This window comes from Lathyrus oleraceus, chromosome 5 (genome assembly GCF_024323335.1).
Source record: "Lathyrus oleraceus cultivar Zhongwan6 chromosome 5, CAAS_Psat_ZW6_1.0, whole genome shotgun sequence".
NCBI lineage: Eukaryota > Viridiplantae > Streptophyta > Magnoliopsida > Fabales > Fabaceae > Lathyrus > Lathyrus oleraceus.
In genome coordinates this window covers 157,944,138-158,006,400 of record NC_066583.1, presented here as the reverse complement: position 1 = coordinate 158,006,400, position 62,263 = coordinate 157,944,138, and the positions used below count along the sequence as shown (strand labels likewise).

The window sequence follows — 62,263 nt, the reverse complement described above, 5'->3', positions numbered from 1 at the left end:
CAGATGTGGTTTAATGTACGACCAAGTTAGACCTTCATCCCCTCAGATGCTACCTTCGGACAGGCACATTTCTGATCCCTCATCCCCAGCAGTATATAGCATACTCTGACTCCCCGGCGAAGTCAACAGCATGATGGATGATTCACTATACGGTCTAGCGTATGACCCGGTATGACATCCATGTCTTCAGATATCGTCTAATGAACGGTGCACTCTGAAGTTCTCATCATCAAGTTCCCTGGATGGCATCTTTAAGCCCATCTCCATCAAGACTAACTAATTGACAAGTGCAAATTTTTGGGGCGTTCTAAGTGTTCAATAATCTTCCACCTCCAGACCACGAATGGCGTACATACCATTCTGAGTCTCTCGGTTCAAGAATATTGAACAGGGGCAGCTGTCATACCCCAAAATTTGCCCATTAATATTTCAAGACATTTTTCAGGGCACTCCGACTCATTTTTATGACACTGATCTTAAAGGAACGAAGGCCCAGCTCACGAATGACCCAAACTGGCCTGTTCGCTACACGCTCGCCTAGTGATAACATGAAATTATATCATATTTTAGGACTTAATTCAATTAAATTTTATCATTATTTATTTCAGTTCACTTTATGTTGTTAGATATTACGCGGTATTTTCTTCCTATTTGTCTCAGGTGGCTTATTTGGAAGCACAAGTAAAAATGGAGGAAAAGAGGTGCAAAAAGGAGAGAAAGCGAACCAAATAGCAAAGCCCAGCCCAAAGCGCAAGACACAAATGCTGTGCTTGTGACGGACGTCACAGAGGGCGTGACGAGCGTCACGCAAAACAGCCTTGTGACGGACGTCACACATGGTGTGACGAGCGTCACACCACTCCCCTACTTTTTGGGCGCAAGTAACGCCTCAGAGACTTGAAGAGACGTTGAGGAGTGTTGGGCCCTATATCCACGCCATGAAATTAGCCACGTTGAAGACCTCTTGGCAGCAAGTAGTTACTTAATGGTACCAATATAAATAGCCACAAGAAAACCTAAAGTGGGGGGGCTTTTCCACATTTTTTTTCCCTTTTGCCGTTTTCGCTTTTGCATAGTTTCTTTTCTAGCAGCTTAGGCATTGTTTATTACGAGTTCTACACTACTTCCCTTGCAATTTCCCATTTCCTTTTTAGCATTTGGTTAATTCTTTTCGCACAATAGTTTCTACAACGGAAACTATTGTGTACCTTTTTACCGAATCTAACCTTACGTTAGGATCTAGCTTATTTCCTTCGTTTTAATTTGTTGTTTAATTGAAAAATCCAAAAACAAATCCTACCGGCTTGTGGTGGAGTGTTCAGGACTACTTGTTTAACTTACTCCGGGTAACCCTAAAGGAAACCCTGAAGGAAAAGCCGGCGGCTCCACCCAACTCAATCCGGCATCAACCCTAAGAGTGCCAATTCAAGGTTGCAATTCAATTGCAAACAGGTTTGCGTTACTATCGCCGCTTTATGTTCCGAATTCCCATGTGATACCATAATTGAATTCATAAATATATTTGAGGTTCTGCATGTAGACTTAAGTATGCCTGGATACCTTGAATTGTTGTAGCGGATGCCGCTGTTTTCCGTTCTGTTTTGATCTTTGCCCTTCTGACCTGTTTTATTATAACCATGCTTTGTTTACCTGATACTATTGCTGCTTTGGTGCAACTCTTGATTGCACCCCATTTGGTATTCTGACCTGTTTGCGGAATTTTGTAAGGGCTCACATACTCCCGAAGAAGGTGGCTTGCTAGGTATTCCACTTTATTTGAGGGATACCCTTATGGAGATGGATTCCGAACTAATTAATAGTAATGGGGAGATTCATCTTAATTGCCTAATTAATTTTAATGTGGAAATTCATCTTAAATACCTAATTGTAAAACATGGCCTTTGAATATGTGACCTTGGACCTCTCTTTGTTGCCTTACGGTATTACGGTATTACGGTCATGTCCCGCGAATGTGGGGATACACTTAGCAATGGCCCTTCAATTAAATCATCATAAAATAAATCATGGTCCCTTGGATGTTGCCTTCGAAAATACGATTTTGTCCCTCGATGACCCTCCGGTGTAGCCTATGGCCAAATGATGATAGTCCCTTCGAATGCTAAGGTATCCTTACAACTGTTGCCTTCAATGACCTATCGATGACCCTACGATGACCCTTTTAACATCCAAAGGGTAAGATTACTTACTTCTCAATAGTAAGGACAGTTTTACCCTCATAAGGATAGGAAATGCCCATAACGACCTCAGGAAGGTATAACTCTCAATTACTGGATCATAACCTAAAACATTTTCCACCCCTCACACTTTACACTTTACAAATCCTAGAAAATCACCACTTGGTATACATTCATACTAGAATCATTACCGAGTTATATTTTTCTAAACCATTTTCAAAATCAAATGAGATAAATACTTTGTATACATTCATACGAGAATCATTACAAAGTTAAACTCTCTTTCAAACATTTTTTAAGCAATTCACCGACACTTTTCAGACAAAAATATAAGTGATCCAGTAATTAAGAGCCCATGGATAACCATGGATACAAAGGGTGCTAACACCTTCCCTTTGTATAATGTACCTCCCGAACCCAAAATCTATTGAGGTCTTTCCTGTTCTTTTCCACCTTTCCTTATTGGATAAAAGAAAAGTCGATGGCGACTCTTGCTATCCGCGACATTGCGATAAAAAGCAAAACACCCCAAGTCAGTTCACCGTATGACAGAACTGGCGACTCTGCTGGGGAGATACAAAGAGAGGTCCATCTTAAAAAAAAAAAAAAATCATTTATGTTTTATTGTTCCTTCTTTTAAGGGGGCTTTGAGTGAAAGATCCTACACCCGGATCTAGTGTACCTTAGGTAAGTAGCAATAGATCATCGCGACTATCCGGCGTATACTGGAATGGTTAAAATGATAGCTACGGTTAATGTGACACTTTGGTTGTCCTGATGTTCCTCATGTTAGTTGAGGAAAAATTTGGCTTCCGCGTGGTGTCATCAAAGCATTAACCAGACCTTTAGAACCCTAATTGACTCATCCTAGCCATTAGAAAGTAGTGAGATAACTGGCTTCGGTTCCGACTGAGGTTGGTTGATACTCGATACTACACTCTTTGAGATTGGACTTTAGGGAAGCTTCGGTCAACCACTTGGCGTTGCACTGAAGTGGACTTAAAGAAAGGTCGATGATCTGAGATCCTTCTAGAACCCGGTTACTATTCTAGGACAGGTTGAACCAACCAAACTTCAGTGGGGAGGGTACTTACCTATGGAACTCATGCAAGCCTCAAAACTTAGGAATGATTGTGGTGTGACTTGCTTGTGCTTGTTATCTACATAACATCATAACATCATAACATCATGACATCATGACATCGTACTAACCATTTCAAGGACTTAGGGATTTAACTTTGCTCTGTTTTGTAAGGCTATGGCTCCCAGGAAGACCATCCGGATTAATCTTGTAGCAATCTCTCCTCAACTCAAGAACTTAGTGTCAGAACTTTCCGATCATGCCCAGTTCATCAAGAAACACGGTTCTCTCCTCAATTTGGTTACCACTGGTTTCAAAGAAGATATGATGAGAGTTTTATTCCAGTTCTTCGACCCTAAACATCATTGCTTCACATTCCCAGATTATCAGTTGGTACCTACACTGGAAGAATTCTCCAGACTGCTTGGGATACCTATCCTTGATCAAATACCTTTCAGTGGTTTAGAAAAGGTTCTGAAGGCTGAAGAAGTTGCCGCAGCTTTACACATGACGAAGTCCGACATTGAAGCTAATTGGGTAACAAGGAGTGGAGTTAAGGGTTTACCTGCCAAATTCCTGACAAATAAGGCCCGAGAATTCTTAAAAGTTATGAATGTCCGTGCTTTCGAAGACATCCTGGCATTGCTAATCTATGGCTTGGTGTTATTCCCTAATCCAGACCAATTCATAGACATGAATGCTATTAAGATATTTCTCACTCATAACCCTGTACCTACCTTGCTGGGAGACATTTTGCATTCCCTCCACACTCGTACCATGAAAAAGCAAGGGACTCTCATGTGCTGCATACCTTTGTTGTCTAGGTGGTTTATTTCGCACCTTCCTCAATCAGTCTTGAAGAACGTGCAGAATTTGAAATGGTCTCAAAGGATAATGTCGCTCTCCCACCCAGACATCTGTTGGTGCCCTCAGTTCAAGGAAAATGTTACCATCATTGACCGTTGTGGCGAGTTCCCTAATGTACCACTCCTAGGAATAAGAGGAGGTATTACTTATAATCCTGCTTTAGCTCTGCGACAGTTTGGTTGTGCTCGAAGAGATGGTCCACATGAAATGATCATCGAAGGCATTGTGTTCGACTACGACAACGATTCCCAAGGCCTCCGTCAAAGATTTGTACGAGCTTGGGGCATGGTGAAGAGAGGTACGTTAGGACAGAAAAATTTTATTCCTATGGAACCTTATCTCAGATGGGTACGCGCCAGAGCTCGTGAACTTGTCATGCCATATCTTGCAATCGGACCTCAGATTGTCGAACCTGAAGCTGAAGGAGGTGCTCCTCAGATCACTCCTTATCCAGATATGCCTACCAATGTTGAGGAACTAAAGAGATCCTGGATCCAGTTGAGAGAAGAAAGGGATACTTTCGAAACTCAGTTCGTCGCAGAAAGGAAGAAAGTGTTAGAACTTACCAGTCAGCTTAATGAGGAACGAAGACTCAATGCGTATCTTCGCCCAAAAAGAAGCCGCCCCTGGGAGACTTGAGCTTTCATTGTATTTTTATTATTATTCCTTTTGTAATGAGCATTGATCAAAGAAATTAGCAATAAACATTTCTCTCTTGTTGGTGATTTACGCAAAGTTAAATTCCAAAAGTCCTTGAAAACATTTCATGCATTGCATAACATAACATAACACTGCATAACAGGTATTCTACAAGTTCAATGTTCTCACGGTCTTCATTACAAACAGAAAAATGGATCTCGAACAAACTGTCAAAGATCTCCAGACTCAGAATGCTCAGTTCAAGGAGATGATGCTAAGCTTATCTAAGGGGCTGGAGGAACTGAAGGCTCTTTTGGTTGAAAAGAAGAAAGACAAGAAAGCTGTGAGTTTCATTAACCCGGGAAGAAGGCGTAAAGGACAGGCTACGGGAATCAAATTTGGAATCCCGAATGGTCCAGAAGAGGGGGCGGAGAATGACTCAGAGGAAGAAAATGCTGATTTCTCCAACCCTGAGGATGACGATGAGAACTATGAAAATGAACAGTACTCTCCGAGAGATGATAAGTACAAATTGCTGGAAGAACGCATGCTGGCCATGAAGGGTCAGAAGGCACCTGGTCTGGATTTCGAAAGTTTGGGTCTGGTCTCCGATGTGACCATTCCTCGCAAATTCAAAATCCCCACTTTCACTAAGTACGATGGTGCGTCTTGTCCTCAGATGCATCTAAGGGCTTATGTGAGAAAGATCCAGCCGCATACCACTGATAAGAAACTGTGGATCCATTTTTTCCAAGAAAGTCTGTCTGGCACTCAGTTGGAATGGTATTATCAGCTCGAGAGCTCTGACATCCGCACCTGGACTGATTTAGCAACAGCTTTCTATAAGCAGTACCAGTATAATTCCGAGCTAGCGCCTACTCGGCTACAGTTGCAGAATATGGCTATGGGATCTAAAGAAAGTTTCAAAGAGTATGCTCAGAAATGGAGAGACTTGGCCGGCAGGGTCAAACCCCCTATGACTGACCGAGAATTAGTAGACCTGTTCATGGGTACCCTGACTGGCCCATTCTACAGCCATCTGCTGGGGAGTTCTTCATCTGGTTTCACTGAACTTATACTGACAGGTGAACGAGTGGAGAGCGGCATTCGAAGTGGGAAGTTACAGGCGGCCGCTTCTACAAGCAGTAAAAAGTCCTACCATGGGAAGAATGAATCGAATGCTGTGTACGGTCAAAAGAATCATAATAAGAAAAATGGTGACCATGCCATTGGAGCAGTGACGATCGCAGCCCCGCCAGCTCAAAACTTCCAGCAAAGACAAGATAGACCAAGAAGGCAGTTTACCAAGCTCAATATGACTTTAGCACAAGCACTGCAAAGTATGCTAAAGGTAAACTTAATCACTCTCAGAGGTCCTCCTGCAAATGTCAACACTGCTTCGCCTCGTTATAATCCCAATGCCAGGTGCGCATATCACTCCGATAGCCCCGGGCACGATACAAACGATTGTTGGCTGTTAAAGAATAAAATTCAGGACATGATCGACGCTGGGGAAATTGAGTTCGAGCCTCCGGAGACTCCTAATGTCATCACTGCTCCTATGCCTAATCATGACAAGGCTGTTAATGCTCTCGATGACGATTCTCTCATCACTACTGCAGCGGACTTGACATCTCCTCTCCCGATCATAAAGAGGAATTTATTGCAAGCTGGTTTATTTCCAGGTTGTACTGAAGATTGCAATCTCTGCATACTCTGGCCCGAGGACTGTTTGAAATTGAAGAATGGTATTCAACGGCTGATGGACGATCGCACAATTCTCTTTGAAAGGGTTGCTAAGACGGAAAACCCTATTTAAGAAGTATCTGTGATTGCAAGGTCCAAGGTTCCAGTGAAGATTACCGCTCCCAGAATACCGGTGAAGATTATTGCTGAGCCCCGGGTAGCTCCCCTGGTCATTACTGCACCTGGCCCAATACCGTATTCCTCAAGCAAAGCCATTCCGTGGAATTATGGAGGTGATGTTTATATCCATGGCGTAAGGCAAGCTGGCAATTCTGCTAATCCTAATGACATTGTTGGGACTAGTAAAGTCACTCGAAGCGGAAGGATTTTCTCTCCAGAGATCTTACCTCCAGTTCCCGGAAACCGAGGAGAGGAACCAGTCCACCCTTCTCAGTCAGAAATACCGATCGAAGCTACTACTGAAGACGTTGCCAAACGAGAAATGGAAGAAGTGCTGAAAATCATCCCCAAGAGTGATTTCGATGTGGTAGAACAGTTAGGGCATACTCCTTCCAAAATCTCGATGTTATCCTTGCTGTTATCTTCTGAATCTCATGCCCATGCCTTAATAAAATTCTTGAAGACTGCTCACGTGCCTCAGGAGACATCCGTCGATCAATTCGAAAACTATGTTGCTAATCTGACTGTCGACGGTGGTCTAGGTTTTTCCAATGCTGACCTGACGCCAGCAGGGAAGAATCACAATAAGGCCCTGCATATTTCTATTGAGTGTAAAGGGATCACCCTGTCTCATGTGTTGATCGATAATGGCTCTTCTTTGAATGTGTTACCGAAAGCCGTGCTCGATAAACTTGACTGCAAGAGCATCGAATTGAAGCCTAGTGACATTGTGGTGCGTGCTTACGATGGTGCAAAGAGTGTTGTCCACGGTGAAGTTGTTCTCCCTATCAAAATAGGACCTCAAGTCGTCAACACTACCTTTTATGTAATGAACATTCGTCCTGCCTACTCCTGCTTACTAGGACGCCCTTGGATTCACGGGGCAGGTGCCGTAGCTTCGTCTCTCCATCAAAAGTTGAGGTATCCAATAGAGGGTAAGATCGTCACGGTGTGTGGGGAAGAAGAATACATTGTCAGTAGTGTGCACACCTTCAGATACGTTGAGATAGATGGTGAATTCTTCGAAACTCCGTCTCAGTCATTTGAAGTGGTTCCTCCGCCCAGTCCTGCCCTTAAGCCAACTCCCCTTGTGCCCGAGGTTATTCGAGCTCCTCCTGCCATGGTTTCCCTGAAGGACGCTCAAGCTGTGGTTGAAGATGGTGGCTGTACTGGCTGGGGTCAACTGATCAGCATACCCTACAAGTCTGATAAATCTGGTCTGGGATTCAACTCTAGAAAGATGATCAAAGATCAAATCAATGCTGTAGAAGAGGCTGACAGTGATTGCGAGCTGGATAGCTGGATCTACCCAACAATTGGTGACGGACTCAACAATTGGAAGGCTGAAGACACTCTCCCGATCTCCTTTAGTCAGGAGTAATTGTTATTGTCCATTTAGTATTGCAAATCTTTAATTTTTCAATTAAACTTCTTAAAGCATTGTGTCTACGCCCGGGGCACAATAGCTAATTTGTTAAGGGTTTTGTCATCTTCATAAGCATATTCATATTCAATAAATCAATGGACTTTTTCGCGTTCAAATATTGCGCTCTTTATTTTTCCTGTCGTCTTTCAAACAAGCTATGCTTTCTTACACACACTCACGTAACAAATTGCAGATCCGTATCCACTCTGGATCCTATTGATAATAATTCCGCTACTGTTCATTATGACTTTGAAAATCCGATCTACCAAGCCGAAGATGGAAGTGAGGAAGATTGTGAAGTACCTGGAGAGCTTGCTAGACTATTACTGCAAGAGGAAAGGACTATACAACCGCATGAAGAGTCACTCGAAGTCGTAAATCTAGGTACTGAAGTGGATAGAAAAGAAGTCAGAATAGGAGCAGGATTGGAAAACAGTGTCAAAGAAAGATTGATTCAGATGTTACACGGCTATGTAGAGGTTTTCGCCTGGTCTTATAAAGACATGCCCGGGTTGGATACTGATATAGTGGTGCATCGGTTGCCTACGAAGGAAGACTGCCGTCCTGTCAAGCAAAAGGTTCGCCGCATGCGTCCTGAAATGTCTGAGAAAATCAAAGCCGAGGTTATGAAACAATTCAATGCCGGTTTTCTAGCCGTTACTTCTTATCCTCAATGGGTTGCTAATGTGGTGCCAGTGCCAAAGAAGGATGGTAAGGTGCGAATGTGCGTAGATTACCGAGACCTGAATAAAGCAAATCCCAAAGACGACTTTCCACTCCCACACATCGATGTTCTGGTAGACAATACCGCTCAACACAAAGTATTCTCCTTCATGGATGGTTTCTCGGGTTATAACCAGATTAAGATGGCACCTGAGGACATGGAAAAAACTACGTTTGTGACGCAATGGGGCACTTTCTGTTACAAAGTAATGCCATTCGGTCTAAAGAACGCCGGGGCAACGTACCAGCATGCTATGGTGGTTTTGTTCCATGATATGATTCATCATGAGATAGAAGTATATGTGGATGACATGATAGCTAGATCTCATACTGAAGAGGAACATCTCGATCATTTATACAAACTGTTCGAGAGGTTGAAGAAGTACAAGTTGAGATTGAATCCGAACAAATGCACTTTTGGAGTAAGATCCGGTAAACTCTTGGGCTTTATTGTCAGTGGTAAAGGAATTGAGGTTGACCCAGCTAAAGTGAGAGCTATTCAAGAAATGCCAGTTCCCCGTACGGAGAAAGAGGTCAGAGGTTTCTTGGGACGCTTGAACTACATTGCCCGATTTATCTCCCACTTGACCGCTACCTGTAAACCCATCTTCAAATTACTGAGGAAGAATCAAGAGATGATATGGAATGACGAATGCCAAGAAGCCTTTGACAAAATCAAGAAATATCTCCAGGAACCTCCAATTCTGATACCGCCAGTTGAAGGAAGACCTCTAATCATGTATTTGACCGTGTTAGAAGGTTCAATGGGGTGCGTGTTGGGGCAACATGACGAGTCTGGTCGAAAAGAGCATGCCATATACTACCTGAGCAAAAAGTTCACCGACGGTGAAACAAGATACTCACTGCTCGAGAGAACTTGCTGTGCTTTGGCCTGGGCTGCTCGCCGACTAAGACAGTATATGTTGAATCATACCACTTTGTTGATTTCTAGGATGGATCCCATCAAATACATGTTCGAGAAGCCTGCCCTCTCCGGAAGAATAGCGAGATGGCAGATGATCTTAACAGAGTACGACATCCAGTATACTACCCAAAAAGCCATCAAAGGAAGCGTGTTCGCTGATCATTTGGCTCATCAAGCGGTGGACGATTATCAATCTATGAATTTTGAGTTCCCAGATGAGGATGTCATGCTTGTTACGGATTACGAAAAACCTAAACCAGATGAAGGATCCGAATGGGGATCCCGATGGACTATGGTCTTTGATGGATCTTCTAATGCATTGGGCCATGGTGTTGGGGTTGTACTCATTTCTCCTGAAGGTTACCATACGCCTTTCACAGCTAGACTATGTTTTCATTGTACCAATAATATGGCTGAGTATGAAGCATGTATTTTTGGACTCAAAGCTGCTATAGATTGGCGAATCAAGTTTTTGAGCGTATACGGAGATTCGGCCTTGGTAATCAGTCAGATCAACGGAGAATGGGAGACTAAATATCCAAATCTCATCCCTTATCGAGAGCGGGTGATGACATTAATCCCATACTTTGAAGAGATTACATTTGAACATATTCCACGAGAAGAGAATCAGTTGGCAAACGCATTAGCTACCATGTCATCTATGTTCAGAGTCAGATGGGACGGTGAAGCTCCCAGGATTACCATTGAGCGACTAGATGAACCGGCATACTGTTATGAACTTAACACTGAGGGAGTACGGGAAAAACCTTGGTTCCACGACGTAAAAAGATATTTGGAAACTCAGGAATACCCTGAAGAGGCATCCATCAATGACAAAAAATTCCTGAGGAAGTTCTCCGCTAAATTCTTTCTGAGTAATGGGGTGTTATACAAACGTAATCATGATTCGACTCTGCTTCGCTGCGTGGATAGAAGGGAAGCAGAAAGGATTATGGAAGACATGCATGACGGTATTTTTGGGACTCACTCTAATGGACATACAATGGCCAAGAAGATTCTGAGATCAGGGTATTATTGGTCTACCATGGAAGCTGATTGCCACCATCACTCCAGAACCTGTCACAAGTGCCAGATCTATGCGGACAAAGTACATGTGCCTCCTGCTCCATTGAACGTGTTAACAGCTCCTTGGCCCTTTGCAATGTGGGGCATCGATATGATTGGAGAGATTAAACCCACGGCTTCTAATGGACATTGCTTCGTTCTTGTCGCTATTGATTACTTTACGAAGTGGGTAGAGGCAGCCTCATTCGCTTCTGTCACCAAGAATGTGGTGGCACGGTTCATCAAGAATAGCCTTATTTGTCGATACGGCATCCCTGAAAGGATTATCACCGACAATGGTACTAATTTGAACAACAAGATGATTACTGAACTCTGCACGCAGTTCAAAATTAAACACCATAACTCTTCTCCGTACCGACCAAAGATGAATGGCGCCGTGGAGGCTGCTAATAAGAACATCAAGAAGATCATACAAAAGATGACGGTAACGTACAAAGACTGGCATGAGATGTTACCATTTGCTCTCCATGGTTATCGCACTTCAGTACGCACTTCGACAGGGGCAACTCCTTTCTCTTTAGTCTACGGAACGGAAGCCGTTTTACCGGTGGAAGTTCAGATTCCCTCTCTAAGGATCATGAAGGAGGCGGATTTAGGCGAGGATGAATGGATTCAGACTCGGCTCGATCAGATAAATTTGATTGATGAGAAGAGACTTGCGGCTGTTTGTCACGGGCAGATATATCAGAAGCGCATGACCCAAGCATTTAACAAAAGAGTCAAGAGACAGGTGTATCAAGTTGGCGACTTAGTGATCAAGCGTATCATTCTACCACAAGGGGATCCCAGAGGCAAGTGGACTCCCACATACGAAGGGCCATTTGTGGTTAAGAAGGTATTCTCCGGTGGAGCCATGATACTTGCTACAATGGATGGCGAAGACTTCCCGCATCCTGTGAACGCGGACATAGTTAAAAAATACTACGCATAACAGAGACCCGCTAGGTCGACGTACCTAGGCAGAAGTAAGGGCATCCCGGCGAACCAAAAGAGTTCGGGCAAAATTAGGGATAAATATATGAAGACGTACACCCGGCAAGTCGAAAACCTGAAAAGGCGGCTTGGGCAAGAAGGGGTATCCCGGTGGGCTGAAAACCTGAAAAGGCGGTCCAGGCAAAAATTAGGGATTTAAGCGTATGACTATGTCCCGTTCTCTGTCAGCTTCAACCAAGTTCAAGGGACTGAACAAGCCAATCACCTCCATCCGACAGCAGGGGATGAGATGCTTGAAGACATAATGACAGTAGTGGAATTAAAAGCAATAGGACTTTTTCCGCATAGCTTTCTCTTTGTTGTCTTGACAATTTCCTCTTGCTAGGATTTCTGTCTCCTTGTACTCACTTGCCTATTTATAGGCCCTCTTTCAGAATCAATGCAATTTCATTTCGAAAAATGTTGTTGTTTTATTTCTCTGTTTTGTTTGCGTAAACGTCCATTGATTTAATTTGAATTGATATGTGCATTTGAACATGATCAATGTTTATCAAAAATACATGCCTAAAATGGAAATTGCAATTACTACGAGACTTCAGGACCAAGGAGAAGGTCTAACCATGCTTTCCAATGAATCCGTTGCTAATTCGATTCCCCGGCAACGCCAATTATTCCCCAGAAGAGAGTGGCATTACTAGACAAATGGGTCATCTTTTCTATCCCCAGCCAGGCTCTATCAAGTGTTTCTACCATCAGACAGAAGTCAAATCCCCCAGTTAAGGGAGGGTCTTCCCTACAACTATCTCCGACCAGCAGACTGAGATTTATTTCCCCAGTAGAGTTCCCCGGAAGAATGTTCAGACGCATAGTGCATTCATTACATCATTTCATATTACACATCTACATACAGTTTTCATTCCGCATCATATACTTTACATCATTTCATAACATATACATGCATACAATGCTCGCATTTGTTCCAGACGCATAATTCATTCATCACATCATATCACGGCACACGCATGCGTACAACATTTGCATCTCATGCATCATGACCTTGCATGAAGCTAACTTTATTTTTCAGGTTAATTATCTTCCTGACACAGTCAAAATAGAGAGCCATTCAGACGGTTATACATTTTTCAGATACACTCCATGTCAACATTCATCCTGACGTCCTCCTAGTGATGGCATCTATAAGCCCATCCCAGACATTTATTACAAATACAGCATATACAAATACTATCAGATATAGCCTAGCGTACGGTTCATTCTGATTCAGCTCAACATATGACTCTTTCAGCTCAGATACGGTCTAACGTACGATCCATTCTGACTTTCAACAACTCCAATACGGTCTAACGTACGACCCATTTGGACCCTCAAATCCTCAGATGCTGCCTAGCGTACGGTACATTCCGGGGTGTAGTCTAGCGTACGACTACTTTCTTTTTCAGATACAACCTAACGTACGGTTCATTCTGCAACTCCAATACGGTCTAACGTATGACCCATTTGGACCTCCAGCTCAGATACGATCTAACGTACGATCCACTCTGATCTTCAACAACTCAGATATGGTTTAATGTACGACCAAGTTAAACCTTCATCTCCTCAGATGCTACCTTCGGACAGGTACATTTCTGAATGGTAGTCTAGTATACAACTACTCCCTTTTCAGCAGATTCAGCCTAACGGACGGCTCATTCTGCTCAGATATGGTTTAATGTACGACCAAGTTAAACCTTCATCTCCTCAGATGCTACCTTCGGACAGGTACATTTCTGAATGGTAGTCTAGTATACGACTACTCCCTTTTCAGCAGATTCAGCCTAACGGACGGCTCATTCTGCTCAGATATGGTTTAATGTACGACCAAGTTAAACCTTCATCTCCTCAGATGCTACCTTCGGACAGGTACATTTCTGAATGGTAGTCTAGTATACGGCTACTCCCTTACTCAGATGCTACCTTCGGACAGGTACATTTCTGAATGGTAGTCTAGTATACGACTACTCCCTTTTCAGCAGATTCAGCCTAACGGACGGTTCATTCCGCTCAGATGTGGTTTAATGTACGACCAAGTTAGACCTTCATCCCCTCATATGCTACCTTCGGACAGGCACATTTCTGATCCCTCATCCCCAACAGTATATAGCATACTCTGACTCCCCGGCGAAGTCAACAGCATGATGGATGATTCACTATACGGTCTAGCGTATGACCCGGTATGACATCCATGTCTTCAGATATCGTCTAATGAACGGTGCACTCTGAAGTTCTCATCATCAAGTTCCCTGGATGGCATCTTTAAGCCCATCTCCATCAAGACTAACTAATTGACAAGTGCAAATTTTTGGGGCGTTCTAAGTGTTCAATAATCTTCCACCTCCAGACCACGAATGGCGTACATACCATTCTGAGTCTCTCGGTTCAAGAATATTGAACAGGGGCAGCTGTCATACCCCAAAATTTGCCCATTAATATTTCAAGACATTTTTCAGGGCACTCCGACTCATTTTTATGACACTGATCTTAAAGGAACGAAGGCCCAGCTCACGAATGACCCAAACTGGCCTGTTCGCTACACGCTCGCCTAGTGATAACATGAAATTATATCATATTTTAGGACTTAATTCAATTAAATTTTATCATTATTTATTTCAGTTCACTTTATGTTGTTAGATATTACGCGGTATTTTCTTCCTATTTGTCTCAGGTGGCTTATTTGGAAGCACAAGTAAAAATGGAGGAAAAGAGGTGCAAAAAGGAGAGAAAGCGAACCAAATAGCAAAGCCCAGCCCAAAGCGCAAGACACAAATGCTGTGCTTGTGACGGACGTCACAGAGGGCGTGACGAGCGTCACGCAAAACAGCCTTGTGACGGACGTCACACATGGTGTGACGAGCGTCACACCACTCCCCTACTTTTTGGGCGCAAGTAACGCCTCAGAGACTTGAAGAGACGTTGAGGAGTGTTGGGCCCTATATCCACGCCATGAAATTAGCCACGTTGAAGACCTCTTGGCAGCAAGTAGTTACTTAATGGTACCAATATAAATAGCCACAAGAAAACCTAAAGTGGGGGGGCTTTTCCACATTTTTTTCCCTTTTGCCGTTTTCGCTTTTGCATAGTTTCTTTTCCAGCAGCTTAGGCATTGTTTATTACGAGTTCTACACTACTTCCCTTGCAATTTCCCATTTCCTTTTTAGCATTTGGTTAATTCTTTTCGCACAATAGTTTCTACAACGGAAACTATTGTGTACCTTTTTACCGAATCTAACCTTACGTTAGGATCTAGCTTATTTCCTTCGTTTTAATTTGTTGTTTAATTGAAAAATCCAAAAACAAATCCTACCGGCTTGTGGTGGAGTGTTCAGGACTACTTGTTTAACTTACTCCGGGTAACCCTAAAGGAAACCCTGAAGGAAAAGCCGGCGGCTCCGCCCAACTCAATCCGGCATCAACCCTAAGAGTGCCAATTCAAGGTTGCAATTCAATTGCAAACAGGTTTGCGTTACTATCGCCGCTTTATGTTCCGAATTCCCATGTGATACCATAATTGAATTCATAAATATATTTGAGGTTCTGCATGTAGACTTAAGTATGCCTGGATACCTTGAATTGTTGTAGCGGATGCCGCTGTTTTCCGTTCTGTTTTGATCTTTGCCCTTCTGACCTGTTTTATTATAACCATGCTTTGTTTACCTGATACTATTGCTGCTTTGGTGCAACTCTTGATTGCACCCCATTTGGTATTCTGACCTGTTTGCGGAATTTTGTAAGGGCTCACATACTCCCGAAGAAGGTGGCTTGCTAGGTATTCCACTTTATTTGAGGGATACCCTTATGGAGATGGATTCCGAACTAATTAATAGTAATGGGGAGATTCATCTTAATTGCCTAATTAATTTTAATGTGGAAATTCATCTTAAATACCTAATTGTAAAACATGGCCTTTGAATATGTGACCTTGGACCTCTCTTTGTTGCCTTACGGTATTACGGTATTACGGTCATGTCCCGCGAATGTGGGGATACACTTAGCAATGGCCCTTCGATTAAATCATCATAAAATAAATCATGGTCCCTCGGATGTTGCCTTCGAAAATACGATTTTGTCCCTCGATGACCCTCCGGTGTAGCCTATGGCCAAATGATGATAGTCCCTTCGAATGCTAAGGTATCCTTACAACTGTTGCCTTCAATGACCTATCGATGACCCTACGATGACCCTTTTAACATCCAAAGGGTAAGATTACTTACTTCTCAATAGTAAGGACAGTTTTACCCTCATAAGGATAGGAAATGCCCATAACGACCTCAGGAAGGTATAACTCTCAATTACTGGATCATAACCTAAAACATTTTCCACCCCTCACACTTTACACTTTACAAATCCTAGAAAATCACCACTTGGTATACATTCATACTAGAATCATTACCGAGTTATATTTTTCTAAACCATTTTCAAAATCAAATGAGATAAATACTTTGTATACATTCATACGAGAATCATTACAAAGTTAAACTCTCTTTCAAACATTTTTTAAGCAATTCACCGACACTTTTCAGACAAAAATATAAGTGATCCAGTAATTAAGAGCCCATGGATAACCATGGATACAAAGGGTGCTAACACCTTCCCTTTGTATAATGTACCTCCCGAACCCAAAATCTATTGAGGTCTTTCCTGTTCTTTTCCACCTTTCCTTATTGGATAAAAGAAAAGTCGGTGGCGACTCTTGCTATCCGCGACATTGCAATAAAAAGCAAAACACCCCAAGTCAGTTCACCGTATGACAGAACTGGCGACTCTGCTGGGGAGATACAAAGAGAGGTCCATCTTAAAAAAAAAAATCATTTATGTTTTATTGTTCCTTCTTTTAAGGGGGCTTTGAGTGAAAGATCCTACACCCGGATCTAGTGTACCTTAGGTAAGTAGCAATAGATCATCGCGACTATCCGGCGTATACTGGAATGGTTAAAATGATAGCTACGGTTAATGTGACACTTTGGTTGTCCTGATGTTCCTCATGTTAGTTGAGGAAAAATTTGGCTTCCGCGTGGTGTCATCAAAGCATTAACCAGACCTTTAGAACCCTAATTGACTCATCCTAGCCATTAGAAAGTAGTGAGATAACTGGCTTCGGTTCCGACTGAGGTTGGTTGATACTCGATACTACACTCTTTGAGATTGGACTTTAGGGAAGCTTCGGTCAACCACTTGGCGTTGCACTGAAGTGGACTTAAAGAAAGGTCGATGATCTGAGATCCTTCTAGAACCCGGTTACTATTCTAGGACAGGTTGAACCAACCAAACTTCAGTGGGGAGGGTACTTACCTATGGAACTCATGCAAGCCTCAAAACTTAGGAATGATTGTGGTGTGACTTGCTTGTGCTTGTTATCTACATAACATCATAACATCATAACATCATGACATCATGACATCGTACTAACCATTTCAAGGACTTAGGGATTTAACTTTGCTCTGTTTTGTAAGGCTATGGCTCCCAGGAAGACCATCCGGATTAATCTTGTAGCAATCTCTCCTCAACTCAAGAACTTAGTGTCAGAACTTTCCGATCATGCCCAGTTCATCAAGAAACACGGTTCTCTCCTCAATTTGGTTACCACTGGTTTCAAAGAAGATATGATGAGAGTTTTATTCCAGTTCTTCGACCCTAAACATCATTGCTTCACATTCCCAGATTATCAGTTGGTACCTACACTGGAAGAATTCTCCAGACTGCTTGGGATACCTATCCTTGATCAAATACCTTTCAGTGGTTTAGAAAAGGTTCTGAAGGCTGAAGAAGTTGCCGCAGCTTTACACATGACGAAGTCCGACATTGAAGCTAATTGGGTAACAAGGAGTGGAGTTAAGGGTTTACCTGCCAAATTCCTGACAAATAAGGCCCGAGAATTCTTAAAAGTTATGAATGTCCGTGCTTTCGAAGACATCCTGGCATTGCTAATCTATGGCTTGGTGTTATTCCCTAATCCAGACCAATTCATAGACATGAATGCTATTAAGATATTTCTCACTCATAACCCTGTACCTACCTTGCTGGGAGACATTTTGCATTCCCTCCACACTCGTACCATGAAGAAGCAAGGGACTCTCATGTACTGCATACCTTTGTTGTCTAGGTGGTTTATTTCGCACCTTCCTCAATCAGTCTTGAAGAACGTGCAGAATTTGAAATGGTCTCAAAGGATAATGTCGCTCTCCCACCCAGACATCTGTTGGTGCCCTCAGTTCAAGGAAAATGTTACCATCATTGACCGTTGTGGCGAGTTCCCTAATGTACCACTCCTAGGAATAAGAGGAGGTATTACTTATAATCCTGCTTTAGCTCTGCGACAGTTTGGTTGTGCTCGAAGAGATGGTCCACATGAAATGATCATCGAAGGCATTGTGTTCGACTACGACAACGATTCCCAAGGCCTCCGTCAAAGATTTGTACGAGCTTGGGGCATGGTGAAGAGAGGTACGTTAGGACAGAAAATTTTTATTCCTATGGAACCTTATCTCAGATGGGTACGCGCCAGAGCTCGTGAACTTGTCATGCCATATCTTGCAATCGGACCTCAGATTGTCGAACCTGAAGCTGAAGGAGGTGCTCCTCAGATCACTCCTTATCCAGATATGCCTACCAATGTTGAGGAACTAAAGAGATCCTGGATCCAGTTGAGAGAAGAAAGGGATACTTTCGAAACTCAGTTCGTCGCAGAAAGGAAGAAAGTGTTAGAACTTACCAGTCAGCTTAATGAGGAACGAAGACTCAATGCGTATCTTCGCCCAAAAAGAAGCCGCCCCTGGGAGACTTGAGCTTTCATTGTATTTTTATTATTATTCCTTTTGTAATGAGCATTGATCAAAGAAATTAGCAATAAACATTTCTCTCTTGTTGGTGATTTACGCAAAGTTAAATTCCAAAAGTCCTTGAAAACATTTCATGCATTGCATAACATAACATAACACTGCATAACAGGTATTCTACAAGTTCAATGTTCTCACGGTCTTCATTACAAACAGAAAAATGGATCTCGAACAAACTGTCAAAGATCTCCAGACTCAGAATGCTCAGTTCAAGGAGATGATGCTAAGCTTATCTAAGGGGCTGGAGGAACTGAAGGCTCTTTTGGTTGAAAAGAAGAAAGACAAGAAAGCTGTGAGTTTCATTAACCCGGGAAGAAGGCGTAAAGGACAGGCTACGGGAATCAAATTTGGAATCCCGAATGGTCCAGAAGAGGGGGCGGAGAATGACTCAGAGGAAGAAAATGCTGATTTCTCCAACCCTGAGGATGACGATGAGAACTATGAAAATGAACAATACTCTCCGAGAGATGATAAGTACAAATTGCTGGAAGAACGCATGCTGGCCATGGAGGGTCAGAAGGCACCTGGTCTGGATTTCGAAAGTTTGGGTCTGGTCTCCGATGTGACCATTCCTCGCAAATTCAAAATCCCCACTTTCACTAAGTACGATGGTGCGTCTTGTCCTCAGATGCATCTAAGGGCTTATGTGAGAAAGATCCAGCCGCATACCACTGATAAGAAACTGTCGATCCATTTTTTCCAAGAAAGTCTGTCTGGCACTCAGTTGGAATGGTATTATCAGCTCGAGAGCTCTGACATCCGCACCTGGACTGATTTAGCAACAGCTTTCTATAAGCAGTACCAGTATAATTCCGAGCTAGCGCCTACTCGGCTACAGTTGCAGAATATGGCTATGGGATCTAAAGAAAGTTTCAAAGAGTATGCTCAGAAATGGAGAGACTTGGCCGGCAGGGTCAAACCCCCTATGACTGACCGAGAATTAGTAGACCTGTTCATGGGTACCCTGACTGGCCCATTCTACAGCCATCTGCTGGGGAGTTCTTCATCTGGTTTCACTGAACTTATACTGACAGGTGAACGAGTGGAGAGCGGCATTCGAAGTGGGAAGTTACAGGCGGCCGCTTCTACAAGCAGTAAAAAGTCCTACCATGGGAAGAATGAATCGAATGCTGTGTACGGTCAAAAGAATCATAATAAGAAAAATGGTGACCATGCCATTGGAGCAGTGACGATCGCAGCCCCGCCAGCTCAAAACTTCCAGCAAAGACAAGATAGACCAAGAAGGCAGTTTACCAAGCTCAATATGACTTTAGCACAAGCACTGCAAAGTATGCTAAAGGTAAACTTAATCACTCTCAGAGGTCCTCCTGCAAATGTCAACACTGCTTCGCCTCGTTATAATCCCAATGCCGGGTGCGCATATCACTCCGATAGCCCCGGGCACGATACAAACGATTGTTGGCTGTTAAAGAATAAAATTCAGGACATGATCGACGCTGGGGAAATTGAGTTCGAGCCTCCGGAGACTCCTAATGTCATCACTGCTCCTATGCCTAATCATGACAAGGCTGTTAATGCTCTCGATGACGATTCTCTCATCACTACTGCAGCGGACTTGACATCTCCTCTCCCGATCATAAAGAGGAATTTATTGCAAGCTGGTTTATTTCCAGGTTGTACTGAAGATTGCAATCTCTGCATACTCTGGCCCGAGGACTGTTTGAAATTGAAGAATGGTATTCAACGGCTGATGGACGATCGCACAATTCTCTTTGAAAGGGTTGCTAAGACGGAAAACCCTATTTAAGAAGTATCTGTGATTGCAAGGTCCAAGGTTCCAGTGAAGATTACCGCTCCCAGAATACCGGTGAAGATTATTGCTGAGCCCCGGGTAGCTCCCCTGGTCATTACTGCACCTGGCCCAATACCGTATTCCTCAAGCAAAGCCATTCCGTGGAATTATGGAGGTGATGTTTATATCCATGGCGTAAGGCAAGCTGGCAATTCTGTTAATCCTAATGACATTGTTGGGACTAGTAAAGTCACTCGAAGCGGAAGGATTTTCTCTCCAGAGATCTTACCTCCAGTTCCCGAAAACCGAGGAGAGGAACCAGTCCACCCTTCTCAGTCAGAAATACCGATCGAAGCTACTACTGAAGACGTTGCCAAACGAGAAATGGAAGAAGTGCTGAAAATCATCCCCAAGAGTGATTTCGATGTGGTAGAACAGTTAGGGCATACTCCTTCCAAAATCTCGATGTTATCCTTGCTGTTATCTTCTGAATCTCATGCCCATGCCTTAATAAAATTCTTGAAGACTGCTCACGTGCCTCAGGAGACATCCGTCGATCAATTCGAAAACTATGTTGCTAATCTGACTGTCGACGGTGGTCTAGGTTTTTCCAATGCTGACCTGACGCCAGCAGGGAAGAATCACAATAAGGCCCTGCATATTTCTATTGAGTGTAAAGGGATCACCCTGTCTCATGTGTTGATCGATAATGGCTCTTCTTTGAATGTGTTACCGAAAGCCGTGCTCGATAAACTTGACTGCAAGAGCATCGAATTGAAGCCTAGTGACATTGTGGTGCGTGCTTACGATGGTGCAAAGAGTGTTGTCCACGGTGAAGTTGTTCTCCCTATCAAAATAGGACCTCAAGTCGTCAACACTACCTTTTATGTAATGAACATTCGTCCTGCCTACTCCTGCTTACTAGGACGCCCTTGGATTCACGGGGCAGGTGCCGTAGCTTCGTCTCTCCATCAAAAGCTGAGGTATCCAATAGAGGGTAAGATCGTCACGGTGTGTGGGGAAGAAGAATACATTGTCAGTAGTGTGCACACCTTCAGATACGTTGAGATAGATGGTGAATTCTTCGAAACTCCGTCTCAGTCATTTGAAGTGGTTCCTCCGCCCAGTCCTGCCCTTAAGCCAACTCCCCTTGTGCCCGAGGTTATTCGAGCTCCTCCTGCCATGGTTTCCCTGAAGGACGCTCAAGCTGTGGTTGAAGATGGTGGCTGTACTGGCTGGGGTCAACTGATCAGCATACCCTACAAGTCTGATAAATCTGGTCTGGGATTTAACTCTAGAAAGATGATCAAAGATCAAATCAATGTTGTAGAAGAGGCTGACAGTGATTGCGACCTGGATAGCTGGATCTACCCAACAATTGGTGACGGACTCAACAATTGGAAGGCTGAAGACACTCTCCCGATCTCCTTTAGTCAGGAGTAATTGTTATTGTCCATTTAGTATTGCAAATCTTTAATTTTTCAATTAAACTTCTTAAAGCATTGTGTCTACGCCCGGGGCACAATAGCTAATTTGTTAAGGGTTTTGTCATCTTCATAAGCATATTCATATTCAATAAATCAATGGACTTTTTCGCGTTCAAATATTGCGCTCTTTATTTTTCCTGTCGTCTTTCAAACAAGCTATGCTTTCTTACACACACTCACGTAACAAATTGCAGATCCGTATCCACTCTGGATCCTATTGATAATAATTCCGCTACTGTTCATTATGACTTTGAAAATCCGATCTACCAAGCCGAAGATGGAAGTGAGGAAGATTGTGAAGTACCTGGAGAGCTTGCCAGACTATTACTGCAAGAGGAAAGGACTATACAACCGCATGAAGAGTCACTCGAAGTCGTAAATCTAGGTACTGAAGTGGATAGAAAAGAAGTCAGAATAGGAGCAGGATTGGAAAACAGTGTCAAAGAAAGATTGATTCAGATGTTACACGGCTATGTAGAGGTTTTCGCCTGGTCTTATGAAGACATGCCCGGGTTGGATACTGATATAGTGGTGCATCGGTTGCCTACGAAGGAAGACTGCCGTCCTGTCAAGCAAAAGGTTCGCCGCATGCGTCCTGAAATGTCTGAGAAAATCAAAGCCGAGGTTATGAAACAATTCAATGCCGGTTTTCTAGCCGTTACTTCTTATCCTCAATGGGTTGCTAATGTGGTGCCAGTGCCAAAGAAGGATGGTAAGGTGCGAATGTGCGTAGATTACCGAGACCTGAATAAAGCAAGTCCCAAAGACGACTTTCCACTCCCACACATCGATGTTCTGGTAGACAATACCGCTCAACACAAAGTATTCTCCTTCATGGATGGTTTCTCGGGTTATAACCAGATTAAGATGGCACCTGAGGACATGGAAAAAACTACGTTTGTGACGCAATGGGGCACTTTCTGTTACAAAGTAATGCCATTCGGTCTAAAGAACGCCGGGGCAACGTACCAGCATGCTATGGTGGTTTTGTTCCATGATATGATTCATCATGAGATAGAAGCATATGTGGATGACATGATAGCTAGATCTCATACTGAAGAGGAACATCTCGATCATTTATACAAACTGTTCGAGAGGTTGAAGAAGTACAAGTTGAGATTGAATCCGAACAAATGCACTTTTGGAGTAAGATCCGGTAAACTCTTGGGCTTTATTGTCAGTGGTAAAGGAATTGAGGTTGACCCAGCTAAAGTGAGAGCTATTCAAGAAATGCCAGTTCCCCGTACGGAGAAAGAGGTCAGAGGTTTCTTGGGACGCTTGAACTACATTGCCCGATTTATCTCCCACTTGACCGCTACCTGTAAACCCATCTTCAAATTACTGAGGAAGAATCAAGAGATGATATGGAATGACGAATGCCAAGAAGCCTTTGACAAAATCAAGAAATATCTCCAGGAACCTCCAATTCTGATACCGCCAGTTGAAGGAAGACCTCTAATCATGTATTTGACCGTGTTAGAAGGTTCAATGGGGTGCGTGTTGGGGCAACATGACGAGTCTGGTCGAAAAGAGCATGCCATATACTACCTGAGCAAAAAGTTCACCGACGGTGAAACAAGATACTCACTGCTCGAGAGAACTTGCTGTGCTTTGGCCTGGGCTGCTCGCCGACTAAGACAGTATATGTTGAATCATACCACTTTGTTGATGATAGTCCCTTCGAATGCTAAGGTATCCTTACAACTGTTGCCTTCAATGACCTATCGATGACCCTACGATGACCCTTTTAACATCCAAAGGGTAAGATTACTTACTTCTCAATGGTAAGGACAGTTTTACCCTCATAAGGATAGGAAATGCCCATAACGACCTCAGGAAGGTATAACTCTCAATTACTGGATCATAACCTAAAACATTTTCCACCCCTCACACTTTACACTTTACAAATCCTAGAAAATCACCACTTGGTATACATTCATACTAGAATCATTACCGAGTTATATTTTTCTAAACCATTTTCAAAATCAAATGAGATAAATACTTTGTATACATTCATACGAGAATCATTACAAAGTTAAACTCTCTTTCAAACATTTTTTAAGCAATTCACCGACACTTTTCAGACAAAAATATAAGTGATCCAGTAATTAAGAGCCCATGGATAACCATGGATACAAAGGGTGCTAACACCTTCCCTTTGTATAATGTACCTCCCGAACCCAAAATCTATTGAGGTCTTTCCTGTTCTTTTCCACCTTTCCTTATTGGATAAAAGAAAAGTCGGTGGCGACTCTTGCTATCCGCGACATTGCGATAAAAAGCAAAACACCCCAAGTCAGTTCACCGTATGACAGATTGTAACTGGTAAAGGTGCAAATCAAGTTGGTACATTGAAACGAGCTAGAGATACTCGTTGGGGATCATATTACGATTCAATTTCTAGCTTGATAAACATGTATGAAGCAACTTGTTTAGTTTTAAAAAAAAATTGCGAAAGATAGAGGGAGTTATGCTACACGTGGGGATGCAGATAGTTGTTACAATTACTTGAAGGCATTTGATTTTATATTTATTTTGCACTTGATGAAAGAAATCATGGGAATAACAGATATGCTTTGTCAAGCCTTACAAAAAAAATCAAGATGTAGTTAATGCTATGAACTTGGTTCGTTCAACAAAACATCTTATTCAAGGTTTGAGAGAAAATGGTTGGGATATATTGTTTACTAAAGTGGTATTTTTTTATGAAAAGCATGGTATTGAGATTCCTGATCTTAATGATGTTCATTCAACAACAAGATTTGGACACTCCCATCTTGAAGAGAATCAAGTCACAATTCAACATTACTTTAAAGTTGAAATCTTTTTCAGTACCATTGACAAACAGTTACAAGAGTTGAATAACAGATTCAGTGAGCAGGCAATGGATTTGTTAACTCTTTCTTGTTCTTTATCTCCTAAGGATGGATATAAAGCTTTTAACATTGATACTATTTGTTCTTTAGTTGAAAAATATTATCCTATGGATTTTAGTGATCAAGAGAAGAAGAATTTGCAACTTTAACTCCAACATTTTCTATTTGTTGCTCGTCAAGCATCAAACTTGAATAATTTATCAACTATTCAAGAACTATGTTCATGTTTGGTTGCATCTGGACAGGCTGAACCTTACTTCTTGGTTGATAGACTACTTCGTCTTATCATGACACTTCCCGTTTCTACGGCCATAACTGAGAGGTCTTTTTCAAATACAAGATTATTACTAAAATTTTGGATGACCGTCTCGCTTCTATTATGACATTCCTTATGTCTAAGGAGCATAGGGGATTCATTAAAGGGAGAAATATTAAGGACTGCATCTGTCTTGCTTCCGAAGTCGTCAACGTCCTTGATAACAAGCACAAGCATGGAAATTTGGTCTTGAAAGTGGATATTATGAAGGCGTTTGATACTATTAGTTGGGACTTTTTACTTTCAGTGTTAAACAAGTTTGGTTTCTGTAGGAAATTTTGTGATTGGATGCATACTTTGCTTTGGTCGGCGTATCTATCCATCAACTTCAACGACCAGCAGCATGGTTACTTTAAGTGTAAAAGGGGAGTGCGCCAAGGCGATCCATTATCACCTCTTTTATTTTGTCTAGCAGAAGATGTGTTAAGTCGAGGTATATCCAGGATTGTTTCTCAAGGTGGGCTAGAACTTATTATGCCTTCTAGAAATAATTGGGTTCCTTCTCATATTTTCTATGTCGACGATACCATGATTTATTATACAGGGAAGCCTTCTAACATCCAAGCTCTCAAGCATATTTTTCAGGATTACTCTGTCGTATCAGACCGATCTTTCAACTTATCGAAATCGTTTACTTATTCGGGGTTTATATCCATGTCGCAGCTTGATTGGGTTATTGCCAACACCAGTTTCAGTAAAGGGTCTCTTCCCTTCAATTATTTAGGGATTTTGATTTTTAAATGGCGTCCTAAAGCAATTCATTTGTCTCTGATTTCAGATAAAATCCTTGCTAGGCTTTCTGCTTTCAGACAGATATTCATTCCAATCCTAACGGTTTGACAGATTGGTTCCATATTTGCAAGGCTAATGGTTCCAGCCAATTTGATCTTATGGTGAAAGTTGCCTTCATCTTTATAGTTAATCGAATTTGGGCTGCTAGGAATTCTTTCAAGCATGACAATTTGAGGCATAACAAAATAAATGCAATCAGAATTATTCAAAATCAAACGATGTTGTCCGGGAATTGTGCTTTTAATCTCTCTTCCATTTTGATCGCGGACTTCTCCTTGGTTAAAGCTTTTGGTGTTCTAATTCGTCCTCATCGTGCTCCTAACATCACTGAAGTTTTGTGGTCGCCCCCTAACTTGGGGTGGGTTAAAGGTAATTGTGACAATGTGTATTGTCTGAATACTAATATCAGCGAAAGTGGAGGCATTTTTAGGGACAACAAATGAGATTTCTTGCTTGCTTTCGCTGAGAAATTACATACCTGCTCATCCATTTCTGCTGAGTTCCTTGTTGTTCGGAGAGCGCTCGACATTGCCAAGTCTCGTGGTTGAAAAAAGCTTTAGATTAAAACAGATTGCTTATTGGCCGTCAAAGTTTGTTTCAACCATGAATCAATTCCAAGTGATATCCAAAATAGATGGCTGAAGGGCACTAGCCCCTATAACTTTACCAATCTCATTCTCACGCATATATTTAGGAAAGAGAGTTTTTGCGCTGATTTTTTTGCTAATTTGAATATCAAATGCAAATTCCTTGATTATTTTTGCTTTTATCCTTTTTAGGATTAGGGAGAATTTTATAAAGAGTATGTTAGATATACTTTTAGATTTTCTTGCTACGCTATTTTTATTCCTGTTTTTGTAGTCTATTAGTTGTATCTTCCTTTTTATTATATATTAGCTGGCTTTATTAAATAAAAAATGATATTTGCTTATCTACGACTCATTGGTTAAAAATGAAAAAATCTCTTATCATCTTTTCTTTCTTAAGGATTTTCTCTAACGTTTATATATGACTTACTCTTAATAGTATATTAATTTAAAATAATTTATATTTTAAATTACATTAATTTATTTTGATCTTCTAAAAAATCTTATGTAAATTTTTATCCTTATGTTACTCATTTAAAATCTATAAGTTTTATAAAAATTGATATCGCATATAACAAGTGATTTTTGAAAGAGATGTCATTAAGATTTAAAATACCATTTAACTAGTATTATTTATTTAATTTTTGCTTAATAATTTAATTTTTAATTTAACATTAGATAAATTATTAAAAACTAATTAATAATATTTAAAAACAATAATATCAATGGTATGTATCTTATTTAAAAAATTACTTAAAGCACGTAAGGTGAATTTTTGTTAAAATACAAGAATTCAAATTAATAATAAAGATAGATAAAGAAATCAAATATTTAAAAAATTACTTAAAGCACGTAAGGTGAATTTTTGTTAAAATACAAGAATTCAAATTAATAATAAAGATAGATAAAGAAATCAAATATTTAAAAAATTACTTAAAGCACGTAAGGTGAATTTTTGTTAAAATACAAGAATTCAAATTAATAATAAAGATAGATAAAGAAATCAAATATTTAAAAAATTACTTAAAGCACGTAAGGTGAATTTTTGTTAAAATACAAGAATTCAAATTAATAATAAAGATAGATAAAGAAATCAAATATTTAAAAATTACTTAAAGCACGTAAGGTGAATTTTTATTAAAATACAAGAATTCAAATTAATAATAAAGATAGATAAAGAAATCAAATATTTAAAAAATTACTTAAAGCACGTAAGGTGAATTTTTGTTAAAATACAAGAATTCAAATTAATAATAAAGATAGATAAAGAAATCAAATTTTCGAAAACTAATTTTAAAATAAAAAATAAAAAGTGAACATATTTTAACAGATTAACAACATATTTAATCTTAAAAGAATTCTTAAAAAATAAACAAAATAATTTCATTTATTTGTATTTTTCATATATCTCATCATATTTTAATAACTATCATGTCAATGTAATAGCATATTAGTTTCTAAATATATATTTTCACTACTAATGTTTCAAAGAAACGTGTGCAAAAGGATAACAATGCACTTGTAAATTTATCTAAATAAATAAACAAAAATACACTCACAAACCATATAATTGAATATGTGGATTTTTTACTAATATAACCCAACTTTTTAAATTATTTCCCAAAATAACCCAAGTTTCAAAAAATTTCCCAATCTACCCCACCTTTAATAGGGAGGCGCCAATTGGATTGACGCCCCCTCTTAAAAATTACAAGGAGGCGCCAATTGGATTGGCTAGGGCACCTGCCCTAGCCAATCCAATTGGCGCCTGTGTGTATTTTTTAAGAGGGGGCGCCAATCCAATTGGCGACTCCCTTAAAAAAGCCTCAAATGAAAAAACTTCCAACATGAAAGTTGTAGATCTTTTCAAAACAATGAATTTGGATATAAATTTTGCAACATTTGGATTTTTTTTGAGAAAGTTATGGGCAGTTGAAGTTGGACTTCTGAGTTTTTCAACTGTTGTCTGCCCTATAATGTCTTGTATTATTTCATGTGTTTCTTTTAGAGTTATGAATTTTTGTCCAACATAACATTTGAAGTAGACATATTAAATTTTGCAATGCACTTGGTCCCACCTCAAAATAATTAAAAATGAGTGAGTTATGTCCCTGCGAACTTGACCCAAAATTAGGGTTTCTGTCAGAATGACCTATAATGTTCTGAAATTAATGATGAGCTTCCAAGTTTCAAATGGATTTTTCATGAACATGAAAGTTGTTCATATGGCGACTGTTGTTAAAACTTGAATGGAGGCGCCAATTGGATTGGCTAGGGCAGGTGCCCTAGGTTAGGGTAGGTGCCCTAGCCAATCAAATCGGCGCCTATGTGTATGTTTTAAAAGGAGGCGCCAACTCAATTGCCGAGTCCATCATAAAATGCCTTTTTTGTATTATAAATAGATGCGTTGTGTGACCTATTGTTCCACAACTCAAATAATCATTTGGCTATCATGTTTGGTGTTCGTCGCCGATACGGTAAGGTGATTTATGCGAGAGACAAACCTCAATTGGTGATGCTGTTTTGGAACATCACCACGTTAGATCAACTGAAGAGGGAGCTGGTTCGATGGTTAGACGGGAAGATACCAGAAGGGGAAAAAATCAGAAGTATTGAGAGACTTGACAGTATCTTTGGTTGGGTGCGAATGAGGACTGATAAGGATGCTAGGGAAATGATGTTCGGTCGAGACGACATTAATTTGATTGTTGTAATCAGTTAGAATTAATTATGTTTTCAGATATTTTGTACTGATGTTGGTTATGAAACTCGTTGTAACAAGAACTTAATGATATATAATGATTGATTGTTACAGAAATACAATGTTACAAAAAGCATAAGATGTAGATACAATGTTACAAATAGCTTAAGATCTAGATATCATATTACAATAAGCTTAAGATCTAGATGATGCTCCTAGATTGGGACAGTTGTTTTTGTTGTGTCCTGGTTGGCGACAGATACTACATAATCTTATCATTTTATCTGTGGAATCCATCTCTGTTCTTATACGTGTGCTGTTTGGCCTTCCTTTCTTCTTTCTACGCATCTCTTCATTGTGCCAAACAATATCTCCTTCATATGGAGGCCAGTAATCCTCCATGGGTAGTACTGAAAAGCCTCGACTATATACATTCATGATGGTGTTGGCCTTGTACACATCAGATAAATAGGTGTTAGCGTCTTGACGAGTATAAGCGCATGCTGCAATGACATGGGAGCAAGGTATGCAGAAGGCCTGAAATTTTCCACAATCGCACCAACTTGTGTTTAGTCTAACAGCGTAGGCTAAATTTGGTCTCCCCTCGCTGTTGCCCATTGTTTCCTGGACGCTGAAATTTTGTCTATGACGGTCAAACACGGTTACAGCGTGTGTCGTAGCTTTGATGCTCTCCTCTTTCATGACCTTCATGCAACATTCACTGAATACTTGTCCAGACATTAACACTGCACTCCATCTTTCGCCTCTGGTTGCGAACATAGAAGCCAACCTATAATAGGTTGATCTTACCAAGGCGGTTATCGGCAGGTTTCGAATTCCTTTGAAAACCCCGTTCATGCATTCCACAATGTTTGTTGTCATGTGGCCCCATCGACAACCACCGTCAAATGCTCTTGTCCACTGCTCTACTGGGATGTTATTTATCCATCTCCCCGCATCTTCATTAGACAGTCGAATCTCATCACGATAATATTGAAAAGACGGTTGAGTTAAAGCATACCCAGCATTCACCACCTTCTTGCGAAGATTCTTATCTTTTATAGCACGCATGAAGTTTTGTGCTATGTGTCTGATACAGTAGACATGTGTAGAAGGAGGATCATGCCATCCGTTTTCATGGTTGTTGTAGGCACTTTCGATGGCAGCATGTCTATCAGAAATCAGACATAGATTGGCTTGTGGTGCGACATGCGTTCTGAGATGTCGAAGAAAGAAACCCCATCCAGCAGCTGTTTCACCTTCAACAAGAGCAAAGGCAACGGGAAATACATTGTTGTTACCGTCTTGTGCAACTGCCATGAGCAACGTACCCTTGTATTTTCCGTATAACCAAGTGCCATCAATTTGCAGGAGAGGTTTGCAGAATGCGAAACCTTTGATGCAAGGGTCAAATGCCCAAAAGAGACGGTGGAATATTCTATTACCTATAGCACAGGTTCCGTCTGGCATCATTGCTGGCACTGTCTCCAGAATTGCCACGGTTCCTGGGACATAAGTTTTTAGTGCCCATAAAAATCGTGGTAATTCTTTGAATGAGTCCTCCCAGTTGCCGAAAACCTGCTCAACAGCCTTTGTCCTCGCAATCCATGCTTTCTTGTAAGATGGAGTATAATTATATGTTGTTCGGATATGTGATATAATTATACTCACCTTCACTGATGGGTCTTTGTTTACCAATGGCAGAATGTCTCGACAAATCAATGTTGTGCTCAGTTGACGGTGATCTTGTGCAACGGTTGTTGCGACGCAACTGTGTGGTGGGTCTATTGAAGCGATCTCCCAAGAGTCATTTCTCTTCTTGTAAGATGCAGCCAAACGAAACTTACATAGCATGTTACAACATTCAATAACATACCTTCTTGAATCAGTGCGTTTAACCGTAAAGTCAACAAAGTTGTTCATGTGATATTTTTTGATTGCCAAGACACATTCCTCTTTGGTACGAAACATGTCTCCCACCTTTAATTCTCCTACTGGTCTCGGATACGGATTGTAGAAGACACTGTCGGACATTTCATCATCGTGAAGATCCATATTTGTCATATGTTGAGGAGGAATATAGACATGAGTAGGAGGTATTGGTGGTGGTTGAGCCTCATCTTCATCGTCGTTATTCAGGATGTGATCAACCTGTATCTCAGTCTCCTCTTCTTCTTCATCAACAACGTCGACCTCTACTTCTGCTTCTGGGTTGAGTTCACCTGAGCATTGTGCATCATCTGCATCATCTCCACCAGCTGGATCCTGATATGTTACTTGAGACTGTTGAGACGGTATACATGGTTGTAGAGTAATGTACAACTCGATAGAATCCATGCCTGAATGTTCATGACTAAGAAACATGCTTTGCACATCTTCATCGTCTCGTATCTTTAGGGGGAAAAACTTGCATTGACCATTCTCAAAAAATATAGGATTCTGATATGTCATCCTTGACACAATACCTCCCTGTATAAAGGATTGTATTCTTTTTTTGAAATGCAAAAAGGTTGCATTTCTCTTCATCGAAACTCTAATGGTATCAGTGTTTCTAAAACAAAAACCATGAAGCTCAGACTCAAAAGTTTCACCGTTGCAGTGAACGTTGATACTGTATAATGATGAAGATGACATTTTGGAGATGAAAAGTATTTTGCAAGTGCAGATGAAAGTGAGTGAAGATGAAAAGTATTTTGGAGATGAAAAGTATTTTGCAAGTGCAGATGAATGTGATAGTAAGACACTTAAATAGATGGTATTAATGTCTCACATTGAAGCTAGTCTGAGATACCGTGTCAAGCATGCAAGTAATTTCAGAGATGATGTGTCTGTCATGTAAGACAGTGTGACTTGATGTGTCAAGCATGCTAGCTAGTTCAGAGATGAGGTGTCTGTCATGTAAGACAGTGTGACTTGATGTGTCATGCAAGCTATCAAGTAGGTAGTCATCAGCATACAGGAGACAAGACAGACACGTGTCGGACACCTAAGACGGTCAGAGATGATGTGTCAATCCTGCAAGACAGTGTGAGTTGATGTGTCAGCCAGGCAAGCTATCAAGAAGGTAGTCATCAGCATACAGGAGACAAGATAGACACGTGTCGGACACCTAAGATGGTCAGAGATGATGTGTCAATCATGCAAGCCATCCATAAGTGAATTGTTCAGCATGCAGGAGACAGCAATGCCACGTGTTGAGCATGCAAAGGGTGGCGCCAATTGGATTGGCGCCTACCTTTAGGACTTGCACATGGTCGCCAATTTGAATGGCGCCCCCCTTAGTCAGTCCTTGAAACCAAGCATTCAGAACTAGGCTTGCATGCATGTGCCCTAGGGTGTCGCCAATTTGAATGGCGCCCCCTCCTAAATAATGTACATGGTCGCCAAATGAGGTGGAGACACCATGCAAACACAATTTTTCATGCAATCTTCCATTTGCCTATAAATTGATTCACTCCTTCACCAATTCTTTCACACCAACATTCTCACTACTTCATCTACATTTCTCACTACTTCATCTACATTACTTCTGTTACAATTTCATCTTCTACAAAATCTTCCATTTTCATCTACACTAACTCCCCAACAATATGTCTTTACTCACAATGGGCGAAGCACACAGAGGAACAGTTGCAAACATCGCAACATACGTAAGTTTTTTCTTATACTTCTTTTTTATGTTTCATCTCCACCAACCCCATTTTATTTTGAAATACCGACTTAGTCATGTGTTTCATTATTTCTATTATAGGAGGTCTCAAGGTTTCGCACTAGAGTCCACGAATTTGTCCACATGGACCCGATGATTCAACCTTATGTTGAACTCGCCGGTTTTGGTCACCTTAGCAAAATTATGTCTTGGTCTATAGATAACAAATTCATTCTAGCCTTATGCGAAAGATGGAGGCCAGAGACACACACATTTTGGTTTCCAACCGGTGAGTGTACCGTGACGTTAGAAGACGTCTACATGCTTTTAGGACTACGAATAGAAGGCAAAGCCGTTAATGGTAAGACCAACTTTCCTAATTCAATTTGCATGGAGCTTTTAAACGTTGATTTGTTAGATGATAATGCTAGGGGACAAGGTATACTACTATCTCGCCTAAAGTCATATTATAATAGTTTTTATTTAGATGAGCATTCTACCGAAGAGGCTCGAATCATCAAAACTAGGTGTTACATTATGTTGTTACTAGGATCCTTTTTATTTCCCGAAGGTAGTGGTTCTAGCATGCATATTATGTACTTACCTTTACTTAGAGATATAGATAGAATAGGTAGTTATAGTTGGGGATCCGCATGTCTAGCCTATCTCTATAGTTCTTTGTGCAAAAACTGCCACAAAGATACTTCTACATTTTCTGGATGTGCTGTTTTGCTACAAGCATGGGGATGGTCAAGACTACCGTCTCTAGCACCGGTCAATAGCAACCCCTTCACTTTTCCATATGCAAAAAAGTAAGTTGTTTAAATTGCTATGTCTTTACTTCCTTCCTTACAGTTTATTACCCATAACTAATTTTTTTAAACTTTTTGGTGTAGATGGTCGGCACGCGGTATGAATTACAGCAGATGTCCGAGACACTGTATTACTCAATATCGCAACCTGTTGGATCACCTTCGACCGACAGACGTAAGCAAAATAATTACATTATTTCTTCATATTATATTGACTTTTTCTACATTCATTTAAATCCTATTGTCTTTAACATTTCAGTTCATTTGGCGTCCATACCTTAATATGGAACATGAGCATCAGATCAACCCTGAAGACGCAGCCGTATGGACAACATGCGCACCGATAATACGGTTCACAACAGTGGAGCTGCACAACACCGATCGTGTGAAGCTGCAGTTTGGTATGGTCCAGAATATCCCAGATCCCCCAGCTAGCCTAGGAGAATGGCATATGCGCAAAGTGAACGACCAATGGAACTACAACCCTTGGCAAACCTTCGCAAGATCAGAGTGTCGCAAGTGGAAGCACCGTCATGACCATGTCTTAACTGACGCAGTCATGCCAAATGAGGTAAAACCAAGTCGTACTTATATGGCTTGGTATAGATCAGTTGGATTTCAATTCATCGCCGATGATATGTACCTCTACGACCCACGCCAGACAACTTACACACAAGAAGCCTCAACATCTAACCCCCAACAACATTCTCAGCCCGGTTACTCACAACCACCTATCCAACAAACTTTCCGTTCCACAAACACACAAACATACAACCAAAATATGCCATTCACCCAACCCCAAAACCAAGAACATCCCCCATACCACCACCAACAAATGGACCATCAACCTTCGACCGAACATCGCTTCGCACCCACACCATCACCCTACCAAAGTCGCCTTACCCAAAACACTAACCGCCCCATCACCTACCGTAGCCAACAACCCCAAACATCACAATACCAAAACATCCCACAACCATATCTCTTCCAAACACCCCAACAACCTTTCCAACCTTTCCTAGACCCATCATTGTCACCCATGTCCCCCTTCAACCGTCCTGGTCGCCCATCCATGAGTCAACCACACCCCAACTTCTCTGGCATGGGTCATGAGCTCAGCTACGCCGGTACACCATCATTGAATACTGAAGACTATGCTGAGTTGGCTGCATACCTCAACGGATCTTCTCCTGTAGGCGGTAATGACGCTCCTGGACCATCAGATGAACAAACACCGGTTCAGAATCGTCAACGTGGGTTAGGGCCAAGGGTTAGGATAGCTAGGGGATGTGGGACCGGAGGTCGGTTAGGTGATCCCGGTCATCACCATTAGGATTCATTGTGTAAAATCCAAATTTTATTAATATCAATTCGTATTATGTCAAATTTATCTTTGTGTATTCTCCAAACATTAAGTTTCTTTCATAATTCTAAAATAAACACATATCATAAAACAAAAATTTATAGGTCAAAAACCCTAATTCAAGGACTTGTTATTGTTATGTTGAAGGGCTTGAAGTTGGTCCCTTTTGGCAAAGTTCACATACACTTGTTTTGACAGAAACCCTAATTTTGGGTCAAGTTCGCAGGGACATAACTCACTCATTTTTAATTATTTTGACGTGGGACCAAGTGCATTGGAAAATTTAAGATGTCTACTTCAAATGTTATGTTGGACAAAAATTCATATTCCTAAAAGAAACACATGCAATAATACAAAACATTACGACTCAGATAACAGTTATAATGTCAAATAGTCCAAGTTCAGGTGCCCATACCTTTCTCATAATCATCAAATGATGCAAACCTTTACTCCAAATTCATTATCTTGAAAAGATATACAACTTTTATGTTGAAGGTTTTGTCATTTGAGGATTTTATCATTCATACTAAAGGGCTTGAAGTTGGTCCCTTTTGGCAAAGTTCACATACACTTGTTTTGACAGAAACCCTAATTTTGGGTCAAGTTCGCAGGGACATAACTCACTCATTTTTAATTATTTTGACGTGGGACCAAGTGCATTGGAAAATTTAAGATGTCTACTTCAAATGTTATGTTGGACAAAAATTCATATTCCTAAAAGAAACACATGCAATAATACAAAACATTACGACTCAGATAACAGTTATAATGTCAAATAGTCCAAGTTCAGGTGCCCATACCTTTCTCATAATCATCAAATGATGCAAACCTTTACTCCAAATTCATTATCTTGAAAAGATATACAACTTTTATGTTGAAGGTTTTGTCATTTGAGGATTTTATCATTCATACTAAAGGGCTTGAAGTTGGTCCCTTTTGGCAAAGTTCACATACACTTGTTTTGACAGAAACCCTAATTTTGGGTCAAGTTCGCAGGGACATAACTCACTCATTTTTAATTATTTTGAGGTGGGACCAAGTGCATTGGAAAATTTAATATGTCTACTTCAAATGTTATGTTGGACAAAAATTCATAACTCTAAAAGAAACACATGAAATAATACAAGACATTATAGGTCAGACAACAGTTGAAAAACTCAGAAGTCCAACTTCAACTGCCCATAACTTTCTCAAAAAAAATCCAAATGTTGCAAAATTTATATCCAAATTCATTGTTTTGAAAAGATCTACAACTTTCATGTTGGAAGTTTTTTCATTTGAGGCTTTTTTAAGGGAGTCGCCAATTGGATTGGCGCCCCCTCTTAAAAAATACACACAGGCGCCAATTGGATTGGCTAGGGCAGGTGCCCTAGCCAATCCAATTGGCGCCTCCTTGTAATTTTTAAGAGGGGGCGCCAATCCAATTGGCGCCTCCCTATTAAAGGTGGGGTAGATTGGGAAATTTTTTGAAACTTGGGTTATTTTGGGAAATAATTTAAAAAGTTGGGTTATATTAGTAAAAAATCCTGAATATGTAGTATTTTAATTTTAAAATAAAATTATAATCGGTTAGTAGGAGTAGTTTCCATTGTTGACTCAGAAAATAAATTGGATCTTATCTAGCATTTATGACACAGTGAGTCTTTGTCTGTTAGGTTGGATAAGATATCACCTCTTTACTATTGTTAGACAAATATCACATCTAGCAGCCATTTTATTTTTCAAGTCAACCCAATATTTATATAAATTGATTTTTTTTTTCACTATTACTATCTAACCCATTGAACCGCCTAATTTGGTTTGATGTTTGGTTTGAGGTTAATTCTAGGATTGAGTGATTCTAGTTTTCTCTCAATTGTAGTTATTAAAAATTGAACCATAGTAAATTCTATTAAATTCAATATCAATCACCATTTTGAACAAATTAATAATTGATTAATTTATATTAATTTTAATTTTTTTCGGTAGTTATTATTCTTAAAAAATCTTTAAAAAAAAATTGACATTGTTTTGATATGCTTTATAGATTTAATTGAAAATAGAATAGTTCAGATATATTTTAAGAAATTCCAAACATTTTATATAAAAAAATTACTGTAAATATGTTTAAAATAAATAAAAAATCATCTCTTCAAAAAAAAATGTTCACAAGATTATAAAATAGAGAAAAAAAGATATTTTTTGACGGTACAAAATAATTTTTCACTATCAATCAATTACTATTATGTATTCTCAAAGTCACTTGATATTTTTAAATTAATTATGTGATATAATTTAATCATGAATCTCTATTAGATGACAATGATAATGATAATGTAGAACCATTTTATCTTCTTAGTATACTATCTTTAATCTCTATAAAATAATATTATTATATTTTAGTATTGTCAAATACGTAAAATTCAACAATAATATTTATAAAAAAAAATGTCTTTTATACAAGACTTTTTTGAAAAATATTTGTAAAGAAAGGAGAATGTTTGGTTTTATAAAAATTTATATATATATATATATATATATATATATATATATATATATATATATATATATATATATATATATATATATATATAAGAAATTTGAATTATCAAGAGTATAAGGGATATTCAATTCAAAGAGGGGTCAAATTACAAATTGTAAACAAGAGAGGGGACTATTAAACCAATCACTTAGAGATGGCTTAAACCAATCAAGTAAATAAATCGGTCGAGACAGATTTTACAAAACAACAGGAGAAGAATAAATGGTTAAGTGTTTCGCAATGATTGAAGTAGAAAATACAACAAGTTTGATATTTGTTACCGAGAATGCCTTTATGCCAAAGATTCAACCGAGTTGGAGGTTTGTCATGCAATAAGAGTGACGACATGTTGTCATTCCATGTTTTATGTCAAATAAACGGAGAAAAACACGTCAAAGATAAGAAAAAAATGAAGAATAAAGACCAAAGAAATATGCAAAAATCAATAAGTATGAAGAAATAAAGACTTAGTGAAAATCTGATGAAAAATTAGCAAAAACAATGCAGTTACTGGAATAAGCACATGCAACATCTTGCGCCATTGTGTGCGTGATAGGAGTGTGTAAGTTGCATCGCGCGTGCAGTGTATCTTAGAACCAGTGGCGGAACTGAGGGGGGACGTGGGAAGGCCACGGCCACCCCTCAACTTTTTATTTTTTTTTAATTCATATATATTAAATTACTAAAACATCCTTATTTTAAATTAAAATTATTTTTTATTTTTTATTTTTCATTCAAAGTTAGATTAAAATACAGATAAGGTAAAAAGCTCCTACTTTTTCTTTCTTTCTCATATGGGTTTGCTACCGGCACCGGAATCGGAACAGATTAAAGTGATCGACATCTAACAAGTAAAAAACTTTATTCATTCTTCTTTTATAAAAAGTAACAAATTAAAGTGATTGCTTGATTTGTGTTTTTGAGATTTTTAGGGTTCTTCTTTCTTGATGTGCTAAAATAAGCTATATGAGGTTTATTAAGCCAATTCATAACACTGTAATTTACAAATATAGTTATATACTGTAATAAGGTTTATTTAATCATTTTTGTTGCTAATTTCTAATAGTGAAGTTACCGGTATTTGAAAACGGATTAAAGTTGATTAATTAAGTTTATTAATTTTTTTCTCTTTTAATTTTTATGTTCTCTAAATTGATTTTTGGATCTGATATGATATTATAGGAAGAGTAAAGATGAATAATAGGAAAATTGATTCTTTTTTCAAAAGGAAAGCATGTGAAATTGAAAGAGAAGAGATAGATGAAGAAATTATAATCCCGACATCCGAATCTGAAACAGTTCTTGAGAATCCAACAATTGAAGAGCATCATGGTTTTGAAAATTCTTTGGAACGCGATCCTGGAAAGCGTCCTCCGATTTGGCAATATCCATCAAATCAAGTGGATGCAATACGAATAGTTTATCTAAAATGGGGTCCATATCAAATTCATTTAGAAAACTATCCTTTGTCCGGTAACGAGGATCATCCGAGAAGGTTTCAACATACTTGGCTTAGCATATTTCCATTATGGTTAGATTATTCACCATCTGAAGATGCCGCATATTGCTTACCATGTTACCTTTTTAGCAAAAAACTAAGTGGACGTCCCGGATTACTTGTCTTGATTTTTATGGGTTTTAGAAATTGGAAGAAAGTTAGGAATGGAAAACATTGTTCCTTTCTTAAACACATAGGGAAAGATCCTTGCTCACCACACAACAATGCAATGAAAGCTTGTCAAGACTTGTTGAATCAAGATGGTCATATTAGAAATGTTATTCAAGTGCAAAGTTCAAGTCAAAGAATGAATAATCGGTTACGAATCAAGACTTCAATTGACACTGTTCGTTGGTTAACACTACAAGCTTGTGCTTTTAGGGGTCACGACGAAAGTAACAAATCAAGAAATCAATGTAACTTTCTTGAGTTATTGAAACTTTTAGCATCCTACAATGGTGAAGTTGCAAAAGTTGTGTTGGAAAATGCTCCACAAAATTGCAAGTATACTTCACATCAAATTCAAAAAGAGCCCTTGTAAATTCTTTCTAATAGGGTGAAAAAGAGTATTCGTGAGGAAATTGGTGATTCCAAATTTTGTATCGTTGTTGATGAAGCTCGTGATGAGTCAAAAAAAGGAACAAATGGCTCTTGTATTAAGATTTGTTGATAAAGTTGGTTTAATACAAGAGATATTTTTTGATGTGGTACATGTTAAAGACACCACATCTTTAACTCTTAAGGAAGCAATATGTGATATACTTTCTCGACATAACCTTGATGTTTCTAACATTCGTGGCCAAGGGTATGACGGTGCTAGCAATATGAGAGGAGAATGGAATGGTTTACAAGCCCTCTTTATGAAGGATTGTCCTTATGCATACTATGTTCATTGTTTTGCTCATCGATTGCAACTTGCATTAGTTACATCATCAAGAGAAGTCAAACCAGTTCATAAATTTTTTGAGAAGTTGATCTTTGTTGTGAATGTTGTTTGTTCTTCTACAAAGCGTCATGATGAGTTACAAGCTGCCCAATTAGAAGAAATTGCTTATTTGTTAGAGATTGATGAGATTGTAACTGGTAAAGGTGCAAATCAAGTTGGTACATTGAAACGAGTTGGAGATACTCGTTGAGGATCACATTACGATTCAATTTCTAGCTTGATAAACATGTATGAAGCAACTTGTTTAGTTTTTAAAAAAATTGCAAAAGATAGAGGGAGTTATGCTACACGTGGGGATGCAGATAGTCGTTACAATTACTTGAAGGCATTTGATTTTATATTTATTTTGTACTTGATGAAAGAAATCATGGCAATAACAGATATGCTTTGTCAAGCCTTACAAAAAAAATCAAGATGTAGTTAATGCTATGAACTTGGTTCGTTCAACAAAACATCTTATTCAAGGTTTGAGAGAAAATGGTTGGGATATATTGTTTACTAAAGTGGTATCTTTTTGTGAAAAGCATGGTATTGAGATTCTTGATCTTAATGATGTTCATTCAACAACAAGATTTGGACGCTCCCGTCTTGAAGAGAATCAAGTCACAATTCAACATTACTTTAAAGTTGAAATCTTTTTCACTACCATTGACAAACAGTTACAAGACTTGAATAGCAGATTCAGTGAGCAGGCAATGGATTTGTTAACTCTTTCTTGTTCTTTATCTCCTAAGGATGGATATAAAGCTTTTAGCATTGATACTATTTGTTCTTTAGTTGAAAAATATTATCCTATGGATTTTAGTGATCAAGAGAAGAATAATTTGCAATTTCAACTCCAACATTTTCTATTTATTGCTCATCAAGCATCAAACTTGAATAATTTATCAACTATTCAAGAACTATGTTCATGTTTGGTTGCATCTGGACAGACTGAAACTTACTTCTTAATTGATAGACTACTTCGTCTTATCATGACTCTTCCCGTTTCTACGGCCACAACTGAGAGGTCTTTTTCAGCAATGAAATTTATTAAGACTAAGTTGAGAAACAAGATGGATGATGGGTTTCTTGGAGATAGCGTGACAATATATATTTTAAGGGAGATTAGTGCAAGCATTAGTTCGGAGTCAATTATTGACGATTTCAAGTCACTCGGAACACGTAAAGCATTACTTTAAGGTAGTTTTAAGTCATGTAATTTAAATTTGTAGTAATTAACTTTGTATTTATTTTAACTTTAATGTTTTATTTAAAATACTATTTACATTTTATTTATAATCTTTATTTTACGTTAGCGGTCATCCCAAATTATTTTATCTGACTCCGCCACTGCTTAAAACGTGCGCGATGAGACCTTTTTGGGCCTTTTTCTAACGCGTTTCTGACAGCTTTAAAAAAGGGTTTTTGCCATCTTTTCAAAGATTCTGCAATTTTGACTAAAAATGACGGTAACGAGCATCAAGAGGGTGATTTTGAGAGCATTGGAAGCCATTGGAGGCTCATTCTTTAAGGATTTTCATATGCAATCTTTATCTTATTTTTTGGTATTTAATTGTATCGTTATGAGTAGTTAAACTTCTTTATGTTAGATTTTGTATGATTAACTTATTTTGAACTTGTTGGGATATATGTTTAATTTGTCAGTACATGAATAATTAAAGTTATATTTATATTTAATTGCCTTTTATGCTGAATGTTTTTTATGTGAGATACTTTTTTGATCTGATTATGGGTGCATAGGAAATATTGGCCATTAGTCTATGCATTAGAACTAGAGAAACAAATGTACTTAGGCTGGTTAAATAAGGATAAGAGACCTTTAGAAGTGGCATTTGAGTTAACGTATTGTTGTATTGCCTAATTTCACTTACATTGGTTGAATAAGGATATGAGACCTCTGATAGGAATTAGTGAGTTATACACCAAGGAATTAAGTATTGTGGTTTTTTTTAATTCACCGTGGAAATATAACGACTTTCTCATTCATGTAATGCATTAAACATCAATAGGGGATAAATAAGGTCTTTACATGTTTTTGCATTTTTTTTCAAAACCACTTTTATTTTTTGCATTAAAACTCGAAACCTCCCCCCCCCCCCCCCTGTTGCTACTTTCTAAACTTGTACAAATATTATTTTGTTAAATAGTAGTCCATGTGAATTCAATATCTGTTTATTATTGTGATACTATCGATACACTTGTCGATAAGTCATCAAGTTGTTGGCGTCATTGTCGGGATTGTTGTTAATTTCAATAAGGCAATGTTTGTGCAACATTTTACTTATTTAGTTTTTGTTTTTATTTTTGTTTTCTCGTAATTGTTTAATTACAGTGCTACTGAGCTATTTCTTGTTTGTGTATGCGTAACTCGGGATCATAATTGACATCATTTGATCCCGAAATTGAAAGGAATGTACGTGCCATCAGGAGAGCGGTTAGAGAAGAGACTTTAACTTAAAGGATGTTTGTAGAAGACAATTCATTGATTTATTCGGACTCTGAAGAGGAAATCATCATGGCAGTCATACCACCACCACCCAATATGGGGGACTACTGCAAAAGGATTGATAAAAGACAAATTTCTAGAGGGTTTGTACCGACAGACCCCGCTAACTTTGATATAAAAAAATTATGTGCTTTCGGGTCTGAGAGACATTATGTTCAACAGGAATTCAATTTGAGACCTGTAAGAGCACATTGCCCGCTTCTACGAAGCATCCTCAATGTCCAGGCTAGTTGATGTCACTGAAGACCAAGTCAAGCTAAGGTTGTTTAGTTTCTCGCGTATTGGAAGAACTAAATATTGGTATTTGCCTTCTAAATGGAACTATATGGAAATGCAAGAGCTGGAGGACAAATTATTTGAGAGACTTTTCACCACCACTCAATTTACTGAACGAAGAGCTAAAATCACAAACTTTGAGCAGCAGAAAACTAAATCATTGTATGACGCATGAGAAAGGTTTAAAATTTTATTATGCTTGTGCCCAAATCATAACATGAATATCATGAAGCAAATGCATAATTTTATTAAAGGTCTCAAGGGTCAAACATGCATGCTTCTAGATGTTTTCGTGGGAGGCACGGTCAGAATCATGACAGAACCACATGTTAAAGACTTGATTGAAAAGATGTGGTTGAATGAATATCGTTCAAAGAGTGAAAGATTAGTGAAAACTGAAACTGCAGGTACACCAAAATGTATGTTAGCTATTGATACTCATATTGCATTTTTAGCTCAAATTGAATTATTGAATAAAAATCTAACTGAAAGGAACTTGAGTCAATCTAACGTAAGTCAGGTACAAACACTGAAATGTGATTTCTACGGAGAAGGACATGCAAAGGGAATATGCTTTTGGAAGGGTCAAGTGAAAAAAAACTCAATTTGAAAATTTCTAGAAATATAATTCGTATTCTAACACTTACAATCCTGGATGGAAGGATCACCCAAACTTCAGATGGAGCAATAATCAGAATACAATTGCTAATTAGGGTATCCAGAAAAATCTACAGGCTCCACCCCAAAGGAAACTTTCACCCCTTGAGGAGACCCTCCATAAATTAATTATGGCCACTCAGAGCAGTTTTGAACAGGTAAATAAACAACATGAAATAATGAGTAAGAACCATGACTCCTCTATAAAATTTTTGGAGATGCAAGTTATTTAGCCATCTCGGCAAATAGCCTCTTTACCTAGTTCTGGTGTAGGATTTACATGTAACACTATGGATAACCCTAAAAATTAGACCTACAAGGCTTTAGAAGCAGTTTTTCAGGTAATCACCAACATAGGTAAGGATAAAATAGTGGAAGAGGTCTTGATTGAAAAGGATAAAGTATGGTCTATGAAAGAGGAGAGTGAAAATCAGAGTAACCAAGCTGAGAAGGGGGTCACCATTGAGCAATTGATAGACAAAAACACCCCTTGGAGAAGGACTAAGAAACAAATTCTTAATGACCCTAACTCATAGCTACCAGATTATGTGAAACCGCCATATCCATTCATTAAGAAGGAACCACTACAGGAAGATGAGGCATGGTTGCCTACCATGTTTAAGGAGATGTTAACCAAGCTTTAGATAAGTATTTACTTTCATGAAGTTTTAGAGATAATGCCAAAATTTGATAAATTTATGAAGGAGTTATTAACTGGTACAAAGCATAAGCTGGATAAAGAACATGTAAATATAACTGAGAAATGTGATACGGAATTGCTCTAAACAATGCCAACAAAACTAAAGGATCCAGGTAAGTTTACCATCTTGCATTATTGGTGGAGTAGAGATCCCACGTGTTCTATATGATTTGGGGTCGAGTATTAATTTAATGCCTCTTAATAAGGAAAAAGAATTAAATTTAGGAATGATCATGTCTAGTAATATATATCTCATTTTAGCTGATTTATCTGTTACTCATCCTCATGGTATTTTACAAGACGTGTTACTACGTGTTGATGGTCTAGTTTTCCTGCATATTTTATGGTAGTGGATATGAAGGAAGACACAGGTGGCTCATCTATTCTCTAATGCCCATTCTTGGTGACTGGGAAAACATTAATAGATTTAGAAATAGGCGAACATAGCTTGAAGTTCAATAATGAAAAAGTGGTGTTTATTGCTTATGAATGGACATCACATGCAGATAATTTAGAAACATGCTACAAGATTGAAGATACGGGTATCAAGGACAACAAAGGAAGGAATAAAGGAAAAGTATCTGGCGTAAGGGTATCCCTTGCATCCGAAGTGCCTTAGGCATGGACCGTCAAGCTAATGACGGTAAAGAAGCGTTAGGTGGGAGGCAACCCACCAGTAAGTGTGTTTTTTTTCAAAAAAAAAATTATTTCATTTGATTTGATTAAAATATGTTAATTTTTGTATGTCAGACTCTACAAAGTCAACAAACAGTGAAAATTAACCGAAGTCGGGGGGTAGAATAGACATAATTAAAAAAGCATCCTCAGCATGACCAGATCCTTATGCCATATGCTCAACTGCTACCATACCTTGTCCGTATGGGAACAAATGTGCCAAAGGAGATTCCGCTTGCCACTTTCCCTTGCCATTGCAAGCATAATCCTAAGGCTTCATGTGCTTACCACACTAGGCATATAAAACATTATACAGAGGATTGTTGGCCTCTCCAAATTAAGGTACAAGAGCTTATTGATCAGAAGATCTTGTCCTTTTCTGAGGAAGGGCCAAATGTGAGGATTGATGGTGGTGAATGCAGTCATTGATGAAGAATGCTCATAATTGAGGGTGCATCTACAAGATGAATATCAAGTATAGTCATGTTAACAATGTCATTTTGTTCAATCATGTCTCATTTGTAATCTTTTCTTGTTTGTTATTTGTTTTTTATTTGTTGTTCATTTGTAAAACTTGTCTGATTTTCAGATGATGTAATGAAATAAACGTGCATGTTTTGATTAAATCCATTCGTGTTCACTCATATTTTATTTATCAGTATCAAACTTTTTCTCAAGCAAAATCAGAAGAGAATGATGATAAAAATGCACGAGATCGTTATCTGTATGCTTTTGAATAAAATCTTATTGATGATGTAAGGCATTGTTTCAAATCTCTAAACAACGAAGATATAAGGAAGATAATCCCTAGTCAACCCCTTGGGGCCTTGAAGTAGGAGTTTCTTTCTATACATAAAACCCTCAATTTTTACCAGGGGCAGGGTAGTCTTCAGCTAGTTTGACCTTGCGTTCAAATTTCAAAAGGGAGAGTATCCCATCAAAGGATCAACCATATCATATCCCTCTCAAGAGGATTGAATCACAAATTCATAATGGTTATCCCTTACCTACAAAAGGAGTGAGACAGTCATAGCCCTTGCAACAAATCAAGCAAGCAAATGTCAGAGGATTTGCTCCAATACAAAAAAAAATGAGAAATAAAATATCAAAAGCAAAAGAAAATTATGCTAAGTTAAGAACTTGAAAATAAGTGACTTAGGCAAAAGTTATGGCATCCCGGTGGACTGCAAATTCAAGGGATCAGTCCAGGAAAAAATAAGGGAAAACAAAATAACAAAAAAGCAAGAGGATCAATAACAAATTCATCAACAAGAGCGAATCTGTGGCTGCAAAGAAAATAAAAAGGTGGGTGATTTCCTCTCTAAACTCTTAGGGTTTCCATAACCATCATTGTTACTATTCAAAATCCTTTTCTGAAAGATGGATGCTTGTTTCAAGCTAATTGAACGTATGACTAGAGAACATCACGAAGAATGGATGGATTAGAATAGGTTTTGATCCTTATATCCTTTCTTTCTGAAACTGTGAACCAGGTCACGATACAACCCTCAGAAGACCTAATTGATATTACCTTTTCAGTACTCATCCGTATTGATTTTAAATACTCTTATGTGTTAATTCTAAACCTTTTCAATACTCGTCTGTATTGATCTCTAACACTTGTTCATGTTGATCCTACCTTTTACAATACGTGTCCATTTTGATTTTTAATACTCGTATGTTGACAATCCCTTTTCAGTACTCGTCTGTACTAGTTCTTAATATTCGCTCATGTTGATCTTAACTTCTCACAACTTGTCTGTATTGACTTCTGATACTCGCCTGTGTAAATCATTTTCCAACACTCAGTTGGGCTGACGTAGTTTCCCTAACATTTATTAAACCAGAAAGGTCTTGTCTTCGTGAGCATCACCTATATGGACCCATAGCATTCATACATCATAACAAATAGAACAAACATATAACATGCATATCATGTTCCTCCTTTATAATTGGTTTATTTTCCCACATAATATTTCAATCCACCCCCAGCAAATGAACCTGTAAAAGTCTACCTGCCATCCCATATTTTGTACGTACTTATCTTATAACCATTCTTAACGAGATTTTTTTTGGATATTCTTATATTTAATACTCTTCTACCTTGAATACCCTAAAGCTCTGCAATTCCCGCATTTAGGTCTAAGAGGATTAAATAGGGGCAGTTGTCATACCCCAAAATTTGCCATCCCATTTTCATATTTTCATCCAATCTTTGACTTAAGATTCATCTATACTCATTCATACTCCATTCATATGCATCATTCATTCTTGGTGTTGTTTTTATGGGATCTTGTGATTATCTCTTGAGCATTTGTTTGATCATCTAAACCCTAACCATGGGCCCATGTGTTAGGATGTGTTTTTAGAGCTTCATGTTTGGTTTGAAGACCTTGGTTAGATGGTGTGCACAACGAAACCCTAGTTAGGAAGCCTTGGTTCTTATGGGCTTTATAGGCTTGACTTTTTTTACCTTGAGGTTGTTTCAAACCCTAATTCATTGGAGTGTGGTTCTTTACCATCATATCATGCATCATTAGTCATCAAGTGTGCTTTTGTTCATGGAAATCATCCATCAAGTTAATCATTTGATCTACATGCCATGTCTTAGGGATTCACCTGATCCAAGGCCTTGTTCAAGTTTCCATCCGTATCATGTGCATTCAATTTTTCCATTCAAGTCTGTTGATCCTAGTTCTTTGGTATATTCAAAGTCCTTGGTCCATGCTCCATGATTCATTGGTTCATGATCTATCATTTGATGTTTCATAGTGCATTCTAGTCATTTGTCATCATGGTGCACTAGGCATTTTTGGTCCATAAATCCTTGATTCAAGGTGTGTTGTCCTAATCCATTGGTCCATATGCCATCATACATTCCTAACCCTTTAATGTTTTTAATCCATTAGTCCAATTTATGGGTCATTTCAAGATGTTTTAAACTTGGAATTTGGAAGGCAAACTTTAAAAATAAATCATTGTTTCTTAGATTTCAAAAGACCATTTTCATTAAAAAAATGTCCATTCATTCATTCAATATCATTTACAAATGGTTTATACAACAAAATTACAAAAAAAAATCAAGTTTGACCTACAGTTAACTTTTGGTCAACTATTGACTTTTTTGTCACCCAGTTGACCAAAGTCAATTGGCCTATTCCATTTACCTAACCCTAATTTCTACTTGAAGTCCATATCATTTACAATCTTTCCATTGGATTCCATGGCCAAGTTTCTTCATGAACAAGCAATCATCTTTTGCACCAAGCTTTGTTTTCCATCAAATTGCCATGAGTTGGAGCCATGACCACATGCCAAGTCCTACATCATCCCTACATTCACAACATATCATTTAGCATGCCGATCCAATCAAACACACATACACATTCATGATTCAAGGCATATGCACCACACATCATTCAACATTTGTTCACAAGCATACATCATGTAATATTGCAACTCAATGGCAAGCATACATGCATACCTGCTCCATGTCAGCCCTGCTGCAACTTGGTTTGCTACATGCCCATTTCAACATTTCCTTCACAACAGCTAACATAGAAGCAAACAAGCATGAAGCATTAGGCCTAGCATGAGTTTCAAGTGAACATAAGCAGCATTAGCAGGATTGAACATGCAACAATATGTCAATATAAAATCATTACACACAAAACCGTTGCAGCCAATTAACCATCTCATCCAAACAAGCATAGCAGCAAATAGTTACACCAATAAATAACCTAGCAGCTAAGCAGTCATTCAAACATGCTAATGCATAGCACATTCATGGAAGCCCTAATAGAAGTGCAGTAAACATAGACTGCTAACTGACTAATAGTAGAGTTTAGCAGAAAAAGGAATCAACCTGCAATTTCCATCAAACTAACAAACCTGCAGTTAAAAATATTACATGCACTAGCAGGTCATTTTTTATCAATTGCAAACTTCCATAAACTACACACAACTTACATTTTCCAGGAAAAATAATATAACCCCTGTATTTTTTAACATGACACAAATTGGAAGACCATTATAACTAACATAAGGAAACATACATAGAATCAAAAGCTTTGCGCTGAATTCACAATGCTAACAACTAACTCACTTAATCAACTAACTCACTTAATCAACTAACAACTAACTGTCAACTCAGTGAGTCAACAAAATCAACTCACTGAGTTCATCCTAACTAACTCAAACAAACTCCATAACTAACTTCCTAATTTCATTTGCATTTGATTCGAATTTCAATTGAGTTTCTAAGGGAATTTGAGAGCCTATAAATGCCATGATCACAATTCAGTTTAGGGCTCTACGACAACTCACCCTCTCAATATTCATGTTCCTCATTCACTCTCTCTAACTGAAATCCTCCCCACATAAAAAGCTCTGAATCTTCACAATTTCTAGAGTCTCAACCTTTGAAACTCTAAACAACCGAGCTCAGCCTTAATAATTCCTCCAGCTCACACGCACACGTCAACAACAAATCAGTCATCCCTACGGACTAAGATTGGAGAAGGAGAAGAAGATTCAAGATCGATATATTGCAACTTAAACAAGGAAATTATAAGTGAAAGCTGAAGAGGAAGGCCTCTGGTTTTCATCAGCAAACATCAAACGTCCATCTCCAGGAGCCACCGGAGCTGTTTCGGTAGGTAAGCCTTCGTTCCTCCCTTGTTTCATGCTAAACTAGTTGATATGATGTAGTTTGGTGCGGGGGAGACAAATCCATATGGTTAGGGCTCCCAATTCCGTCTCTGTGACGTGTAATTTAAGAAATGATAGATAGGGTTCTTACGGGTTTTACTTCGATTCGTAGTCGTGAGTGAGAATTTGAGCGAATTGAGTTAGGGCTTTGATAGAGTGAGGTGAGACGGCCAGAATGGGTTAAAGTTGGTGATGTTTAGGTCTCCGCCACCGCCGGAGGCGATTCCCAGCACGACAGAGACGTAGGAGATTCCCGGTGGTATTGTTTAAACAGGAAGTCTGTTTGAATTAAGGGCGCCTAATCCCTCGTGCTTGTACTTTAGATTTGTTTGTGGGCCTCATACCCACTCTTTTGTTTCTCACCTACCAATTTCCCTTACACCCCTCTGTGTAGCTTACAAATGGCATGTTAGGCCTATCTCATGGGCCAAGCGCCCAGGGTGCTTTTGGCACCCTGTTTGGCAGCAAAACCCCATGTTTCTATTTCTTATGATTTTTGTTGGTTTTAGGTTATTTTTAGCATTTATTTAATGGAAAAATAAAGAAAAAATACTTTTTAATGCATAATTTTAGAATTAATATAGTTCTTATATTTTAGAATGAAATGATAATTATTTTTTTCTTGAATTTTGGGATTAATTTAATATAATCATGATTACCATGATTACCATGTTAAATAGAACTTTAATTCTTTTTAGCTTAATTCATGTAGATAATTGATAATCCATATATCATTGACGTGTTCCCTTAGTTTAGATTGTATTTTAGAATAGTTTGATCAATTAATTAGGGTTTATAGATCCTCAATCCTTTGTACGTAATTCAATTGATCTTTCACCCCACTGGTTATGTGTTGATCAAACGTTACTTTGATCAACCAAATCCTTTGAATTATGCTTAATCCCCCAATCAAATTCAAGGGATCAAAATACCATTGATCACTTGATAGGGCAAGTCCCTCGTGCTCAAGATGTGCTGGACCTTAGGAGCTCAAGACCTCTAGATTCGAAATCAAGAGCTCATCACCTCAATTCAGTACAAGGCCTTCACATTGCAGACATAGTGGACTACTTTTCAAGTACAATAAAGGTCAACACTTGTTAATCATGATAATAGTTACACACCATGAGCTTTAAGTAACAAAGAATGATGAGAGTAGAGCATTCTTATCATTGTCTAGGATACCCTTGGGTACGATACAAATGACCCAGTTGCTCAAGGTATTCTCCTTTGTTCATAGATTTTAGTGAAATTCAAATCAAATGATTGACAGGTCTTCATCATAAGGAGAACAAAGGAGAGTCTTCCTCAACAACTTAAAAGTTAAGACGAGAATCACATGTCATGATCCTTGAGTAGTAAAGAAGGAGTGAGAGTGGACAATTCCTTAACTCATTCTGAATATCTTTAGGTACTGGACGAATGACCCAGTTGCTCATCATATTCATATTTACTCATAGACTTTAGTGTGGTTCATATTCGATGAATGCCAAATCTTTTTCATCTTTCATTACCATCTTTATTTCCTTTTAAATCTCTTGATGTCTTTGTTTCGCTTCAATTTTCTAAACTACGAAGCTCTGACTTTCTCAATGCACAATGAGAATATGTAGGCACAAGGCTTCGAATCTTGGCGAGCATGTTGAGTTATTCTTTCTTGTTCATCAATCATTACCATCCCTCAACAGTATTTTATTGTCTTCTCTTTGAAACCAAAATGCCTTGTCCCTTTGGATTTCATGTATTTCCTTTTAGGGAAATTCCAATGTCCATCCTCATGAACCAAGAGATGTTTGTCTTGATGTCAAACACTTAATTCCTTTGTTTTCTGGCTTAATGCATGTTTACTCTTTTGTTCAGAGTCTATTCCTTCATAGATTCAATATATTGGTTCCTTATGGTTTGAAATTTATTGTTCTCCCTACAGTGATATATTGTTTCCTTAGACCAAAAATCATTTTCCTTTGGGTCCCATATCTATCATTTTAGGGAACTTCCAGTGCCCATCTTGTGAACCAAGAGATGTTTGTCTTGATGCCAAACACTTAATTTCTGTGTTTTCTGGATTTATGCATGCTTACTCTATGGTTCAAAGTTTATTTACCTTTATTGATACCCACGCTACCACTGTCTTTTGGTGCAACTTATCATTTTCAACATTTTCATCAAATCTCTCTTTTCTTTGTTCCATTTTAGTTTTCATGAACTACAGAGCTCCGACTTTCTCATTGCACAATGGAAATATGTAGGTGTCATACCCCAATTTTGTCCGGGCATTTCAAAAATTTCATAAATTCGATTTTTATTTCAATTTGCATCAGTTGTACAGCATAACATGCATTTCATCATAAATAGTACCTAAAATATCGGTCAAAATAAATTCTTGAAAATACAGATAATTCGGTTAAATAATTCCTCAAGTACGTGCAAAATCGGCGGGTAAAAAGTTTCAAAATTAAAATTGCAGACACCAGTATTGTTAATCTACGGTTCATGTAGTTTAACGTGTGCTCGTTGTATTTTTAAGCAGCTGTTTCAGTTGCGTTTTGACCCGCTTGAGCCTTTTAACCGGTGCAAATTTAGTTCAGAATTTAAAGAAACGCTGTATTTTTTCAATAAGTATATTTTGTGTGATCATTTTAATGTGTCTGATTTATTTTTTTGAGCAAATTTTCATCCGACTTCTATTTATAATCGGTCCTTTTATTTCTTTGTTCTAGTATCCAAATTAGAGTTTATTTTATTATTATTATTATTATTTAAATAAAATTACTCTTTAGGAATTTTTAATAAATATTTTAGCATTGGATTCCTATTGTTTTTGGACACTGAAAATCCTCTCACACAGATTTCCTTCACTCTCTCACGTTTCCTCTCACACTCAATCACTCTCCATCATCTCTCTCACTCCCTCATGCTACCTCACACTCTTTAACGACTCTCATCCTCTCAATACACTCAGTCACTGTTCCTCTTCTGGAATACCACACATCCCTCACGACATCTCTCTCGGCCACTCTTGAAAAAAAGAAAAACGAAAAAGAAAAGAAAACAAGAAGAGGACTTTTCCTCTTCATCTCCAACGTACCTACACACTGACAAACCACCATCGCCGCAACACCCTTCACTTAACTTCATCTCCACCCTCATATGCCGTTAACCCTCCATCTTCCTCGCCACCGGAAACCCCATTCGCCTCCCTCTTAACCGACGACCAAACCCATCAACGTCACTCTTTCCGATCTGCCGCCGTACTCCCTCAACAGTAAATCTCACCTCCGCCGTCCATCGCACAACTTTCCTTCACAAAAAACCCCTCTTCTCCGACAAACAGAATCGTCCAAAGCAATCTCCAACGGCTCATCCTCCGCCGGGAGGCTTTGAGGTTCAACGAAATCAGCTCACCGTATCACACCACCATCGACGGCATTTTGGAAACCTTCCAATCTCCGGTGACTCCCACGACGACGACACTGTAACAATCACGTTTTGGTTGGTGTTCCTCACGTTTTTTTATATATATCGTTTCTATTTTATCATTTTTATGTGCTTTTGGTTTAATGGGATGTGTTTATGCATTCATTGGAATAACTATACAGACGCGTTCATATTGCGTATTGTTGTTTATTTTCTTGTGGCGGTATGGCTGTGAGAGCACCAAACTGCGTTTTGATTGAAAGAAGTGCGGAATAACAACCACTCTGCTTGAGGAGGCTAAATGTTAATCCATTATTTTTCCTATATGAGAATTTAAACACCTCCTTTGAAACCATCACGATTTTGTTGTTTTGGTTCAGTATTACATACTGATAAAGCGATGCTGTCTTTTTCCAGGGGAGTTTATAAAGGGGCATATGTATTCATGGCTTATTCTATTAGAATATATGGTGTTTATGGTGCTTATTCTAATGACTTTTTGGTTAAGTCCTTTATTTTACTAACAGGTCCATTATGGTGTCTTGTGCAAAGACTCATATCTCTTTTTAGAACATGATATATGTTTAACATGAGAAATAAAGATTGGTTTCATGATTATTTCTTGAAGTTTGGAAATGGGTGCTGTTTTGAATAACTAATCTATTTGTTAATTATAGAGCATGAAGTGGAAGAAATATTATTTGCTCATGTATCTCCACCTCATGTGAAGATTAGAAAGAAAAGTTTGCCATTGTTGACAACAGTGTTACAATTTGCTTAGTTTGTTATTCGGTCTTCATTGTGCCATAAATAAATTTTTCTTTGCGGTTCCGGCAATTTCATGTCGGTATATCGTCAAATTACAATACAGTAACAAAACATTTCACCGCGTTTGGATTTCGCGAATAACATTAAACGTTGTTATCTCGCATAAACCGGTTTGAGCACATTACCACCAATTCAATTCAACTTTTTTAAACCGACATCGTCACCTACTTCTTTCTCTTTTAATTATAATTAATTAATTAAATTTTGTTTAATTAGTTAATTACGATTAATTAATTTTAATTAACTTGATTATTTGATTCAATTAAATAATTTTGATAATTAATCTTAGTTAACGTTAATTAATCATTTTAATCAAGCTTTAATCGATTAATTTTGTTAATTAAAAATTGACCGACTTATTTCATCATCATTTTCCACTATTGTTTCATAATCATTTCCAAAACCATTTCAATTTCATCAATTCCAAACCACTAAAAATCACACAGTTCTTGATTCCAAGTCAAGCCCATTTTCAAACACCTTTGTAAGTCGATCGCTTTTAAAGCATCGCCATCAACCTCACATAGCTTACTCTTGGGCTTTCTTACAATGAGACCTATTCGGTTATTAAATAATCGATTAGATGATTGATTCACTCAATAAAATACAATTTATTCACAAACACCAATTCAAACCTCGATCCAACATCGAGTATTTTTAAAATTAAATTAAAATGCCTAATCACAATTAGATACCATTTGGAAATGAAAAGGGGGATGGCTTTGAATTTTCAACTCCTCTCCTCGATTATTTGAATACGAGTTCTCTTACTCGGTTAGTCAAATAGTCGTCACTTCTATCCACCTAAGCACAAACAAATCAAATCATTTTATGATAAGAAACCAGAAAAGGGGGATGACTTTGAGTTTTCAATTTTTCTCCTCAATTATTTGAATACAAATTCTCTTACTTGGTTAGTCAAATAATTGTCGTTTCTCTATAAACTTCCAAACCCAATTAAATCAAATTATTTTCATAATAGAGAAATGAAAAGGGAGATGACTTTGAGTTTTCGACTTCTCTCCCCAATTGTTTGAATACGAGTTCTCTTACTCGGTCAGTCGAATAATTGTCATTTTTCCGCCAACTCATACTGTAAGTCAAATCATTCTCAATCAAGATTATACGAAAAGGGAGATGGTCTTGAGTTTTCAATTCCTCTTCTCGAATGCTTGGATATGAGTTGTCTTACTCAGCCATTCAAGTACCTGTCGTCTATGCTAAAATACATCAACCATATACAACTTTATTTTTAATAACTACTCAGATGAAACAGAAAGCGGTCTAGAGTCTTCTATTCCCTTTCCTGATTATTAGGATACGAGTTGTCTTACTCGGTTATCCGAGTATTCTTCATCCGTTTAAAGTACCTTAATTAGTATCAAATCCTTTCTATAATTAAGGATGAAAAAGAAAGTGGTCTAGAGTCTTCTATTCCCTTTCTCGACTGTTAGGATACGAGTTGTCTAACTCGACTATTCGAGTAATCGTCATCCAACCAAAAACATCTCGACCAATCAAAACATCCAACATATTAATCCAACTTGTCACCCCCGTGTGACTGAAACTCTTTTTAGAAAGAACACTGTTAATCCTTTCTAATGCGCACAACAAACTAAATGCTTAAGCCTCCGCCGAGAGTAGACAAGCCAACGTTTAGCCTTTAGGATGCGATTTAAACAGTCGTTCATTAAAAGACACCAACCAACCGTAGTTTCCCGAACTACGAATGCTCTGATTTCCTTATCTAAGGATACGTAGGCAGGAGATTGTTGTATCTTCGCGAGCACACTAATAAAAAACCTCCCCTTTTCCCTTTTTGAGGTTCTCATCCATTTCTATTTTTCAATATTTTATAACCCAAAGATTACAAACAAACATAAATTAACACACGAAATACAAATTAGAACTAAAAGGTTCCCGTTGAGTACAACGGACGTAAGGGGTGCTAATACCTTCCCCTTACGTAATCCACTCCCGAACCCGAATATGGTTGCGACGACCATGATTCTATTATTCAAAAGGTTTTATCGATATTTTCCTATTCCTTCATTGGGATAAATAAAGTTCGGTGGCGACTCTGTTCGAACATAATTTTTTCCGCGACCATCGCGAGGAATCGTATTTTTCGAGATGCGACAGTAGGCACAAGGCTTCGAATCCTTGGCGAGCACATTTATTTATTCTTTCCCATTCTCCAATCATTACCATCCCTCGGTAGTATTATATTGTCTTCTCTTTAAAATCAAATACCTTATCCTTTGGATTTCATGCATATCCTTTTAGAGCAATTCCAATGTCCATCTTATGAACTAAGAGATATTTGTCTTGATGCCTTCTCTTTAAAACCAAATACCTTATACCTTTGGATTTCATGCATATCCTTTTAGAGCAATTCCAATGTCCATCTTATGAACCAAGAGATATTTGTCTTGATTCCAAACACTTAATTCCTTTGTTTTCTGGCTTGATGCATGTTTACTCTTTGGTTCAGAGTTTATTCCTTCATGGATTCAATATACCATTTTGTTTTGGTTTCAAATTGCTTGTTCCTCTATAGTGATATAATGTTTCCTTAGACCAAATAGAATTTTCCTTTGAGTCTCATACATATCTTTTAGGGTAATTCAAGTGCCCACCTTGTGAACCAAGAGATGTTTCTCTTGATGCCAAACACTTCATTCTTTTATTTTTTCTTGAAAAATATAGTTTCATATTATGATTTTTAATTATTTTTGTGACTTCATTTGATATTTTTTATGAATTACTTGGTTTTTTAATGGTTTTAATTCATTTTAAAATACTTTTTTACTTTTAAAAAATCCAAAAATATTTTTCATAGCATTTATGGATCATGATAAGTCAATGAAAAATAGTTTCATCAATTTCTTATTTGATTTGAGATTATTTGAGATTTTAATTCATATTATGCTATTTTTAATTATTTTTAATTGTTTTTAATTAATTTCTGATTTCAAAAACTTGTGAGAAAATTAGTCAAAGCTTGTTTGAATATGTTGAACCTATGAGAATTTAATTGGACTTTTTGAAGTTAATTTGAATTGAATTTGAGGTTGAACCTTATTTGTTTATTTTTTATTTGCATTTTATTTTAATTCAAAAAATACCAAAAAAATATTGTTGACTTCTTGACTTGTTTTCTTCATTTCTCTTCTGTTTGGTGTTGATTGATGTTGATTTGAATCAACTTTGATCAATTGGATTTGATTGTTGTCTTCTTTTCCCATCCCTTTCATCTTCATCCCTTTCTTTCCATCAATGACCAATGAGTTAAAGTCTTGAGGTTGGTCTTGACAAATGAGGAGCTTAATCTTCTTTGATCCAAACCAAACTCAACCTGATCCATGATCAAGTGAGTTATTTTGTGTCCAAGATAGGTTACTTCTTGGTCAAGCAAATAACCAAAAGTCAATACAAGGCCCTTCCCCTTTTGTTTAGCATGACAAGTTTATGGAGTTTGGCTTACTAGTCATGATCTCTAACTTGTGTTCTTTGCCTATATTCTTATTGACCGGCCTCAGATAGGTGTGACTACTACATTAGTCCATTTACGATTGTTTAACATAGCGCTACATTGTCTTATGACAAGCTAACATAACTCCACCAATTACTAACTTTAATTTGAGCTTTTAATTTCTTGTCATTTACTTTTAATGCCATTTATTTCTTGCTTATTATTCATCTTGATTTTCACTTTGCTCACTTGAGCACATATTTTATGTTTATGTCATTTTCCTTTTGCTCATTTGAGTCCATTATTGTGTAAATATATTGCTATCTTGTGATGTTTGTGCTTGTTTTGATTTGAACCAAAAAATGCAAAAGGAGAAAGGACTTGGAATTAGGACTTACCTATGCTTAATGGAGTTCAAGAGAAACTAGGCCTCATGCCTTTCGAATGCAAAATTTGTTGAAGAGCAACTAGGCCTCATGCCTTTAGAATGCTAAAATTCAAAGTTGACCTCAAAGGACTTCTCCTCAAACTTATTCTTTGTCCATTCCCTTTATTGTGTTGTGAACTTTTTGATGTTTGCTTTTGTGTGATAGGGATCCCACCTTAAGATTGTGAAAAGAGGACCATTGTCATGAGTAGCCAAGTTAAGAGCCAAGCCAAATGGAGATCCTAGGAGCTTGAATTCAATTATTGATTGCTTGTTTGTATGTTAAGTCTAAAAGAAATGAGCATCTTGAGTCATCTCTATGACTCCAAGAAGAGGAACTCCAAGGGTTTTATCTTTCCCCTCTTATCTTTGTTTGCTTTAGGAATAACCTTTCTCTTCTTCTCCCCACTCTAACCAAGCCAAAAATCATTTTCAAAACTTTGACTTTGTTTCAAATTAGAAACCTAGGCCTTAAGCCTTTGACTTTTCAAAACCATTTTCATAAATATTCATTGTAAATAAACTTTAATCCAACTTTGACTTTATTTTGTAAATAACTCTAACTTGTAAATATAACTCATTTCAAGTTGTTTTTGTGGTTCCAATGGCCATTTGTTAAAACCTTTTCAAAACATTAGTCATAGGTTTGAGTTATCATAGTGGTTGATGTAAATCTCACCTCATCCTTAGTGATGGATTATAAGTCTTCCATGCTTATTATAGGGTTAACCCCTCACTAGCATGTTGAAGCCTTCCTCACATGGTGGATTGTTGGTTTAGGTTGAGTTTTCTCCCTTTGATAACAAAAGACCTTAAGGCTTTTGATCAAATCAATTCACCAATCTTTAAGATTTTTACCCCGAACTACGAGGTTTTGATCCTCCCTTGTGATGGTACGTAGGCATTGGGTTCATCCATTCAAACAACAAAATTTGTAAATATAATCTATTCTTTTCTCATCCCTCCAATCTTTTGCACAAATCTTTTCACAAATACCAACCTACAACACATATTTGCAAAAAGGGTTCCCTTAAAGTACTAAGGATGTCTTGGATGCGTAAAACCTTCCCATTTCATAACCAACCCCCTTACCCAAATCTCTGACATTTTTATTAGTTTTTGATTTGAAAAATTTCTTACTTGGCTTTTGTTCGCTTTTTAGCCTTTCCTTTGGACAAATAAAAGTGCGGTGGCGACTCGAATTGTGTGTTGACTTTTGGTTTAGTCAATAAACCTAAAAGTAACGAAAACTCCGCTACACTTGGCCCCAACTTATTATAATTCTCACCACTTACCTTATTTTCTTCATAGTTTCTATTTTCCACCCGAAACCTCAATTTTCTATTTAATTTTAATATTATTTAATTATCTAATTATTTAATTAAATAACTAAATACTTTCCTACCAATCCCAACATAGTATAAATATGCCAAAACACCAAATCATCAATCTATTTCATATAAAATTTATTTAAATAGATAAATAAAGTATAAATTCAATTAAATAAATAATTTAAAGAAAACAGGGTGTTACGCCTCCCATAAAACAAGAATAGTCCAGTCCACTTGCACTTATAAGGGATTTGACTATAATCACAACTGATTACAAATGCTCAAGCACACATGCAATAGACTTCCAATGCTCAAACAAACAAGTAAGAGACTTCTTATGCTCAAGCACATAAGTAAGAGATTTCAAATGTTCAAGCATATAAACAATATAATTCTTACAATCTAACTTAAAAGATTCTTTAAATATTACACTTGATATTCAATCAGAGGAGTAAACAAAATACAACTTAAGAGGACTCTAAGACTTATGAATTTCTAAGATATACAGATGATAAGAAACTCTAAGTTAAATGTATGCTTTGTGGTTTGACAGAGTAAAACTCTTTTTATTGTCAAGGGTTGGTTGTCTTTCTTCAAGTCTTCAATTTCTTATATAGAAAGACACAAAAGAGTTGTTGAAGAGAAAATCTAGCATAAGTGAGTCTTGGAGAAGCTAGATCATAGACGTTGGAATTTTACTTGATATGGTTAGTGTCTTTGAAAAGAAAATTTAATTTCCTTAGCTTCAAGAGGAGTTATCCATTACATCCTAGTTGTCTATGTAGAGTTTTATTTGGATCTGCACATGACCAGAAGAAGACAAATTGCTCTTTGAGTCTGATAGTGACCTATCAGAGTATTCTCGATCCTTGCGTTGACTGACCTCAGAGTCTGATAGTGACCTATCAGAGTCTTCTTGATCCTTGCATTGACTAACATTAGAGTCTGGGAACTTCAGAGGAAGTTGACCTCCTCCAGAGTCTGAGTATTCAAAGTTTGAATCTCAGGTTCTAATCCTTCTGAGTTTGAGTCTTTAGAGGTTGACTTTCTTCAGAGTCTGGTCTTTAGAAGTTGAACTCCTTCAAAGTATGGGTCTTTAGAGTCTGATTCTCAAGTTCTGATCCTTCAGAATATGGATTTTTTAGCTTCTCTTTAAATGTTCGTTTTCAGTACCGGTACTAAGTTTATATCATAATTTTTAGTCTATTCTCCTCCACACTTGAACATTTAATAGTACACTCATTGCTCTTTAAATGCTTTGTTATCGTCAAAACCTCAGAGATATGGGACAACCAAATTTTAATCCAACATTGTTGATAATCCAAAATCTATTGGAAAATATTTTGTTTTGTTTCAGTCAAAGAGGATTTGATTGAATGTACCTTTACAGATGAGTTGGTCCAAGAACTACTCTACAACGAATACTTATATGAAGAAGAGTAATTTTGAATGCACTAGTGTAATATGTGGAACACAATGTTCCAACATGTGTGGTACAACATCTGGTCTCTATCATCAAGACAAATGTTATTGTTAACTGCAATATCTTATCTATTGCAACATATATATGGTATTGTAGGATCTTTTTTATCCATGATTCATTCTATATCAGAAGATATTCAAGTTATGGAGAGGGATGAATTTGGATGTACTACTGCAACATGTGGAACTCAATGTTCCAACATATGTATTACAACATCCGACCCTGGTTCAGCAGGCTAATGTTGTTGTGTTTTTGGAGTAAAAACCTGGTTTATATTCGATCAAATTTATTTCTATTTTAATGTAATGTGTTTGTTTGATTTGTTTGATATCTATTGAAGATCAAACTAATTTAAATGGAGAGTTAAATTTGAATTTGAATTAATAACAAATCATATCTTTTGTTGGAGAACTTTATGGAGTAAATCAAATCTAACAAGATTCAACTATTATTCTGGACAAAATTAAATTAGAAATCCAAGAAGAAAAATGCAAAATCACATTGCTATTTAAAGAGACTAAAACCTCACTTATGAGGCGTGTAAAGTGTGCAAGTTTTGATGATACCTCATATTAAGGTTTATCTTTTGAGTCTTTGTATGTGCGCCCCTCTAGGGCCTTATTTCATATCATAAGACATAAAATTTGGTTTTATTGAGTTGTAAACCTTGTTCTAAGATGTTAAGTCTATAAGCATGTTAACATTGTGTTTCTTGTATTTCACACTAAATATTGTTTAGTATGAATCTATGTACATCACTCTATGTTTCAATAACTTGGCATAACTGTTGGTATTGTTTTACTTTAGTTGTAAACACCAATCTCAATTGAGTGATTGAGAAGAAAGTGAGTAGGTTCCCATATTTATAAGCAGTCCTTAAATAGAAAGACACTAGGATTAGGAAAAGGACTTGAACAACATATGGTTTGTCGGTTTTTGTAGGACTAAATGTACTAATTCAAAGTAGTGAATTTCCTTTCTTGGGCAGAGTGCCCCACATATGTAAATGTGGTTTCATGAAACTAGGTTACCAATCTCTTGTGTTCTTTATTGCTTTTCTACTTCATCATCTTGTAAAAGTTAATTTGTGATATCTTGCTTGCAATTGGTTTTTGCTTATGGTTTACAATATCTCAGACATCGTGTATGACATCTATCCCCCAAAACTGTAATTTGTTATATACCAGTAGTTCTTATTATCCTAGGCATCTGGTCCAATATATGTCTCATTTGGAACATAATTTATAATTCGAGACACACATATCCTTGATTTGAATCAACATGTCAGATGCAAAATCCAAATTTCAATTTGATGTTTGATTCGAATCAATTATATGTTTGATTCTAAACAAGCTTAAAAAAACTTTGTTTTTAAGTTTTCTAACTTGTGATTCAAGACACACACAAGATGTTGACATTAACCAATTCACTAAAGCTAAAAAAAAATATTAACATGGATTTAAATCTAATTTTTTGAATCGTAGAATTACTTAAGGTACAATTCGAATCAAATAAAAAAATTACACACAAATCGAAATAACAACAAAAAAATAAAGATGATCCCAATAAAAAAATTTAAATACTGACTACATGGAAGACCCACATCTCTGTCATCATAATACATTTTACTTTCACCGTTGTACCAAGGTCTAATAAAAAAACTATTGTCCCTCTTTAATTAATAGTACTATAATTAATACTACAATATTTAATAGGTGTGAATTGGTTAATTACATCACTTACTTTGATAGTGAATAAATTAAAATTAAAATTAATTATTTCTATTTATTATATTAATTATTATTTTTCTTTAATTAAATATAATTTTTAATAAAAGAAAAAGAAA

The 62,263-nt window shown here is 37.9% G+C and overlaps 1 protein-coding gene, 1 long non-coding RNA gene and 1 other non-coding gene across 3 annotated transcripts; 1 reads left to right on the top strand and 2 right to left on the bottom strand.

Moving 5' to 3' along the window:
- The first annotated feature begins 32,632 nt into the window (after positions 1-32,632).
- On the top strand, positions 32,633-34,987 carry LOC127080030 (protein MAIN-LIKE 2-like). Its single transcript, XM_051020365.1, has 4 exons — positions 32,633-32,790; positions 32,892-33,601; positions 33,686-33,776; positions 33,861-34,987. Exons 1-4 carry the CDS (start codon positions 32,731-32,733, stop codon positions 34,932-34,934), a joined length of 1,935 nt encoding a protein of 644 aa, XP_050876322.1. The 5' UTR covers positions 32,633-32,730; the 3' UTR covers positions 34,935-34,987.
- Positions 34,988-42,826: 7,839 nt separating this feature from the next.
- On the bottom strand, positions 42,827-42,933 carry LOC127089626 (small nucleolar RNA R71). The gene has a single exon (XR_007791197.1). It is a non-coding gene; the product is annotated as a small nucleolar RNA R71 (small nucleolar RNA).
- A 4,816-nt stretch (positions 42,934-47,749) lies between these two features.
- On the bottom strand, positions 47,750-49,824 carry LOC127080029 (uncharacterized). Its single transcript, XR_007788002.1, has 2 exons — positions 48,231-49,824; positions 47,750-48,078 (listed from the first exon to the last, which is right to left on the bottom strand). It is a non-coding gene; the product is annotated as an uncharacterized LOC127080029 (long non-coding RNA).
- Between the last annotated feature and the right edge of the window lie 12,439 nt (positions 49,825-62,263).

Coding starts and splice junctions, on each gene's coding strand:
- LOC127080030 (XM_051020365.1), top strand. CDS start 32,731: ATGTCTTTACTCACAATGGGCGAAGCACACAGAGGAACAGTTGCAAAC. Junction 33,602..33,685: donor ACTTTTCCATATGCAAAAAA/GTAAGTTGTTTA, acceptor TTTTTGGTGTAG/ATGGTCGGCACGCGGTATGA. Junction 33,777..33,860: donor ATCACCTTCGACCGACAGAC/GTAAGCAAAATA, acceptor TTAACATTTCAG/TTCATTTGGCGTCCATACCT.